Source organism: Nelumbo nucifera, chromosome 2 (assembly GCF_055504915.1).
Source record: "Nelumbo nucifera cultivar China Antique chromosome 2, China Antique-T2T, whole genome shotgun sequence".
In the NCBI taxonomy this organism is placed as follows: domain Eukaryota; kingdom Viridiplantae; phylum Streptophyta; class Magnoliopsida; order Proteales; family Nelumbonaceae; genus Nelumbo; species Nelumbo nucifera.
Genome location: NC_142650.1, coordinates 56,262,409 through 56,334,497, shown reverse-complemented (window position 1 = coordinate 56,334,497; position 72,089 = coordinate 56,262,409). Strand labels below are relative to the sequence as shown.

At 37.1% G+C, this 72,089-nt stretch overlaps 3 protein-coding genes and 1 pseudogene across 4 annotated transcripts; all 4 read right to left on the bottom strand.

Annotated features, from left to right (window-relative positions):
- Positions 1–20,010: 20,010 nt before the first annotated feature.
- Positions 20,011–25,118, bottom strand: LOC104586310 (pentatricopeptide repeat-containing protein At2g29760, chloroplastic pseudogene; annotated as a pseudogene). Its single transcript, XR_016082123.1, has 6 exons — positions 24,911–25,118; positions 23,494–23,567; positions 23,316–23,341; positions 23,203–23,240; positions 23,076–23,117; positions 20,011–22,879 (listed from the first exon to the last, which is right to left on the bottom strand). The product of XR_016082123.1 is annotated as a pentatricopeptide repeat-containing protein At2g29760, chloroplastic pseudogene (transcript).
- A 5,460-nt stretch (positions 25,119–30,578) lies between these two features.
- Positions 30,579–33,485, bottom strand: LOC104586311 (S-adenosylmethionine synthase 1-like). The gene is made up of 2 exons (XM_010243489.3): positions 33,351–33,485; positions 30,579–32,052 (listed from the first exon to the last, which is right to left on the bottom strand). The coding sequence occupies exon 2, from the start codon at positions 32,048–32,050 to the stop codon at positions 30,875–30,877; it is 1,176 nt and encodes a 391-aa protein (XP_010241791.1). The 5' UTR covers positions 32,051–32,052; positions 33,351–33,485; the 3' UTR covers positions 30,579–30,874.
- A 3,105-nt stretch (positions 33,486–36,590) lies between these two features.
- On the bottom strand, positions 36,591–42,037 carry LOC104586312 (translation initiation factor). The gene is made up of 6 exons (XM_010243490.3): positions 41,549–42,037; positions 41,325–41,422; positions 38,861–38,932; positions 38,613–38,737; positions 37,137–37,209; positions 36,591–36,918 (listed from the first exon to the last, which is right to left on the bottom strand). The coding sequence occupies exons 1-6, from the start codon at positions 41,859–41,861 to the stop codon at positions 36,814–36,816; spliced, it is 786 nt and encodes a 261-aa protein (XP_010241792.1). The 5' UTR covers positions 41,862–42,037; the 3' UTR covers positions 36,591–36,813.
- Positions 42,038–55,466: 13,429 nt separating this feature from the next.
- LOC104586313 (alpha-L-fucosidase 1-like) lies at positions 55,467–58,697 on the bottom strand. The gene is made up of 3 exons (XM_010243491.3): positions 57,786–58,697; positions 57,316–57,552; positions 55,467–56,601 (listed from the first exon to the last, which is right to left on the bottom strand). Exons 1-3 carry the CDS (start codon positions 58,553–58,555, stop codon positions 55,839–55,841), a joined length of 1,770 nt encoding a protein of 589 aa, XP_010241793.1. The 5' UTR covers positions 58,556–58,697; the 3' UTR covers positions 55,467–55,838.
- Positions 58,698–72,089: the final 13,392 nt, after the last annotated feature.

Here is a 72,089-nt window from a genome sequence, read left to right as displayed (position 1 = left end):
GACTGGTAATGATGTCTCAGGGATTAATGATCTCAAGTCTTTCCTTCATACAAAGTTTGAGATCAAAGATCTAGGGGAATTGAGATACTTTCTTGGCATAGAAGTTGCTAGATCCAAGGATGGGATCCTTATCTCTCAGAGAAAGTATGTTCTTGATTTGCTCTCTGAAACAGGGAAGATGGGTGCTAGACCAGTTGCTACTCCTATCGATATGAGCCATAAACTCTCTGCTTCAGATGGAATATTGTTAGAAGATAAGGGAACCTTCCAGAGACTACTTGGAAAACTTCTTTATCTATGCATGATTCGGCCAGACATTTCATATGCTGTCAGTTGCATCAGTCAGTTCATGCATGCTCCCAGGGATACTCACATGGCAACAGCAGAGCGGATTCTGTGTTATTTGAAGGGCTCCCCTGGAAAGGGAATTCTATTTGCTAAGCATGGCCATATGAAACTTGAAGCCTACATAGATGTTGACTGGGCTAGAAACATTGATGACCGAAGATCTACCTCTGGGTACTGTAGCTTGGTGGCAGGTAATATTGTCTCTTGGAGAAGCAAGAAACAATCAGTTATTGCTCGATCTTCAGCCGAAGCTGAATACAGAGCCATGGCTCATGGAGTTTTTGAACTATTATGGCTTAGATCCTTGATGGAGGAACTGGGTATTGAGCATGATAAGCCAATGATGTTATACTGTGATAATCAGGCCACCATCAACATTGCTCACAACCCAGTGCAACATGACAGAACTAAGCATATTGAAGTTGACAGACACTTCATTCGAGAAAGAGTGGCTTCTAGTGAAGTGTGTCTACGTTTTATCACCTCTGAAGGACAGTTAGCTGATTTCCTCACCAAGGGCATTCCTAAGGCTAAACTTCAGCATGATACTGGCAAGCTTGGCATGATTGGCATCTATGCTCAGCTTGAGGGGGAGTGTAGAGAAGATGAGCCGAATGGCCCATAGGATATTTATCATTTTTATCTTTTATGTTCTTTGTTGTAATGGGCCTTAATCTGGGCTTTATTCTTTCTTATGTTTTGTCTTTTTAATTTTCTGCCCAACTAGGGGCTTCTTTGTAAATTACTAAAGTTTAACTTAATGAAATAGAATTAAGGGAGTAAGAGAAGGGATTATGTTTGAAAATCTCTCTCTCTGAACCCAAGTTGCCACCACCTTCTTCTTCTTCTTCTCTCCTCTTGAACTCTGATTTCTGCTACTTTCTTTAGAATTTTTGCAACTTTCTAAACAGTCCTTTCTTCTCAAAAGGCTGTTTTTCTTCTAAATAAGAAATAAATAATTGGGCCCAATAACTAGAAATCAGCCCAACTCAACACTCCCCCTCAAGTTGGGAGTAAATGTCACACATTGCCAACTTGCGTAGATCATGCTCTAGCTTGTTTCTTACAACACCTTTTGTGAGAACATCAGCAAGATGCAGATCAGAAGCAATGTATGGGAGACAAACTTCCCCATAAGTCACCCTTTCTCTAATGAAGTGTCTATCCACTTCAATGTCCTTTGTCCGGTCATGCTGAACTGGGTTATGGGCAATGTTATTTGCTACCTGATTATCACAGTACAGCATCATAGGTTCTTCTGCCTTTACACCAATCTCTCCTAACAAGGAACTGACACCCTTGGGTATAGACATAGAGACAAGAGAGGAAAGGAAAGCACGGTAGGAAGGAGAAAGTCCACTGTAGGATAAATACCGTGAAATACAATGAGCAGTACACTTTCTCTTCCTTTTTCTAAGAGTAATAGGAAGGTCCAAGTTATTTGTAATGGGATCAGTAGAACCAATGGGAACTGAAACAATAGAGGGATCAAGAGGAATACTTGAATCCGTGTCAGCTGAATCTGGAGTCTCCAAGGAACCAACAGGAAGTGATGTGAGTTCCGTTGCAGTGGAATCAACCTCCCTATGAAGTCTCTGTCATGAGTAACGTTGAGAAGCAGGACGCAAGGGAGGTGGTAAGGTAGGTGACATAGGAGGATCAGACACAGGAGTGGACACAGGAACTGGAACCGGAAGAGGGATAGACTGCTCACTCACTTCCCCAAAACACTCCCCTTGAGAAGGATTCTTCGAGAAGAAGGATGTGGAGTAAAAAAAGGTGACATCCATAGTAACATACCAACTCCCAGAGACTGGATCATAGCAGCAATACCCTTTCTAATTTTCTGCATATCCAAGGAAGACACATTTCTTTGCCTTCGGATCAAGCTTCGAACGATGAGGACCAAGAATATGTGCAAAGCAAACACACTCAAACACTCTGAGAGGAATATGGAACATCTCCCCTTCAGGAAAAAAGAGACTGAATGGGGTGCTGAATCCAAGTATACAGGAGGGCACCCTGTTAATCAAAAAGACTGCTATGAGAACTGCATTCACCCCAGAAGCAAACTGGAACTGTAGATGTGATCATCATGCTTCTTGCAATCTCAACAATGTGCCTGTTCTTCCTCTCTGCAACACCATTCTGCTGTGGACTGTAGGAACAACTGCTCTGATGGACAACACCATACTCTAACAGATACGAAGCAAGATGTTTTTCAAAATATTCCCTTGCATTGTCTGATCTGAACACCTTTATACCTTTATTTGTATCCCAAATTGTGTTAGCACCATCTGATGAAATTGCCTTACCAAGGATGGTACCTCATCTTAGAATCTTATTAAGTAAATCCAAGAATATCAAGAAAAATCATCCACAAATAAGAGAAAATATCGATAACCACCCATAGAAAGAACATGATAAGGTCCCCACACATCAGAATGAATAACATCAAAAGGAGATGAACATCTTTTATTACTAGCTTTAAAGGAATGCCTACAATGCTTTCCAAGTTGACAACCTTCACACTCCAGACTTGACAAATTAACAGACTCAAAAAGCTTTGGAAACAAGAAACTCAAAGAAGGAAAAGACAAATGACCTAAACAATTATGCCAAAGCATAATCTGACTCATAGACCCTGACTCTCTATCCCTACTGACATGATGACCCTGATGAGGAGGAAGCACATCCAGGAGGTAGATTCCATTCACTGCACGACCACTCCCAATCGTCCTCTTTGAATCTAGATCCTGCAAAATACAATGACCAGGAGAAAAAATTACTGAACAGTTCAAGTTCTTAGTCAAACTACTAACAGATAACAAGTTAGTACTCAATCTGGGAACATGAAGGACAGAGGGAAGGGAAATGGAATCATCCCCTTCCCAACAATGGGAACATGAGATCCATCAACTGTGGATACTGTCTTTGCCAGAACAGAGCTGGCAAGAGGAAAAGATAGTGGAACTATGGGTCATGTGCTCTGAGGCTCCAAAATCTATAATCCAAGGAGGTCCCTCCTTACTTGTAGTAGAAACATAATTTGTAGTGGCATGTGAACTACCTGTGTGAGCAAAGGAAGTAGAGTGTGCTCCACCAGAACCACCTGTACCTAGCTATCCACCTGTTACTGAATTAGAACTAACTGTATCCCGATGATTCAGGAACTGCCCATATCTCTCAAGTTTGGCCCTCACTACAGCAGCTGCAACAGACTCTAGAGTAGCTATAGTAGGAGGGGCCGGTATGTCACCAATGACTATCATGTGAGCATTTCCCTTCTTGTTTTTGAGTCTATTCGGCACCAAATGAGGATGAAGTTTCCAACAAGTATCTCTTGTGTGTTTAGGCTTCTTACAGTAATCACAAATCAAATCCTTTTTGTCTTCCTTCTTGATTTCATTGCCACCCCGGTCTCCACTTTGTTTAGGTCTCATAGTGCTAACCATGGCTGATTGATCAAAACCAGAATTTTTCATCATCACATTTCTCCTGCTCTCTTCCCCTGACACAAAGGCATATGCTTGGGAGAGAGTAACACTGTCCCTGGAAAGAATATGTTGTCTTGCAATATCATACTCGGGATTAAGGCCAGCAAGAAATTCAAAAACCCTATACTTCTCTAGGAGCTTTTGGTTGGCAACTACATCCTTAGTGGTTTCCCAAACAACTGTCTCCAGATTATCAATCTCCTGCCACTAGGGGTGTCAACGGTATTCGAAAATCCGATTTTGAATTCGATATTCGACATAATCGAATTGAATTCGGATAATTCGAATATCTAATCGGTCGAATTCGGATATCCTATTCTTACCGAATAGTTAATCGGATTCGAATTTGGATATGACCTGATTTGATTCGATAAATATCCGAATTCGACCGACTATTTAATTCTTATATATAATATATAAAATATTTTATATAATATATATAATAATTAAGTTATATAAATAACTTATATATTTATATACTTTATATCAACAAAATATTTATTTTATATATTTATTAATTATCTAAAATAATTAATTAATCAAATTCGAATCGAATCGGATATTCGAATATTTAATCGGATTCAAATTCGGATATTAATTTTCAATATCCGTCTGATATCGAATCGAATTCGGATATCGGATTTTCTAATCGAATTCAAATTCGGATATTGCCTGATCCGATTCAAATTCGATCCGTTTACACCCCTACCTGCCATAGGGCTTTAAGGGCTGAAAAATAAACAACCATAGGTCTATCTCCCTGCCTTGTAGCAATAATTTGATTTCTCAACTGATAAGTCCTAGCAACATTCTCCCTCTATGAATAGGTTTCTGCAACCCCATCCCATATTTCCTTAGCTGTATTTGCCCACAAAAAATTTTTACTTATATGGGGCAGCATCGAATTACACAGCCAAGTCATCACCATATAATTTTCCTATACCCACCGAGAGTTGTTAGTTTCGGATTTCACTTCTTTACCAGTGATATACCCTAACTTCCCATGAGCACCAATGGCCATCTTTGCAGATTGTGACCATTCTAAGTAATTTGAACCATCTAACTTAACTATAGTAATGGTTCCAGCCCCGAAAAGGTCTCCGATACCTCTTCCCACTGGTCTCATTTCACTCCCGTGCTTGTTTTCAACTCCTTTACCCTCCATAATTATCAAAAAGGGGGTAGAAGGTTACTGTAATATGCAAGAATATCAAATAAATCACTTTTGGTACCAACGACACCCTTTTGGTGCCCTAGATGATCTTCCCACAAAAGATTCCTTTTCTGCGAGACGGGAGAAGAGGCAGCCACTCTCTCCAAAAACCTTCAAAACAGACAGGACTTGAACCACCCCCCTCAGAAAACTCCAAGGAACCCTAAAAAATTAGGGCACCACTTCCTAGGTCAAAATTGAAGAGTCCAACAGAAACAGGACTCTCCCCCTTTCTCTAGTTTTTCCTGATTTTGATGGGAAACCCTAGACCAGCTACAGGGCAAAACATATCCACCAAAAAATCCAAAAACTGGGTTTACCTGATATCTTCGATCAGCCTCTTACATCACCATGTAGTCGGCCGATCTAGGGTTGCATGATAGAACAGCTCAAGGAACCTTCGACCTGCTCTGATACCAAGTAGAAACCACTGATTGCAGTTTTAGATAAATTCCTTGTGAAGAGAAAGAAGAAGAAGATGAAGAGTTTCAGCAGTAGAGAAGAACAAAGGAGAAGAAAAGGAGTAAGGTGTCAACCAGAATTGAATTAGTTCTGGCCGCCAACCCCTCTTTGTATTATATACTCAACTTAAAAGAATAAGAGATTACAAGAATGCCCTTAGTAGGGCGGCTACTTAAGTAGTTGAACAGTTACAACTTAAAAACATAAACTAATGGGCCTAAAGCCCAACAACTTCCTAACATAACAACTTAAAAATAAGAAATAAATAACTGGGCCCAATAACTAGAAATCGGCCCAACTCAATAGATTACACTCATTATACTTTAGCCAATTTACCCATATACTTCTTGTCAGTGTTCAAGATTCCAACAAAGGTGTCCAATAGATTAGAAAAGCTGATGAGAGACTTTTTGTGGGAGCTATGAGAGGAGAAAATGGACCATAGGGTGGGTTGGGAGGTGGTGAGTAGGAGTAAGAAGTTAAGAGAGTTGGGGCTTGGGAACATTAGAAAGAGGAATGAGGCTTTATTGGGGAAATGGTTGTAGAGGTTCTCTTTAGAGATGGAGAAATTGTGGGTTAAGATAGTGGCTAGAATTCATGGACTGGAAGGTAGTGGATGGGATTCCGGAATTTTGGCAAGGACTACAAGTGACTCACCTTGGAAAGTTGTCCCATGATCTGTTATCAGTCTTCTCCCCTTTGGTCAGGTATGATTTAAATTCAGGCAACCTCATAAAATTTTGGGAACAAACTTGGGTGGGGAATGCCCCTTTGAAGGATCAATTTCCATCATTATATGCCTTCTTCGACTTGAAAAATGAGCCAATTTCATCCTTTCTTGTTCCATCATCTTCAAACTCTCAGTTTGGGTGGAATTTGGGGTTGAGAAGGGCTGTTAGAGACACAGACCTGAATAGTATTTCGACTCTCCTTGGTCTTCTTGAAAATATTTTCTTGTACCCCGCAAAGGAAGACACTAGAATCTGGACCTCCACCCCTTTGGGCTCTTTCTCTTGTGCCTCTTTCCTTAAAGTCTTAACTCAGCCTTCCAGCCCCATAGGCTCTCCTTTCCTTGTAAAAGAGATTTGGTGTAAGACAATTCCTCTCAGGGTTGGGAGTTTTTGTTGGGAAACTTTTCTAGAAAAAATCAACACTAGTGATCTGCTTCAAAAAAAAAGGAGACCCAAGACATGCTTATCCCCTCACTAGTGTGTTCTTTGTAAAGCTGATGAGGAGACTAGTTTTCACCTATTGGTTTCATGTCAGTTTGCAAGAACTATTTGGGAATAGGCATTTTCCCTTTTTGGGCGCAGCTGGACTCCTCTGAACTTGCAGAGCCTATTTTCTTCTTCCTTCTTCATGTGGCAGCTGAAAGGGGTAGGACTATGTGGAGATGTCTAGGGGCCGCTATATGCTGGTCATTGTGGGAAGAAAGGAACTCAAGGTTTTCTCTGAAAAAGAGAGAAGGGCTGAAAATCTGATAGATTTGATTAATTTGAGGGTGGTACAGTGGCTGAAATCTTTAGAGTTGTTCACAGATCCGCTGAGAAATTGGGGAGAGATTGCTAAGTGTACCCAGGTCAAAACAGGCCTGAGTTGTCCTGGACTCCTCCCCCCTGGTTTTATAAAACTGAACTTTGATGGTAGTAGTAGAGGGAACCCTGGGCACTCAGGTATTGGGTGTGTGTTTAGGGATGAGAATGGGACTGTTTCAGCTTTGTTCTCAAGCCCAATTGGAATGGGTGATTCTCTCAGAGCTGAGATTTCTGCAGTTGTGGAAGGTGTCCAAAGAGCAAAGGAAATGAACATTAGAAGACTTGTAATTGAAGGGGACTCAGAGGTGGTAGTATAGTGGCTGAAGGAAGACAAGACTGGGTTATGGGTATACAGCAATGAAAGGAAAAAGTTCAGGCGGTTGGTTAAGGACATGGAAATTAAGCTCAGTTGGGTGAAAAGATCTGCTAACTCGTTTGCTGGTGAGTTAGCCAAGTAAAGGGTGGCTAGGGAATCTATGTTCTAGGCTCAGTTGTAACTTCAATTTTTTTCTTTATGGGGACTCTAGCCTCGGCACGGGGAGTTAAGAAAGTTTACCTCCCTTTCTCTGTACCATTTTTTTTTCTGATTGATTAATGAAATTGTTGTTACTGATAAAAAAAAGGTTTAAAATTTTAGAATATCATCTGAAACTTTCTAATATTTCATAAAAACCATCACAATACTTTAAAAATCTTTTCCTAAAAGAATAAATTGGAGTTAGTGATCGGATGATTGGCATACTGCTCTAATATGATCTGCTTAGTAGGCCACTATAGTTTAAAGGAAAAAGGCACACAACTACAAATGAGGGTTCTCAATCTAATCAAAATGTATAGTGTAAAAAAGACAAAAGTCAAAACAGCAAGTAAATAACATACATAATGAAGAGAAGAAAGCTAAAAGACTAAAAGGGAGATGGAGAGAAAGCTGAAGTCTCTTAGTCTTCTCTTATTTGATATATACTGTTATTTTTGTGTAGTTTTCTGAGCCTTAAATGTGCAAATGTGCAATTATATTTATACCAATGATTCCTTGAAGGTTTATTAACTAATTCTATGTTTTTATAAAATCTCCCTACTTTTAAGGTTTTCCAAATATCTTATTGAAATATCCCTGAAATTTCCCCATTTTTGCATGGCAGAATGTCCATCGGTATTGAAATTGCGAACCATGGTTGTGCTTGATGACTCAACTAGTTCCCAAATGCTTCTTAATTCCAATGAAATAACCATCAAACTTTTTTTTTGAAGATAAATAAAAAATAAACTTTATTAGAGAAAAAGGAAAGGAAATTACAGCAGGGTGATAAGTAATCACCCAGCAATAGCAGAACCAAAAAAACAACAGACCCACCCTAACAAATCCCCTAAAAACAGAGAAAAAAAAACCTACAGATATACCAAAGCACCTGAAGAAATAAACCCATATCCAAATACAAATACCACAACAAAATCACAGAGGACCCTATCACCAACCCCTAAAACAAACACAATAGACTAAATATCCCAGAACCCAAATCCTGCCATAAGATACACGTCAAAAACATCTTGAAACCAAACAATCCAACTGATGAAAAGCTCAACTTAAACTTTATCCATTTTTTCATCATGCCCATTGTCTAATATAGAAATCTCTTGTCTCATCTGGGTAACTTTCTTTATCTTTCTCCCTTTCTTTTTTAATCCCGCTCCATATACTCCCACCATCAAGCTTAGGCATGAAGTGGTTTGACATTGGGAACTAAGAGTAAGAAGTTTTCACATGATGGGAAGGTCTGGAACCTGAAAACTTTTCTCCTACAACTGAACAAACTGATTGCCCTCAAATGTCCAAAATGGGGAACCATGTTTATCATGTCCATGTCAATGACCTCTTGAGGATGGTGTTGTCCCTGAAATATCTGATAATTCTTTATATCCCATATGCCATAATGGATAAGAGGGTCAATCGTATTATTAGGAAGAAACCGTTAAGTGTCAAAGATGACTAAGAATCAATACCAGACAACAATTGTAAAGAGGGGATTTGTAAACAAATGACTTATTGGCTCTATGTTTTCCATGACATAACACAATTCGGGAGATAACATGAACAGTTTACACCTTTTCTAATTTTATAATATAATGTTGGGTTTGGGCTGTTTCTGCTATATTTGGTAGAATTCAACTGTGTGAGGAGCTCCTGTATTTCCTTTTTGTAGTGGCAGGTGGTGTTTTGTGGCTGGCATTTCTTTAACTGTAATGTTCTTTTCTTTATTTTTCTTAAAAAAATATCTTTACTTGCCACCAAAAAACAATGAAAGAAACCATGTTACATCTTACAATGAGAATAGGTCTTGGTTAGAGGTATTATTGCATGGGACTTTGAAGAGAAAAAAAGAAAAGGACAACCAAATGAATTCAGAAGAATGGACCTTATGTCAATAGACAAAAGTCTGCCATTCAGGAAACTGATCTCCTTAACCTTATTGTCTTCAAGACCTCTAAGAAACTGAACTTCAACAAAGACTAGAAAGCCATTCAAACCTACTCTCTCTCAGCACCCTAACATTCTTTTATTAAGATATATTTGAATAATTACAAGGAGGCCCTTAGGTGGGCAAGAATTTACAAAGAACTTAATATAGACAGGATGGACCCAGAATAAGGCCCATTACAGAAAAGAAACATAAATAACAAGAAAGAATAAACAACCTATGGGCCATTCGGCCCATCTTCTCTACAGAAAATGGATTCCCACAACCAATAGGAAGTATTTCTCTCCTGACTCTTCCTGGATGCATGTGGCCCCTTGCTTAATTTTGTACACTGTATCCTAATTAATGAAATGGCTTTTTCTTGGATTCCCCAGTTATCCAAAGAAAGCTTCTGCTAATGTGATTGGTTCTCTTTAAACACTAGCAAAAAAGTAAACAAGCAGGTTACAAAAACTTAATTAATGTTAAATTGAAAAAACCAAAAGAAGAGAGTTATTACTTTTTTTATTCTTTTTCCTGTACACTCTATGTGCTTCATATTCCTTTCCATTTGATGTTTTCAAGTGGAGGAGCCTTAGAAAAATGTTTCCAAGCAGAGGTACCGAATTTTTTTTTTTTTGATAAGTAAAAGATTATTTAAATTTTCATCGGTAAAGATAAGCAACTGTTACAAGCTTCCCCAATGGAGGCACGAGAGGCAGCCTTACTCATAAAGAAAGGACAGCACAAAAATTACAATTGAGCCCAAAACAATTGATCACTATTTACCCCTTGCCTAGCTAAAGAATCAACCATAGCATTAGCCTCCCTCCCCATCCATTGTATAATCAAGCTCATCTGTTGTGTTAACCATCTGAATTTCTTCATTTTGTCTCGATAGCACTATATCACTGAGTCCGGATCTTTTATCCAGCCCACCATCACCTTGGAGTTGGAGTTCCCTTCAATCACCAGGTTTTCCAAGTTCATCACTTTTCCAATCTGAACACCTTGTAGGACTGCAAACAATTCAACCCTTATGGAGTCTCCATTCCCGACCGGTCCTGAAAACAATGCTACTAGATTCCTCTCCCTATCTCTTATGATTCCTCCAATTCCAGAAGGACCTGGATTGCCTTGGCTACTTCCATCAAGATTTAATTTCAAAAAACCTTCACTGGGAGGTGCCTATATCAACCTTGTTTTAGTCTTCTGTACTGAACTAGAAGCCACTGATAGCCAGTTCCTCCAAATATCATCAAAGGAGAACTGTCTAAACAGATCCAAAGTTAGTAGCCACAGAGGTACCAAAACTATTCAACCTTCTCAAATAATACGTTCATGTATTGTAATGACATTGATTGACATATTCTTTTGTATTCTCTTAGTTTGGATGATTTCTTCCAACCTTATCTCATAGGGATTGCTTTTTTTTTTTGAATTTCAGGCCCCTGATGAAGAGTTTGAAGAGTATCTTAGGCATCTAATAAGTGATCAATGTACAGGTGATAGGAATGAGGTAATTCAATCTCAAGATATTATGATGTGCATTATCTTTAATTAACAGTTATGAATCTTTCACATCAACATTTCTTTCTTTCTTTCTTTCCTTTTTTGGTTGAATGCCTGCATGGGCACCTCATAATGTGTGCCTTGTCCATGCCAGATATTTCGACTTTTAGTGTAAATTCCATGAGCTACACCTTATTGTCCATGCATTGTCCTTGCAGTGCCTATGCAACACAGGTTTTCATTCTGTATGTATTTTATATCTTAAATGTTTTATGTACTCTACCTATATTAAACAAGAAACATATTTTGGGGTTTTCTATTGACCAAAGAAAATTTTGGACATTGGCATTTATTTGTTCATGTTTATGCAAATGTAAGCACTATATGTTCAAATGCTTCTCTAGCATTATCTTCCTTTATGCTCTGTCTGGGAAGAGTGCAATGCTGGTTCAGTGCATATATGCACTCTGGTTCAGTTTTGCTGGTTTGGTAAGAATGCATTTATCTACTGAAAATGACGGCTTTCACAAATTCCAAGGCATGTTTGCATCCAAAATGAGAGCAAAAATTGCATCCAAAAAATGGATGCAAACTTTGCACTCAAAGTTGATCAATGTTAAAAGGGAATATTTCAATCTCGGGATTCATGTTTACACCCATTACAACTAAAAATCATTTGGCAAGAAAGTAAAATTTATCAATGCAAAACTAAACCAACTTTGCATTGCATGGACCAGAATGCAGTCTACATATTTGTAATTGTAGTCTATTTGCACTCTTCCCAAACGGAGGCTTAAGGATTAGATCAATTCTATAAATTTTAGTAGTAGATGGATGCTGCTAAAGTACATAAAGATGTTCAAGCTCGAAATGTGCTTCTGCATATTATATCTAGCTTCTCAGTATATCACTGTATATTTGAAGTGTCCTGCAGGCTGCAGTATTATATTGAATCATGATAACAGGAACATGGTTATTGATTCATTTATTTATTTATTTTTTACTTTGCCTTTATGCTTCAGTTGGCTCTATTGCCTGAGGGTATCACTGAGTTACTGCACCATGAAATGCTACCAGTGCCTTTGGTATGTGACTAGTAGCTACCATATTTAATTATGTTATTTGATGTAAATCTAGAACCTTAATTTTGATATTTTTCTTCAGAGCTTCTGTGTCAATTTGCCATATCACATTTTATGTGAATTTTCTTTTGGAAGCTATAAATATGTATATAAATGCATTAAATAACCATATTCTGTTCCCTGTGGTAGCACTGAAAATGTAAACTTGTCATATATTATTTTTGTGCACCTACATTTTGGTCACCCTTCATTTCACATTCTTAAACTGGCAAATTAGGGAAGTTGTCAATATTTTTTCAGCTATTTACTGTATTAATAAATCCTAAAATAGAAATGGAAACAGATAAGGGAATTTGATGTGGAGCAGGTAGCCTTTGTTAACCTACAATGAGATGATTGGCACAATTCTTTGTAAATCTATTCTTTAAACAGATCATTAAAATTATTTTGATTGTTGCTGATCATAAAAGGGGAAAATCCTAAAATTTGACCATCCGAACTTTAGCACTTTAAAGATATAAAATGGAAGTTTTTGTTTCCTTCAATCTTTTATTAACCTCTAATTATTTTGACTGAGATAAGCTCATTTTACTTGCTCTTCTTTTTTTTTCCTTTTTACATTTATAACTTGATGAGGCACAAAATGGAGAAACATAATTCCAAAAACATGGCCATGAAAACTCTGCTTCTAAGTTTTACCCATGCATGAGTACACATCCCTTTGAATACTTGAATATGCTGGCTTGAAGTAGATTACTGGCGGAACAGCCTGAAATATGGGTGCTACTAATTACACCCTCATTTCTTCTTGATAAAGTACCTAGTGTCATTCATCTTGGTAGAATATGGAAAGCCTCCTAACATATCATGGTAATTACTAAATCATTATTGAGGTGGTCAACTCATTTTTGAAGCCCTTTCCTTATTTTCTTTTTTCTTATTATTGTGTTTTACAAAACATGTATTCCGTGTTTCTTGTAGATCAAATGCCGAAATGTGATTATTCTTACTGCAACAAATATTACTGAGCTGAACAAGCAATGGGACTGTTTAATTGACTTAACCAGCTCTACTGGCCTGCTAGTTTTGATGGAACCATTTTTGTCGAAGCAATTGGCTACAACTCTTACAGATGTATGTGTTAATCTTATTACTTCATTCTTCTGTGAAATCATTTTCTAAAAGTTGTTGCTTAGGAAAGGTTTATCCTTTTGATTGGTATTTTTCTTTGTATGTTTCATTCGTTAACCTCAGGTAAAAGTTTTGAGCATTTCTTTTTCTTTTGGTTGGTTATGTATGATTACATTTTACTTGGTTTATCAGCTCTTCCATGAAATCTTTTATCTACAACATGGAGAAGTTCATTATTCTATTGGGACTGGTAAACCATCATATCCTATCCATATGCATGATTTCATTTTGAGGAGGTAGAAACATTGTTATCTATATACGTAGAGACATAAAAATCATGCCTTCCATTGTTGGACGTTGATTATCATGAAGGATGCAACTTGCGTGGGTATGATTGGATTTTGAGCCAACTAGGTGCAACTTGGGTGTTCTTGGGTTGAAGATTTGTTAAAAACTGAATGGGCCCACCCAGCCTGAGGACCTTGGCCTGCTGTGTAAATTCTTCAAATGAGGTACCTGATTTGCACTCCTAGGGCCAACCTGACATGCAAATTCATCAACTATAGTAGAACTCTGACTAAGCCAGTTGAGTTGGTTGGCTGGGTTAGGTCAGGTTCAGTTTTAAATGAAAACTTTCAAGTATGGAAACACCTACATTGTTCTAGATGGGCTGGAACCAGGTTATTTTACAAAACAATTCAACTCCATAATCACTAAACCGAGTATTGAAATCCATGATTTTATTATACATAAATGATATATTTGTATGTTTTTCTGTACCCCGCTTAAGTTAGGTTTGCCAATACCTCAACCAGGCCTAACCCTAGGTCGTAAAATACCAGTCTTTCCCAACCCAAAGTGCGGGCCACATTCAGGTTGACCCAACCAAACTTTCATCACTAGAGTAATTTACTTGGGAGAAAGTTTATGCAAGTGCCACCTTTATATACTTAAAATGGTAAAAGTATACATAGCATGCGGTTATCAAAATATAGTATATTTAGCATGTATAATTGTATTTGATCAGTACACATTCAGTATGCAACAATAAAGGCATATACTTGAATGAGCTAATTTCACATTAGATTGTATAGATGATATTTATGTAACTTGTCAAGACCTGAGTGGTATGGTTAGAAAAAGTTTTGTCCAAATGTTGGAAGTGTCTAGCATGGCCAAATTTTGGAAAATGGAGTATGCTTATTGCATGGAATCCTAAAAATAAGAATACTTCAAGGCAGATAAAACTAAAATGAAGCTATTCCCAGATGTATTCTTGTGGTATAAACAATTGTAAATATGTATACCTTAAATTTATATCATATGTCATGTTTTTTTTTTGTGCAACATCAGGTGGAAACTGCTCAACCTCTATCAGAACTCTGTCTTGAATTTCCAGATCTTTACATTGGTAAGAATATTCAGAAACTTAGGTCTACATTTTCCAAGATGTGTCATACTGTCATGGACCTGACATCCAAATGTCAAATTTTATGTTTTTTTTTTTTTTTTTGAGTTTTTAGTTATGATCACTTGTTTGAATTATTCAGGTGGTTTTCGCAAATCCAGAGTTGGACCCCTTATCATCAGTTTTGTGGGGAAGGTATATAAACTAAAAAATCTATTAAGCAATTTAAGTCATTTTACATCATAAAATGATCTACTCAATTCATAGTAACACTATTTGTTGTAGGACCAAGCTAGAATAGAGTTGGCTAAACAAGTATTATGCCAGAAATTTCATCCAGGAGCATTCTCTGAAGTCAACTGTGGGTGATTCTTCTCTTGTTTAATGGGACTGCTTGTCACTTTCTGGACCCCTCTCGAGGATCCCTATTTGATGGTGGCACTGCTTACCCAACCTAAAATGTGGTTCCACGTCTGGATTGAAAGAAGATTCCCTGGGCTTGTGCTTTGTTGAAGGAAAACTGAAGGCCAAGTGAAAACTATTCTTAGGAATTAGGATCCTAGACAATACCTTTATAATTTATGGAGCATATTCATATAGCTATTGGGAATAAACTGGTTAAAAGCCCCAGAATTTTCCATATAATTCTTGGAATGGTTTGGGCTCACAGCTTTCTTAAGTCAAGGTTGAAGTATACAACACGTGACTAATTATTAAGAAAAAAAAATGATTGTTTATATTTCACTTCTGCTTTATGTAACTAAGGTGTGCAATCTCTCGGATTATATATACTCAGTATTTTTAACTAGATCAATTAATGTAAACCCAATAGGGTAATGCTCAATTGCTCATGGATCTTAAAAGTCCGTTCCAAGGTTTTTTTGAATGCCTTTTATAGGATTTTCAGTATGGTGATCTTATCTGGTGTCATCAAATTTTGCAAGTAGTCTTCATATAATATTGCAAATCTGCACCTAGACTATGTTTATGGCAGAACTGCTGTGCTTCTGGTGCAGTCATAAAATTATTCTGATGAATCCCAACATTGTCGGCAGTTTCTCTTTATTTCTATTCCTAAAGTAAAAGGCTAATAAATAACAAGTAAAAAATGAAAAAGAAAGATAATTCTGTAGCCAAGCTGACGGGTCAGCCATGGCCATGGGATGAGCTTCCCAAGAAATACTAGTGGGCCCGTATCTTTCCAAAGAGAACGACTATTGCTACCAGTACCCATAACATCCAAAAATAGACTACAAAGAACACCATCACTAGCTTCCTTATTTTCAACTTAACCACACTCTAAGGCTGTGTCTGGTTTGAAAGGTAAGGAAGGGAAACCTCTTCCTTAATTGACTTAATTTCCCTTTCTTTTCTTTGAAACCAAACACAGCTCAACTTCTAAGAGACCTAAGACCTTTCAGGATGGTCATACACTCTACATGCCATTTCTGGGAATAATGTAGCTCATGTGATGGCCGGGCATAGTTTTTCAATTTCTTCTCTTTGTCATACTTGGACTTTGATTCTATACTTTTTACCTTCTGTATTGTCTAATGATTGTCACATATAATTCAATTATCTTTTTGAATTTTCAATTGAAATTATTAATTTAAATTTAAGACTATATGTTAACTAACCAATTAACAGTAATCATAAGAATGGTAACCAATCAGGTGGTATGTATCAAAATTCATAGGAGGGATTGATTGGTCAAAGCTCTTCGAGTACAATGTCTTTCCAGCAGTATAGGTTTTCCCCAACTTAAAATTCTACCTCTCAGGCTTCTCAATTGAGTATTAATGCCTGTGTGGATCTGATCTTTTTCTTTTTCTGTTTTGTTTTTCTCATGCACATGGATTCTGATCTGTTGTCACCTAAAATCCAAACACCATGGAATATAGCAGGGAGAGTTCTAAAATACAAAATTTCACTTCCAGGGAGAGTTCTAACGAACTACAGGATATGGAGCTGACATGGATTAGGAAAATGATCACATTTAAAAATTATGGTTCTCAGTATCAGTGATATTCAGGGAAATATCCCCAATATACCCCATTTTGCTAAGTGGCAAAATGAAGCTTTTCAAGAATATCTTTTTCCAAATATCCCTGATGTTTTATCGATGTGCTGGCGATATTTCAAATTTCATTGATAAACTATATATTTAAGGTTTAAAATTTCAGAATAACTTTTGATATTTTATTAAAATCATCATAATTTTTTAAAAGCATTTTCCTAAAAGAACCATTGGAGAATTGGTGATTGGATAATTGGCTTACTCTTTTTATATGATTCACTTAGTCATTACAATTCAAAAGAATAAAAATGCATATAACTACAAAAGAGTGTATTCTCAATCTAATCAAAGCATATAGTAACAAAAAAAAGATAGAAGTCAAAATGACAAGTAAAACGTACTTTATAAAAAGAAGATGACTAAAAGGCTAAAAGAAAGAAAGAGAAATATACCTATGAAAGTCGCTTAATTTACTCTTATTTGATTTATACGGTTTTTTCTATGGTTTTGAGCCTTAAATTTGCAATTATATTTCTTCTAATAATTCCATAAAGGTTTATTAACCAATTCCATGTTTTTAAAAAACTTTCCTGATTTTTTATATTTTCCAAACATCTTAGCGAAATTAGCAAAATATCTTCAAGATATCTCCATCAGTATATGGCAAAGTGTCCATCAATATCAAAATTACAAACCATGCTTAAAATAAAGATGATAAGAGAAACTTATGGGTTAATAGCAGAAAGAAAAGGAAAGAAGATCACAATTGATCCACAGAGTTCCTCACCTGATGGTCTGGCATAAATAATCCGGCCACTACTCTACATGGCTTACACCATTACTCCACAAGGACATTGTTTCATTCATAAAGCTTGAATTGTACTAGAAAGATGACTTTGTAAGAATAAGCACAAATATCATGCTGGAATTTATCATCAAGATTTTGTTTTTATATATTATTCATACAAAAACGATAATGAAGAAAACCCACGAATACAATTAAACTCATCTTTTTATATCATCCAGATGGTTCTCTCAAATCCAGGGTACATAACAAGGTTATCAAGAAAATAAATCATTTCACGCATCAAAATAAGTTGTATTGTATTCAAATTCGTTCTAGGAGTCTCAAAAAATAAATGAAGTTTAGTTGTAGAACTAAAGTCTTCTACCCAAACAAAACAATGTGCTAGAAGTTTTAACTGTAGTTTGCTCTTTTACAATAGTGCCTGCCAACCCCTGGAACTGTTGATAATGAGGAACCCACTTGACAGAGGCACTGCTTGTGCAAACTACAACCCTTTCTAGAGATAAATGTAAGATGGCCACTATGTGGATCTAGATTGGAAGGGGCACAAGGAAAATGGAAACCATTGAAAGAAGTCCTATGCATTGCGTCTGCAATTTAATGAAGATGATAATTTTATCCTGAATGAAACAAACTAGTGAAAATTTAAAAGGTCCCAAAATTTTCCCATGTAAGGCTTTGAAAAAAAAGTGGAAGCGGGTCATAAATTCTATAGATTACTTGTACCTTTGACTTTTGTTAGACTAATTACTCACTAATGTCTACACTATACTCAGCACAAACCAAGGTTCAAAGTATCAATACATATCGGCCCGTATCGTGCCGGGAACTTCCCGATATGTCCTTACAGGGGTTGTATAGGGTCAGACCATGGTTCAGAGGGTAGCCGGGACTTAAACCGACCCCTCTGAACCAGTTTTGAAAAAAAATAAAACATAAAACGTCTGAACATTGGCACAAACTATGCTTGAACAATGATAGAAATCTAGAAATAAGGTGGAATTGTAGAAATTTGTATACTGAATCCAGATGAGTTTTGACGTGGATGGTGATGATGTCAGCTCAATGAGTAATTAATGCAAGTCTTCCATGAGCTATAGTGTTTATTTGCTCTGATCTTGAACTGCAAATAATTTATTAATTTCATTCTTCCATTCTATGTCCTTGTTTGTCAAATTTCAGTATTATAATCTTCTTTCGCACTTAGTGATCAATCAAAAATAGAAGGCCTATTTAACAGTTAGAACACAGTTTATCAGGTCATGGTTTTCATTTTTTTTTCTTTAAACAAAGTTATGTAAGTTAAAGATGAAAAGGCACTTCTATTGATATAAATTTTATTTAGATACAACATAAAAAATTTTTGTGATGTGCATAGAAGACCATCAACAACACCTATAATAAAAAAATAAAAAAAAAAACAAAAAAAGATCTATAAACCAAAATGGACATCATGGGTCAAAGTAGTTAGAAATGATCTAAGCGTCCATAATTTAACAATAGACATGGCATTAAACAGAAAGGAATGGCGAAACAGGATTCATGTAGCTGACCCCATATAGTTGGGATAAGGCTTGGATGATGATGATGATGATCACCATATTTCAAATGAAAATATTTGGGCTTTTATTTCTGCCATTTTTACAAAAAAAAAGAAAAAAAAAACACTTATTTATACCCCCTCAAATTTGTTTTGATGTAAATGCCAAAGAAAATTAAGCTTTCACTGAAAGGGGGCAAAACATAATACATTTCAGCCTCAAAAACTTTCTGCCTATTTGACATTGAAAGAAAGGTGCCTAAGCTTGACCAAAGCAATTTGGTTCAAGTGGCTGAACTGAATAACTTATTGTCTTGTCCTTCAGTGGATAAAATAATTAAATGACAAAATATTAGGGAGTATAATAATCAACCCAACTTCAGCTTCTAGCCAGTAAGAGCTCATAACCTGTAACTTTTTCACTAAAAGACAAAGCAATAAGCCATTCAGTTCAGTCAAAGCAGCTGTTATCAAATGGCCCATAAGATTGAGCGTATTATTAAATTTGTTTTGTGGAGTACTTCTCTTTAGCAACTATTTTTTGGTATCTACCCTTGGGTGCTGAGTTTTCTCACTATTACATTGCATTTCTTGGCCTCCTTGAAGTGCTGACTAAACAAGTTTATTTATACAACCCTCAATTGTTTCCCAAAAAAAAAAAAAAAACTCTTAACTATGGTACTCACCTTGTCTGGTGGGTGAGGTACCCAAAGAGTTGCATAGGTTCATCATTTACAGGATTCATGTAGCCGACCCATATAGTTGGGATAAGGCATGGATGATGATGATGAGGAGGAGGAAGATATCAGAGTGGTTAAAGGTCCAATGCATATGTGATACTGTGTTTGGGATCCACCTCTACAAATAGCAAAGAAGAATGTTCGCTATGGGATGTGTGGCATGCAGTGCATTTGTAAAGCATATGTGTGTGTGTGTGTGTATTGTTGTTATTAACATAGAGCTATAAATTTGTATGTTTTTAGTGAGGACTGTAATCCACCTACATGAAATCCTTGGGATTGTTTTGATAAATAAATAAAAAATTGGATGAACCAAGTATAACCAAAATGGCAACCCCAGGCCCAAGTAAAATATTTACCTCAGTCCTTTGAGGTGGATCCATCCTTCCAACCCAAGAGAAAAAACATTCAAATTCAATGCTTCTTTGCAGACCGTGTGTGTCTTTGTTTTTATTCCAAATGGTGAGGATGATTCTCAAATACCTTGTTTGATATTCCACCTATTCCTTTCATCCCTAACCTAAACATGAACACTCACCCTTTCTGAAATGATGAAACCTATTCCTATCTCTAATGATTATTTTGCGATTAAAGACCTTTGAGATTGACTTTGCAGCAGAATGACAATCACCACAAACATGAAGATTTGTCACGACTCTTATGGCAGTCCCTGGAGCAGCCTTCAAGATCCCATAAGCAATGGCCAATTTCTCACTATGATAGAAGATGACTTGTTCCTTATCCTCATTATCGATGTCAAATAACACTTGAGCTCCATCTGGTTCATACCCCGCCCCTTTTAGTCTTCTGGTGATCTCTTCCAGTGTCAAGTATATCTCTTGGGTGTCAGGGTGTGATGTGTCTCCAGCCAAAAATTGGTGCATCTCACCTCGCAGCTCAATCAAACTCACACCAGGCGTCTTCCGCACTCCATGTGCTCTCATCAACTTTCTCACTCTTTCTACATCAGGCCATCTCTTTTGTGCAGCATAAATGTTGGAGAGGAGGACATAACGACCTGAATCATTTGGGTCCATATCGGTTAAAATCTTTGCCACATTCTCACCCATATGAACTTCATCATGCATTTTACATGCACCAAGTAGGGCCCCCCAAACACCTGCATCAGGTTTGATGGGCATGTTTTGAATAAAGCTCTCTGCCTCGTATAAGAGGCCTGCACGACCAAGAATGTCAACCATGCACCCATAATGTTCAGACCTTGGTTGGATGTCATACACCTGCTTCATTGCATTGAAGAATGTTTGACCCTCTTTGACTAGACCAGCATAACTACAGGCACATAGAACACCAAGGAATGTTATCTCATTTGGTCTTATTCCAGCAACCTGCATTCTGGAGAAGAACAAAAGAGCACTCTTAGCAAGACCATTCATGGCAAATCCAACAATCATGGCACTCCAGGCCAAAACGGACTTCCTAAACATTTCATCAAATACTTTTAGAGCTTTCCTTGGAGCCCCACACTTGCAGTACATATCCATTAGAGCTATCTCAATCTCTTCACCCTTTATATTCTGTTTCTCCATGCAAGAGTGAGTAACCTCTCCATGATCAAGAGCACCAATTAAACCACAGACAGTCAACACACTTGCAAGAGTGATCTGATCTGGCTTTACCCCTGAAATTTGCATTTCCCTAAAGAACTCCAAGGCTTTCACAATTTTCTTGTTCTGAGCATATCCAACAATCATACTGTTCCATGAAACCAAATCCCTTTGGGGAATTGCCTTGAAGTGCTGATTAGCAGAATCCATGTCCCTTGCCACTATAAACCCATTAAGCATTGCATTCCAAGATGTTGTATCCCTACATGGCATCTGATTGAAAAGTAAAGATGCACGTTCAACCTCCCCAATTCGAACAAGACCATCAACCATAGAGGTCCATGAGATAACCGTTTTCACAGACATTCTACAGAACAATTTTCCTGCAGAAACCAAGTCTCCAAGTTTTGCATACATATCAAGTAGACTATTTTCAAGATTTACACTCATCTGCATGTCCTTCTTTATTATATATAAATGAATTGATTTTCCAAGATGCAGATCCCCTAATTTGGAACAAGCAGAGAGAAGAGCAAGAAGTGTAACTGCACTGGGTTTAACTCCACTAGAACACATCTCACCAAATGCAATTAATGCATCACTAGGGCAACCATATTGAGAAAAGTTGCCAATAACAATATTCCATGAGACTAGATCTGGTTTACTGATTCCATTGAACAACTTGAAGATAGCTTCTGTGAATCCAAAGTTCTCATACATGTGCATAAGGGAATTTGAGACAAAAATATCCAAGTCATGCCCAAACTTAATGATGGAACTGTGGATGGCTTCACCATTTGTGGAGTCGGTAACCCTTGATAAGGCTTTGATCACAAAGGGGAATGTGTACTTATTGGGAAATAACCCAGAACGGAGCATGTGAATGTAAACAGAGATGGCTTCTTTAGGATTAAAGCTCCAAGCATAACCTCTGATCATGGTATTGAACATGAACACATTGGGCATATCTATCTGACTGAAAATCAATCGAGCATAACCCAGGTTCCCAGAAGTGGGGGTTGCACAAAAGGATAGAAGGGTGCTGAGAAAGATGGTTTCAGTGGAAAGGCCATTTGTAATAATTTGGCAATGAAACTTCATCAATTCTTTCATGTCTGAACAATGCTCCATCAGGAATTCATGCGGACGTCTTAGTTTGAGTAGTTTTGTGATGGAAGTCAGTCTCATTGTTGCTTTGAGGTATCAAGCAACAAGAAGAGCAAGTTATAATTGCTCAAAGTGATGCAGCCCTTTATCTGGCTTCCCAGATACATTTTGTGGTTACTTTTGGCACTGCAGAAAAGTATTGATGTTTGAACTTCATTACTGAAAAACTGCATAAGATCATGATTCTGCATCTTCTTTTTCTACAAAGGGATGTAGAGAAGATTTGTTTGGAAAAGAAAGCTGGATCAAGTTGAGGAAACTACACTGTACAAACCGCACAAAAAAATATATATATATGAAGATATATTCTTCGGGTGCAAATTGAACTGTTGAGTATGCATTGCTTCCGAAAGCGAGCTAGAAAGCATGTCTTCAGTGCAATGAATAAGAATAACCTGCTGAAAAATGAAAAGTTAGATACAAGTTTTGCTTGATAACCAAGTTCAATGAAGCAAAGACATAAAGAGGTCTTGTTGTCATACAACAATATTTGCCCAGACAAAAGAACTTATGATAATAAGAGATGAGGGAGAAAAGAAATGGAAATTATGAACGTTACAAAACATCACAGTAATACTGGTTACAAGTTACCTTGAGACACTCACTATCCAACTCCTTTAGAAGTTTCTGTATCTGAAAATATAGGGAGACATTCAATCAAAACTGATCAGATAAAGAGTATCTAAGAAGTAGATTAATAATCTAATGGTGCAATTACCTGATACCAGTTGCTCAACACCATACAGAAAAGAAGTTCTGGACCAACAAAAGTAGATGTAACTTGTCTATGGATGGGAGAAAAGCAAGTATTAATAGAACATTAGCAATTACCTGCACTGTCCCAGCAGCAACAAAGCCTGTAAAAGAAATAATAACTCTCGTGGCTCAGTTCATTTTGCAAAAAGAAAATTACGGAGATAGGGCAAGCACATAAGCATGATTGAGAAGGTAATGACAGAGAGTTTATAGATGTAAATATATAAAATAAGAGTAAAAATAATGATCTTACAGATGGGCCATATCTAGGAATATCAACATTTAGAGGAGCAAACTTTGAATCTTCAATTAATTCTTCCAGAACTCCTGCACCATGATATAACAAGGAAAATTACTATCTTTCAAAGAAAAGGCATAAAGAACTTTGCAGAAAAGAACTGTTAAGTAATTCACTCAGAGGGAACCTGTGCAATATGTTACAACACAAAGAAATACAAAAGAGTACATATGGAGAATTGAAGAACCCCAACAAGTTCCATGGTGTTGTAATGTAATAGCTCTAAGCTCTTGTCAGCTGGACTTCTGGTAAGATTCTAATGACTTTCCAATGCCATTGCCAGAGAAGAGAATACTAGCAATTGAGAAGATAAGAAAGTCTCAATAATAACTTGGAAAGAGGAGAAAGATAATTTCACTTTGTATATTCCTGCATTTTGAAGCTCAAAAGCATAGAGGAACATTTATAGGTAATTGTAATACCCCCCCCCCCTCCCCTCCCTAATAGTAGTTTATGGCGGATCCCTATTTATACAGTGTAAGTGTCTATGCAATATGATTACCAAGTTTCCCACTCTAAGATGGAAATTATAAACAAAGGTATCTATGGCTCACTTAACAGTTAACAAAAAGGATGTATATGCCAAGATAGACTTCTAGCTTATAAACCGCATGCCCCAACCACTAAGGGCTTTAACCAATGTGTATGGCTTTGTTTTAGAAAACAAAAACATCTTCTATTGGCAAACGCCCCCTAAAATGCTATCTCTCTTAAGACTCCACATAATAATAGACTGCAGATTTTTGTTGATTCATAAACTTACAAAGAACTCGTAAATAGAAGGAAAATTCCAGATATGCTTTCCTTTTGGAAGGGTATTTCAACCGCTCAATGTGTTGCCAAGTAGTTTTTATTACCAAAAGACATGTCTATTGGATTATCAGAAAGTCCGTATGGAATGCCAGTTCCTTATTTATGGGTCAAAACCTATTCAGGAATTGCAAGATAAGATTGCAAACAGTAAGGATACTGCTAATTGTAGAGCAAGTATTTCACTTAAACCACGACCACAATTCCCTTCAAGGAACAACACAAGATAAGACTGCAAAAACTGGATGCAACATGAGCAAACATTTTTTTTTGCTCTCACTCCATACAATTCCCCGAATACCCACAGTTCTTTTCTAGATATACATTAAGACAATTTCTTATATCAAAGCCATACAAAAATGAGTAACATTTTTCCTGAAAGAAGCTAACTTCCCTCCTGTTGATACAAGTTATCTTAAAACACCTTACTATCAAATTAATTCGCCATCATAAAGCAAACAAATTCAAGAGTAGAGGCATTTCCAATGCCTTGCATCAGAAATATACATCATGTCCACAAAGTAATGAGAAATGATGGATGATTGAAGAAATGAAAACACACCATCATAAGATGCTCTGGACATTACTGACAAAATAGTCGCCCTTCGCGAGACTAAAGACGGGCATGTGGGATTTGAAGGTGAAGAGAAACAACGATTAGCAAAAGGCTAAGGCAGGAGATTGACTGTGTATATTCTTCTTCTTTTTGGTAATCAACTGTGTATCTTCTTCAAGGACAAGTGAACAAGCCCGCCCTCTCAGTCTCAGTCTCAGTCTCAGTCTCAGTCTCAGTCTCTGATAAAACTGGAAATAGAAAATTACTAAACACTCCCTGTATCTTTCTGACAAAAACTTAAACACCCCAGTATTCTCTAAATGTTTTATTGAATAACCTCCCCCTATTTTAACCTCTGCATAAACCTCCCTTCATATTTCAAATGAACAGACAAACGCACCCTTCTATTTATTTATTTATTGCTCCAAAGGGCTAGAAAATGGGGTGGCCCATCCCCAAACCCATAAACCCCCAACCAATTTGGTTTATTCGGTTAAAAAACTGAATCGAATAAATAGAATTTTTAAAAACCGAACAAAAACTGAATTATTAAAGAACCAAGAACCCAAAATCAAAATTTTTTATTCAACTTTTTGTTATGTTGGCTAAAACCAAATTTCATTAATACTATACTAATACAAATAATATATAATATTATATATATTATATTATACATATATAATAAATTTTGATTAATTCTATTTCTTCAATGAACCAAAGTTTTAATCATGAATGCCGAAATTGAAATTTTCAGTTTGGTTTTTAACTGAACAATGCTCACCCTACAACCAACCACTCCTTCTGTTGATTTGTGTTAATTAATATAAAAAATTGTTGGTATTTATTTAATAAATATTTTGTACAATTTTATTTCAAAAGTCAGGACAAAATCTGTTTTAAACATTTTTTAACAGCTCAATGCCACTTGTAGCATTAGATGTTATTACTCATTTGGGCGCCATATATGCTAAACAGTAAAACAAAAAAAAAAGCTCTTGAAAATGAATGATAAATGATTCTCACATAAATTGAGAGAAACATTTATATGATAAATATCCCAACCAAACAATAAATTCAACATTTTTATTTTATTAAATGCCTACACTACATGGTGCTGAATGGCATCATTTCTCTGAAAAACACTACCCACACTAAACATAAACCATCTAAAAACCTTTCATAATTAAAGAACCTTATTAGAATAAAGTTTTATCAAAATCTATCTATCATCTATACTATATATAAAAGTGTGAATAGTGTATAACTTCTTTGGACTAAAATTATCCTATATTTCTTTGTTTGAGAAAGAGTATAAAAGTCATTTTATTATAGTTTTAATGTCCGTTTTAGTGACTAATATAATGGCCATATTTGTGTATTTAATCCATCTCTAATTATAAAGATTAAAAATGTAACTTCAATTATTACTTTTCACCTCATTTAATCCCCTTTCATTAAGTCTTATCTCAATGTTCATCATCACAGCCACTACAGCACCATTTGCCCTCTTCTTACAACACTCTCATCTCTCTAAATCTCTTTCAAATCTCAAATCATTTGCTTCATTAGTGATTTGGTGTATCTCAGATTTTAATATAAGATTGGTATTTAGTCTCTCATCTCTTGCATCGATTTTTCAATTTCTTTAATGGAGTTACAATTTTTTTGCTATTACAACTTAAAAAGAATCACAAAAATTAAAAAAACTCAAAATCAAAATAAAAAAGAAACTAAAAACCCTAACTAATTTTGGCCATCGGGAAAAATCAAACAAGATTATGAGATATGAAATTTTTTTATTTTTTATTTTTTATTTTCTAAATTCTATTTTAAAAATAAATAAATAAATAAATTAGAATTGGTTTAAAAGTAACCCGAAAACAATTAATCAGGTCGAACAAACGAGTTAGTGGTTCTCTGACCATTTCAACATTTTTTTGTTTTTGTAAAATAATGGTTCAGGGCCAAAATGGAACTAGTGACTTGACTAATTCTCGGGCCAAAATGGTTTGACCGTTCAGTCTGGTCTGATTTTTAAAACAGTGACCAAAATACTCATTTTTTAATTTAGTCCCTATTTAATAGTAAGGCTTAAATTGTAAATTGAATTACTACTTTTTGCCTCATTCCCTCTATTTAAATCTTACATTTTTTTGATAAATGAACAAAAGAGAAAAGATAAAATACTACAAAAAGAAGAGTCTAGCCAAATAGGTAGGCATGTCAATAATACTTGAAACTTCATAATTCGATCTAATTATCATATATTTGGATGAGGTGTTCATGTAATCAAATTTGAATTTTGTAATATGCATTTGATTAATAATAAAAAACAAAATAAAAATACATAAAATTTTGGATGTATTATTATTATTATTATTTTCTTTATTATTATTATTATTATTATTATTATTATTATATATAATTTCCACATGCAAAGCACATGGGCACTTATTAGAATACCCTTATTTTTTATTTTGGTCCCTCTCCAATTATGAGGATAATTTGAACTATTACATTTATCCTCATTCAATTCTCTCTCATTAGGCTGCATTTGGAAACGATGCAAATATGTAGAGTGTAAAACAGTCCATATAAATTGCAAAGTTGGGTTAAATTTGCACTAACAAATTTACCTTCTTATCAAACAAACTTTTAGCTGTAATGGATGCAAACACAAATTTCAATAAAAAATATGTTTTTTGTTATCAAAAGCCCATTTGAATGCAAATATACTTCTTTTTTATTGGTGTACTTTTATATCTTATTATCAATGTAAATACGCATTGGTCTGTCATTTGCCAATGCATAAATGTAATGTTGCCAAACACAGGCAAAAGTGAACTAGAGTGCAAATTTACCTTGAACTGGGATTTACACTCCATTTTGCATTGTTTCCAAACACAACCTTAAGTCTTATATTTAGGGTATTAACTCTCATTTTTTTCATAGAAACCTATATTAATTAACTATATTAAGATTGTGTTTGGTTGCAGTGCAACTTTATTTGCACTAATACAAATGCATGGGAGTGCAAAATGTAAAAAATGCAAATTCTTGTTCAAGTTTGCTTTGGATTTTACTTTATATTGCGTCATGTCTTAATTTACTTCATTTGTACTGCAATCAAACAAAATAAGCTAAAATTTGAAACAAAAACAGGTCAAAATTTACACTCAAATCATTTGCGCTGCCATGGTTTTGCATCAGTGCAAATTTATTTGCATTGCAACCAAATGCAGCCTAAAGAAAAATAAATATGACAAATAAAATTTGTTTTTAAAAATAACATACAAATTTAAAACTAACCTAGATATGGAGTTATTTTCCGGTTTGGTGGTGAGTCAACAATTCAACCTATTGGGGCAAATGTGTCAACCCTTTTAATGTTATAATTAAATAATAATAATAATAATTAAAAAAGATGAAAACACACAAAAGTATAAAGATACAAAAAATGTAGAAAATATTTGGGCATGTATCTAATATTGTATATTTCATCGTATTAAACAAAAATAAATGTGACAAATAAAAATAATTTTTATAGACATAAAAATATAAAAAATTATAAAACTTTTAGAAACATATTATTTACTATCACCATCATCATAAAAAATTGTCACATGTGCACACTTACTAGAGGCGATTCCTTTATTTAAGTGGATTTCAAAATACCGTATGTTGTGTGACACGTACTATTTAAATGGGTGGCCAATGGAGGAGAATTGGCAATTGCCATCCAATGGTGCGGAGTGGACTTTGGAACATGGCACCTAAAGCACTTATTAAATGAAATCAAGGTTTTTAAAATCGACCCGAACAACGAACTGGTCAGGGGTCCGATTCCTGGGTTGAATGGTCCAATCATTCGAACCGAATGATTGGCCAGTTCTGATCAAAAATAAAAAAATTAAAAAAAAATTATCAAAACTATTAAACGTTTCGAACAATTCAACTACTTGGGTCAACAGTTTGCTGACCAAATCAATATTTTTTGGCAAAAATCCGATTTTGGGCAAAAATGGAACCAGTCACCTGACCGGTTCCCAATTTTTCTGGTCCGACCGTCCCGCCCAGTCCGATTTTGAAAACTATGAATGAAATACTAAGTGTTTAGCAAGCCTGAATTTCCAGATAAAATGGATACTAGGGGGGATATGATTTCCATAGCCAAATAGCCTTGCAAATGGGGATGCAGCCCGACATGGTTGTTTTTTTGAAGGCCAGGGTTTTTTGTATAATATGGGGAGTTAGTCTTAACATATTGTAGAAAGGCTTTCAATTCATAAGCACATTACTTCGAATTCATCCGCTGGTACAGAAAATTGATCAATATTAATCTGCCATACCAGCCTGTTTTCCCATTTCGAAATTAAAGTGACTTTTTTAAATGATGTGGCACAGAAAATTTTCTGTACGTACCAAGGGAACAGACGATGTAAAATCCATTACTTCTATGAATTTAACTTCTGGAAGTTAGAGCCTCTAATTCCTCGTATCAATTTTTCTATCTATGGCGTTGCAGTATGGGAGCAGTACCAGTATGGAACTGTTCATATATATCGATCCTTCATATGGGACTCCGGAACTGATCAACACAACAACTTTGACTTATGTGAATGGCTTCGTATTGACAGGTTTTCTGGTGAGGCTTATCCCATCTTTAGTTATGCTGATTAGAGGTATAATAACAATGTGGTTTGTATGGAAGATGTGAAATATGGTTTTCTTTGAGAGCAAATCAGCAAACCTTTCACCTCACAGTCACATTCTTGCATCTAAGGGTGTCAATGGACCGGTTTTGGATTGGATCGTCCAAAACATTTTGGATGGATTGGATGGATCAATAAGACATATTGGACTGAATTATCCAAAATATTTATTAGATTGGATTGGACCTGGTCCATCATCCTTAATAAATTTATATTGGATTGGGTTGGATTAAGTCAATATCTGGTCCATTGATATAAGATAAGAATATATGTGTCAATGGACCGGGTTTGGGTTGAAACCAATCTAAATCAAAATAAATTTGAACAGATTATACGGTCCAGACATTAAATTGGACTGGTCCAAATTGGTCCAAGACATTCATTGGACTGGATTGGACCTGGTCCATTTATAACGGACTCACATTGGACTGCATCGGGTTGGACCAAATCCAGTCCAATTGACGCCCCTACTTGCATCAATCAATGAATGCTATATCAGTCTAGTGATGGTACAGTCCACTAGTTCTTCAAACAGATACTGCTCCCCCCTCCTTCAATATGGTTATCAGAGATGACATTGGTACTTTTATAATGGGGAGAGCCTTCAAGTATTCAATTGTTCTTCACCTGAAGAAGCTGATTCTTTAGCATTTTGGACTGTCAAAGCTTTCTTTTGACCTTTTCCTCTTACATTGTGCAACATACGTCTAGTTCTTGTAAAATTGTAATAGGATGGCCCGTGGAGTATCCCATTATGCTTTATCTCACAATGACTCCATGACCTGGTCTCACACTGAGCGAGATGTAATGATGTTGATGAATGGAATTCTTTGCCTTGTAGCTTCGAAAAAAAACGATAACCATATAAAAGACACCTTTCATGATTTCATTCTTCAACAGCATCCCCGTGGGGGAGACAGAGGCATGCAATTTTATGTACTGAAAATTTATCAATGGTAGAGTTTGTTTTTGAAAAACCCCAGCAACAACTAACGTGTTGTTGGCAGAAAAGCCTACATCCCAAAGTGAGGAAAACAAAGACAAGAGATGGGTGAAATGAATTCTATAACCCCTAATCTACTACTGCTTAATTGCAAGCTAGGACTTGTCTTCTATCTTGCTGCTCTTCTTTTTCAGTTTCTATGAACTGGATGGTTGAAGTTGAACATTAATCTGATAGGACATGTTAACTTGTGGATGCTTTATCTTCTTCCCTCAGAGGAGAGGAGTAGCCAAACCATAAAAAAACAGTACTGGCTCATGCTTTATCATACTTGAGAGGTTTGACAGTCTCCCATGTGAAATCTGGGTCAGCACGGCCAAAATGCCCATAGGCTGCAGTCTTCTGGTACCTGAAGTTACCTCCTCTTTTGAGGTCTAGGTTAACCGCAATCATTCCTGGTCTGAAATCAAAGTTTTCCTTGATAAGAGCCAAGATGTCCTTGTCTGGAATCTTCCCAGTCTGGTATGTGTCTACGAACACAGACAATGGCTCTGGCACACCAATTGCATAAGAAACTTGCACAATGCAGCGACGAGCAAGCCCTGATGCCACTACACTCTTGGCAGCCTGTCTAACAATGTAAGCACCACTACGGTCCACCTTGGTTGGATCCTTGCCAGAGAAAGCACCTCCACCGTGAGCACCCCATCCACCATAGGTGTCAATGATGATCTTCCTGCCAGTGAGCCCTGCATCACCATGGGGGCCACCAATGACAAAGCGACCTGAAGGGTTGAGGTGGAATATGGTCTTCTCATCAAGGTACTGGGATGGGATAACTGGCTTGATCACATGCTCCTTCAGCTCCTTTGCAATCTGATCGTTGGTTACAGTCTCATCATGTTGAGTAGAGATGAGTAGAGTGTGGACCCTGATAGGAACCATGGAACCACCATCATTTCTGTACTCCACAGTCACTTGGGTCTTGCCATCAGGCCTCAGCCATGGGCAAGTTCCGTTCTTCCTCACCTCAGTGAGCCTGGCGCCAAGTTTAGTGGCAAGGACGTGGGTGAGAGGCATCAACTCCGGGGTTTCATCTGTTGCATAGCCGAACATGTGACCTTGGTCACCAGCTCCAATTTCCTCAGGCTTCTTTGTGAGGTGACCATGAACACCCTGGGCAATGTCAGGGCTCTGCTGTTCGATGTTAACAAGAACTTTGCATTTGTCAGCATCGAGACCTACATCAGATGACACAAATCCAATGCCTCTGCAAGTGTCACGGACAATCTTCTCGTAATTGACTGTGGCCTTGGTGGTGATCTCACCAAAGACCATAACCATGTTGGTCTTGGTGCAGGTTTCACAGGCAACCTTGCTTTCAGGGTCTTGTTCTAGGCAGGCATCAAGGATGGCATCGGAGACTTGGTCGCACAGCTTGTCAGAGTGGCCCTCATTGACGGATTCGGATGTGAACAGGAAGGTGTCCATTTCTGCATTAGAACAGATGTTAGATCTTCTGCAGTACATTAGAAAGGTATGAAAAAGTATTAATAAAATAAATACTATCCATTAGAAGAGGAAAAAAGAGATATAGATGACAGAACATGTGTAGAGCACTCAATGTATTTTCTGCACTAAATAAGGACATGAAATCCCAACATAGAAAGCCTAACAAAATAAATACCATCTATTTGCAGATTACATTTTTCTAACTTTTCCAATTGGATAGAAGAATCATATTTGCCCAGTTTGGATTGAAAGAGATACCATTATTGATTTGAGATACCACTTTGATTGTGGTCAAACTAAAGATTATATTGATGCCAAAATAACATAGGATTAACCATTTATTAACATAGTATGAAGTGACATTAAATTAAATTTCCCATGAAAAATTCCATGTTTAGACCTATTGAACTACCAACACTGTTAAATGGTTCGTTGTTTGATTGATTCCAAATTATGTTCGGTTCCACTTTATTAACCTGCACTTGAAGAAACGCATTGGGAGAATCCGATTCATAAAGCTTCCGGAATGGAAAGGCTAATTTTTCTCCAAATGAGCTGAGAATTTGGACCTTACCCAGAGCAGTAAAGGATTAAAGACGATCTTACTTACTATTTATCCACGGTACACGAGTGACGATTGGTAAATGATTAATCTAATAAAATTTATGACAAATGCACATTGTTATGATATACATTCTTTTAGACCGATGACAGTAGGTTCTGTAACTGTAAGTAAATGAAAAAAAAATCTGGAATTCAAACAGGAAAGACCCTAGATCTGATCTGCGAAACTAATTACATCTGAAGAATTAAACAACTGCTGTGACTGTGAGGACTAAGGAACATCTGAAGAAGCAAAAAACACGAATGGATAAATACAATTAAAACATAGATTTATGAAACGAGCCAGAGAAAAAAGAATTCAGACGTAATTAAAATGGTAGAGAAGCGACTATATTCTTGTCAGTAGTTAAATAGTACGTAGAATACAACTAAAATCATTTGGAAACGAAAAAGAATTCTTCGAGTCATAGCATCCAATCAAACAAGCAAGCTAAGTAAACAATGAAAACAATAACAACAAACCAATGAGATCCAACCCGATCATCAACTATCAGATCAAAGCATTACAGGACTGAAACTTACAAACAAATGCAGTAAGAATTGAACAATTTTTATATTCAAATCCATCCGAAACATATAACGAAATCCACACTTGTTCGGATGATGATCAGGAGAGAAGAAAAGAGAGAAAGAGAGAGACCACTGTAGCACGTACCTCTGTTTTTGTCTATTGACAGTGAAGAAATTGGAGATTGAAGAAGAAAGAAAAGGAAAGAAGGAAGGGAGCTGCGGAGAGAACGAGAAAGTCGAGAGGGAGGAATGTATTTATAGGAGGCCGAAGAAGAAGGTGGTGGACTGGTGGGCTGGGCTCTGAACTGAGACCCAATCTCGTCAGACTCGCTCCGTAGTCAGTCCCCCCCTCCCGTCCTTTCCGAGACAAGCTGCTCACTGATCACTGCTCACCTCCACCTCAACGCCACGTCATCTAATGTGGCCCCCATCGCTTTGTTGGCTTGGCGTGATTGTATCTCAGCTATGTTACAATGAGGACGCCCTCATCGTAGCAGCACTACGCCACTTCTATTTACTCACTCATCATAGGTCGTCCTATCTATTGGAGTGTCTTGGACGTGGTGGGCCCAGGATGTGTGGTTGCGATCTAACGTCTATAACTTGCCGCCTATTGCATTTTTACCACTTGCGCATTACTTACGTGATGTTTAGTACCGTTTACGTTTATTGATGTTGCCACGTAGGCATCATCTCAGCATTTTCTCTTTCTTGTTCTTATGCATACATCGAAAATGTAAAAAGTGAACTTTGGTTTATATGCATGCCAGCCGTTTATAGCATTTATTTTTTGAAGCTTCCACAAATGGCTTCGCCACTAGGCGCCCAGTTGTCATAGACGATTGCAATTATTACATTTCTCGGTTTTACCAACAAATATAGTACAAGCGTTTATTCAATAAACATAAATGGTACCATTATGAATAAACGTTTATTGATGGTGCCACTTAGGTGCCATCTCAGTATTTTCTCTCTCTTGTTCTTCTGCATACATTGAAAATGTAAAAAGTGAACTTTGGTTTATGTGCATGCTAGCCGTTTGTAGAAGTTATTTTTTGAAGCTTCCACAAACGGCTAGGCGTTTATTCACTATTACACTGAAATGGTGTCTAATGGTGCCCAGTTGTCATAAACAGTTGTAATTATTGCATTTCTGGACCAGCATATAAAGTACAAACATTAATTCAATAAACATAAACAGTACCAAACACATACATAGTAAATCTAGTTGGGCTCCACTGGAAAATAATCCTGTAGATTTTTAAATTTTAACCGAGTCCAACTACGCTGTAGAGAATGTGCATCACGTTTAAAAAATCACGTGTTTATTCTTAAGGCTGCGTTTGTTTTCGTTGTAAATACGGACCAGTGTAAAACTCCATTTTTGGTCTATATTTTGTTGGTGTTTGTTTTGAATGTAGTTTTATGTTAAAAATCGATGTAATTAATTTCATTCATGGTAGAGTTTTGCATTGTTAATCGATATAAAGACAACATCAATAAAATCAATGTATTATTTACATTGATAATTATGTCTTTTCACTTTACAACAGTTCACTCATTTAAACCAATCGATGTTGAAGTCCATCGATGTGCTTTTACATCATCAAAAATTTACACCGAAAACAAACGCAACCTACAGATTTTAGTATTACTTGTAATATCTCACTCTATCACTGGATCCATTTGATTTATTTTGTAGATGTAGATTTTTAAATTTTAATTGAGTCCAACTACAACGTAAAACAACATCTGTAATAAAAAAAAGTAATCACATTAAAAATGTTAAAATCTATGATGCGGGAAATACATCATACCGGTTGATTGGTTGTAAGTTTTTCTGGTATCATGTCTTTCCAGCATCATAATCAAACTCTATTATTTGTAATATCTCATTTTATCACCAATTTACCTTTTTATTTTTACTTCACATGCAGTTTTTGTACCATAAATTGTCTTTCTAATTCTGTTATCGCCATGATATAACATTGATTTAATGTTTTTAATTTCCATTCTTATTTTTAGTATTTCACTAGGGCTGTCAATGGACCGGATATTGGTCCAACCCGATCCAGTCCACTATGATTCCATTACAGATGGACTAGGTCCAATCCAATCTAATGAATATTTTGGACCAATCCAATTTCATGTCTAAACCATCCAATTTGTTCAAATTGATTTCAATTTAGATTGGGTCTAGCACAAACATGGTCCATTGAAACCTGTACTCTTATATTTTGCTAATGGACCAGATATTGGTTCAATCTAACCCAGTCCAATTTAAATCCATTATGAATGGATTAGGTCCAACCCAATCCACTAAATATTTCGTACCATCACATCTCTGCCGTATATTGAGAACATCTTCCGATGATAGTTCCAGAACCAATGATATCATCATTGGGAGATGTTCCCAATACACAGCGGAGATGTACAGTAGGACATTATAGAGCGGAGATGTGAACCATCAAAGCCGTGTGATAAATATTTTAAATCTTGGCAAAATTTATAAAAATTATTGCAACATAATTACTAATCATTTTGTGGCAAGATATATAATTCTTAGCCCACAACGCTAGACATCCCCTTGACCAGTGGCCATCCTCCGTTGTAAAGGCTCCGTTTAGAAGGAATATAAATACAAATATGTAGAGTGTAAAACCCTGTATTTTATATTATTTTATATATATTTTTACTATATACAAAAGAGTTGACATTTCCTATTTCCAATAGCCATGATTTTTTTTTTAAGTGAAAGTTTTTACAAACAACCAAACTATATTTCAAGACAAAGATTTCATTTTCCGAGTGACATAAGGTTCTCCCAAGGAACAAGAAATCCCTTCATAAATTTTTGGGTGTAGTTGATGAATCTGCACCACGATGGATGAATCCAAGCATTAGCAAAAAACTATTATTTAGAGTTGAACCCTCAAACCAAGGGTCAAAATTTCACATGTACCAATCCGACCAATATTTATCATATCGATAGGTCACTGATTCTTTAAATAAGATTTTTTGGGCTTCTGACCAGTTTCAGGGGGATAGGCAGGCAGAGACGCCAGGTGTGAGGAGCAGATCCGGTCTCCCTGACCAAACAAACATAATTGATGTATTGATGCATCGAAGTTTGAACCATGCCTCAAACAAATATATAATTGGTGTTGTGTTGTGTTCTAAAAGTGGACAATTAATTCACCAAATTTCCACTCTACCGAATACCTACTTAGTGTGACTAGTGAAGAGCCACATGTATTGAACAAATGGGAAAATATTGATGGGGTTTTATACAGCTTGCAAAAGACATTGGTGGTCGCATTGACAGGAAGCTGTCTGCAAGTTTTGTCATTATATAGAAAATATAGTTGGGGGTAATATGCACTTGCAGCAAATTTTGAATTTATTTGCATCGATTCAAATTATGATACATAGAGTTACAATGTCTCACATGCTAGGGATGAATTCCATAACAAAATCATTGCAAAAACCTACATCATATGAATTGCTGATCATTCTTTTACTCCTCGTTGCTTCTATGAGGACTGTTTTATAGTAAACATAAAAGAATTTCATTAAAGAATTGCAAATACAGTAGAAAAAGAAAAAGGTCAATAACTTAGGCCAAGTTGAAGTCCAAGTGCAGCATGGATAAGAAACAGAGTCATTATCCCACTACCCAAGATCCCATGAACATTCCGTAGTCCAGGATTCCCCTACAAAAAAAAATATATAAAACCAGGCACGAGTATAGTGAGACAAAAGAAGCATATTAATTCAATTTTGTTTTATATGTGGGATCTATCAAGGAAAACCATAGTATCATTAGTTGAATTCATTGAAATCTCCTAGACCCATCCTGGGCAGTGGAGATCAGCTTAACACCAAGTAATAATCAGTATATCAAAGCAAGTAAGCTCTATATCTCATTTACCTCAAATAGTGCAGGCAAAATGGTCTGGATTGTCAAGAGAGCAAGGCCAATGAAACCTGTAACAGCATGAGGACTGCAAGTAGAGATATTAGTTAAATACACTCTAACTGTTAAGAGAGAAAATTTACCTTCCTATTCATTTTATCTTTGTTTTCCCTTGAAAACGAATCTCTTTTAGATTTTCTTCTCTTTTTCTTTTTCATTTTTCATTTTCTTTTCTCTCTCGAGTGACAAGTCACTCTCCTTTGTACTTTCTTTTTTAGTTCTAATAAATTTTATTTTTCTTACTCCCCCCCGAAAAAAAAAAAAAAAAAAAAGGCATTGCATTTGATAGAATTTGTCTTGTTTGGAAGCTTGTGGTTTATATAAGGAAAAGGTTGGGTTGGTTGGTATATTACCAAAGGAAACCAAACATTTTTCTTTTGGAAAGGTGCTCTTTTGAGTCATCATATATAGAGGTAGCCAAGAGAGATGTATTTAGTAGAATGTGCTTTTTGCCCAACGCTTCTGGCTTTGAGATGTGCTCCCTAGTGTATAAGAGAGGAAAGAAAGAGTGGATGTACAAAGCTTCAGGACTAGACATGAGTAATATCACAAAACCCTTCACATTTTCTCCATTCTCATTCATAGTAAAGAACTGATTCGTTTTGTCTTTCAATATATTTTCCTTAGTTGAGGTTTAAATTAGGGGTGCTCATGGCCAGGCCTAGTATAAGTGGGCCTCATGTAGGCCCTGGCCTGGCCTGGTCCTCACCCTAGCCTCCGCTCTACATAGGCCTGGCCAGGTACCCAAGCTTTCTGGGAAAAACTTTGGCTGTTGGGGGCCAACAGCCTATGCTGCTGAGAGTATTTCTGGGAATGCCACGTTACCATGAGAGTGGGTAAATTAGTAAGTGTCTCCTATTTTATTTTGACCAAAATGAAAGACATGGGCGTGAATAAGTGAAAGTGCCCACCCCAAAAATGCTCTCAATATGCTGTTGGCCTCCAACAGCCAAGGTTATCTCGACTTTCTTGGACTATATATTTTATAGAATTCCAAGCTGGGATAGGCCTAGATCAAAAATCTAGGCTCAGACCTGAAAATTTGTGGGATGGATGGGCCAGGCCTTTCTATTGTGCTAGGAATGATCACTTGTTTAAACCAATGGATTTCCAAGAGTACTGATGTGGGAGGAGATTCACTCCAATAATGGTGAAAAACATAGGTATTAAATAAGAGTGCGGATCTGCTCCTCACTGAGTGCACCTCACAGCCCCATCCCACCGTGTATTGGAAGCATCTCCTGTACTTGTGTGTTATTATAGGGAGATGTTCCCAATACAGGATGGGACGGGACTGTGAGATCCATGTGAGATGCTCTCTGTGAGGAGCAGATCCTGATTCATTAAATAAAGTCCAATCCCAGGATGTTGTGATTCAAGATGACCTAAACTATTTATTGGCATCACAGAAATCCAATTTTGGGGGACTACCTCTCAAAGATGGGTCTATCAGAGGTTAGGAGAGATGTGATTCCACCAGTTGCACCCAGAGCAAAGAAGAAGAACATTCCAGCCAGTAGCTTTGGATGCAAGTCTTTTGCCATGGCCTTCTCCTCCTGAAATGATAAAAGAGAAACAGATATTATGGACAGTAACTGAAAATAAGTGAAGTGCATAATCCTTTCTTAACCAGTCAAATGCTTTACTTGAGATCACAAGTTTCAGTAAAAAAAGCTTACCACATCATCTGAGAATCGAATTCGGAAACCCAAATATGTTCCATAACCACCCATTGCGAAGAGCACAACTGCCTGCAATATTAGAAGAGAAAGAAGGTATTAGAGGAGTTGTCAATGAGTACCCGATCCTGATCTACCTAGCTCCAGGATAATCTAGGTTCAAGGTTTTGGATTAGATCAACATTATGCCCAGCTTCAGGTTCATGCATAGAGCAGACTAGGAACCTGTTTAGTCTTATTTTTTAGGGCTGTCAGTGGAGTCCTGAAGTCCAAGATCTAAATCTGATAATCTTATTAGGATTTAATGCATTTGAGATTTGAGCCCAGTTAAATTCTATAAATATGTATATATATCATAAATGTAAATATGCATAATTATGCATTAGATAATAATAGGATAAATTTCTTAAACTATACTTATGATTTAGTTACTATTTGACTCTTAAAACTATACTTGTGATTTAGTTACTATTTGACTAGTCTAATGTTACCCTTAACTGTGTTTTACAATTGACTAGCTCTATCCTTACCGAACCGTTGACACCACATGAAGTTTAAAATTTTTTAAAACCCAATATCACCCTCGTCCCCTTCCTCTCGACCGGCACGGCACCCCTTCCTCCTCCGACCTCTTTCTCTCTTCCCTCCATCTTTCCCTTTCTTCCTGTTCTCCTTCTTCTTCAAACTTGCCCTCGTTATTTCAGGTTAGGCTTCTTGAGACTGAGATCAGAAGCCGATCCTGCTCGGAGACCCAATTTATGGGTGACTTTTCCCCATAGAGAAAGAGAGAGAACTCCCGGAAGTCCGAGAAAAGCAGTGAAAGAACTCCCCGGAACCATTGCTTCGTGAAGAAGATTTCCCGTCATTAATATTCCATTTCTGAATTCAAAAGTATCTTTTATGATTCCCGGCTTATTCTCATTGCAATTCCCAGATCTGCTACTGGAACACAAAACCCACTCCTTCTATAGAAGCCAATCGATGTAAAGGCTACAGTTCGATCCCAAACCAGCTGCCTGATGCGAAACTCATAGGATGGGTATGCTTCAGAAGAAGCGCCTGAAGGGGTCTCCAATTGAAGAGATGGCTCAACGGGATGTGGTGTCATGGACTACCATGATTGGAGCTTATGTACTGAACGATTATGCAAGAAGCCAAGAAGTGCGATGGCACTTTGTCATCAGATGCAGGTGGAAGGAGTAAGTCCCAATACTAGCTTCGTCTGTCAATTCGACTTCTTTTTCTTAAAAGGCATATGAAAGAAGGTCTGATACTGATAGGGATGCCTTTGCCTAAAGCTTAACTTTTCTCAAAAATTAAAGAAAAAAGGAAATTGTACTCATTTCTGTGGCTTCAGTATTCCTTCTTTAAGGTTTTAGTTTTTTTCTCTTCCGTTGAGCTTGTGTGGTTCACACCTCCGAGAAACTACCGCAAGAGATCCTTCATACATCTATGTGCCTTAGATTGATGACAATCTGATTTGATTGGATTCAATTTTTTAATAAAATTCTCAACTCCATTGTATCATCTGAAATCTTCGAAATTGTATACAACCAGACCTCTCCATGCACTCATCCCAGCTTGCGAGAAGCAATTCTCCACGTGGGATTTAGTTGGTTAGGTGGTTACTCTGTTTGTTGAATCACTTGCAGCTGCCATGAGCAACTTGTTATTTATCTATAAATTCTGATCGAATGAAAAACATTATCATTCTTTTTTTTTTTTTCTCTAACAAAATTTAGAGATTCCTCACATTCCGTTTCGTCTAGTTATAGTCTGTGGGAAGAGAATAAAAGTTGCATAACTTGGCTTGATTCAAAACCGTTGACATCGGTGGTGTGTATAAGCTTTGGTAGTTTAAAAAATTTATCCTATATAATTTGTAATTATATGAAGTTTATAATTGATGAAATCGTTATTTTGTATTTATATAAATTTATTCTATATCTATCAGTCAAAAATTGATTAGTTTTTTTTTTTTAATTTTTTGATTTTTTTCTTTATTCCAAAAATGATTAAGCAGATCTGGATTAAATCCAAAAATCTAGAAGTCTGATAAGATCAAAATCTTATCAGAGAAGTGCAATTAAATTTTGGGTCGAATTTGGATGTGGCTGGAACTGATCCGAATCCAACCAATTAATGCCCCAAAGAGTGGCAGCAGTGGATCGAGTTGGGCCGGCCGCTTTGGCCCGGACCATGCACATGGATATTTGGCCCTGATAATTAACATCATCGGGTTATAGAGATAAGATGCAATGCTAGAACAAAGAGTGGCAGCAATGGATGGAGTTGGGGCAGCCGGCCGGACCAGACGAGACCAGACGCCAAAATGGGTTGGGTCAGGTTGAACTAATTCGGGTTGGAAGGAAGAACAACCCGTGTTTGATTCCCCGGGTCAAAAGCCCCAGAGCAACAGAAAAATGAAAGAGAAGAAAGGAGAATTGGAGAATTACTGAATTACCATGTTGCCCGGATGACCCCAGTGGACCAGCCAATCGGGAAGATTCCAGCTCTTAACGAGTTCAATGAAGGGCCCGATCAAAGACCTCACAGTTGCAGCTGCGATTGTCAAAGGGTTCACAAAACCAGAGTTTGAGCTACAATCTCTTAATCCATGGCTATTCATTCTCTCTTAATTCAAACTAGAATTGTTCGTGATTTGGAAAAGAAGCAGAGAGTTATTACCTCCAGGTAGAGTGCCCAACAATAGAAGGCAAAGCAAGGGAGAGAAGGAGTACAAGAGCGTCTCGCTGCTGTGCTCCTTCGTTATTTCTTCTTCTTGGGCCTGCGACTCCACTGCTTCGCAAATTTCCTTCTTCGTCGTTGAGTATGACGGACTCAGAAGCACTCTTCTTGTTGCAGTGAACGGGCAAGGCCAGGATGTGGAAGGAATTCTTGAAGGAAATGTGGAATGAGGAAAGTAGGGCAAGCGCGTTGGAGGATGAAGAGTGGCCTGTGCACGCAGACTGAAGGACGCAGCCGCATTCAGCATTGCCATTTTGCTTTCTATCTTCCCTTTCTGTTGTTTGTGATTTAGGGTTTGGAGAGAATTGGTTGCAGAGAGAGAGAGAGGGTGGGAGTTGATGGTTGTGAGTGAGAGAGTATGGTTCGGGAGATAAATTGATAAAGGTTTGAAACAGAGAGCAAACAGGGAAGGCGAGAAAGAGGACACGACAGTCCGATGTTAACCTACTTCCCCGTGTTCTCAACACGCTCGCTCTTAGGGCTACAAATGGGTCGGACCGGTCAAAAATCCGGTTCCCAAATCCACCCGATTCAGATAACCAATTCGTTTCCCCTAAAAAAGAACTAATTCATTCATAAAATAAACATAAAAGATACAAAATTCTCTTAAACTTAACAATTCGTTCATAAACCAATCATTAATACAAATACACACATAAATATGTAATTGGATCATATCAAATTATAAAAGATCCGAATTGGGTCCATTTGGATCAAATTATATACCATTGAAGGTTTTTTTTTTTCTTTCTTTTCTTTTCTTTTTTGTTTTGACTAATGGAAAATCATTGAAACGAGAGAGCATTCAAATTTAGGGGTGTCAATTGGACTGAATTTGGTCAATCCGATCCAGTCGGATCAGGTCCAATCCAATCCAATGAATATTTTGGACCAATTTGAATTGGTCCAATTCAATGTTTGGACCATTCAATCTTTTCAAATTCATTTTGATTTAAATTGGTTTCAACCTAAACCCGGTCCATTGACATATATATTTTTATCTTATATCAATGGATCAGATATTGGCTTAATCCAACCCAATCCAATATAAATTTGTAACGGATGGACCAGGTCCAATCCAATCTAATAAATATTTTAGACCGGATTGGTCCAATCTAATATGTTTTGTTGGTCTGCCCAATCCATCCAAATTGATTTTGGACCGGACGGGGTCCAATCCAAAACTGGTCCATTGACACCCTTACATTCAACTATATACCATACATGATCTATAATATCCACTGGATGTGTTTTCTTTTTTTATTCTTATTCTCTCAATCAAAAAATAAAGGTTAGTTTCTCCCGGATTTGTTTGTCCACATTGTTATTTAGGCCAAGTTTGGAAGGAGTAAAAATACAAATAGTAGAGTGCAAAACTTTGTATTTTGTATGTATTTTGACTGTATATATTTGTATTTGTATTCCTTTCAAACTGAGCTTAGGTGCTCATTTGGGTGGTCTTTCATGCAGCAACTTCTGGCCTTATGTGGATTGAGGAAACCTGGAATACTGTGAGTTATGTTTGGTAAAAAATTTAGAATGCTGAAATAAGGCTTAGGCCATATTTGGGAGTGCTTATATTAAAAATAAGTGCTTAAAAACAAGTGCTTATTTGAATAATCACTTATTTATATTTGGCATCTAATTTTTTCAAGTGCTTATTTTAAAAAATAAGCACTTATTTCATATTGGACGTTTGGTTCTCTAATAAGCATTTAAATAAGCATTTGTGAATATTTTGTCATTCTTTTTCTTTTTTCAAAATATACCCTTATGAAAGTATTTTATAAAAGTACTTTTACAAAAGTGCTTTTATGAAAGTACTTGATGAAAACACTTTAATAAAAGAACTTTTATAAAATTCAACTAGGGATAATTAGTGGTATTTTAAAATTCAACTAGGGATAATTCTGAAAGAAAAAAAAAGAAAAACTGAAGTAAAAAAAGCTGAAAGTTTGGGCTTAAAAGGCTTATTTCCCAAACACCAATAAGTGTTTAATGGTGTGGTCCAAACCCAAATAAGCACTTATTTTTAAGCAGTCCCAAACATGGCCTTAGATGAACCACAAAATTAACTTACCTATTGGGATGGCTAATATTTGACCTTGAATATGTTCAAGGGACTAGGGTGATGTTTGGCATTGGTGATGATTCCTCATACCTGATTTTGTGAAAATCAATAAGTACTAAAATCAATGGTTTTTCAAAAAATCACTCTTTTTTTTGTAATTTGGTATCATTTCCTCCATGTCAGCCGATTTTTTATAAATCACTTTTGAGATTGTTTGGTAGATTTTTGTTGGATTGAAGTCTTTGTATGTATGAGTATTCGGCTGATAAGAGTTCTTATTAGCCTATACTTAAGTTTAAGTTGTCTTGTACTGGGCCTTTGTTAATGGGCCTAATCCTGTTTAATGTTTTAAGTTGTCTGGGTGCCCCATCACTAATCAGGGGCATTCTAGTAACTTCCTGTATCATTGTACTACACCATAATATAAATAATAGTACTGTCGACTGAGGAGAGAGTTCGACATTCCTGCATCTCTTCTTCTTCTTCTTCTCTTTTCTACTACTTCGGCTACAGTAATTTAGCTTTCATGGTATCAGAGCATTAGCTTCTTCCTGGTTTCAGCCGGCACACACTCTCTTCTCTTGTTGTCTTTTCATCTTCTCTCTCCCTTTTCTGGGTTGCTGTAGAGAAGACCTAGGGGTGTAAGAGTAAAGCAAGTTCGAACCTAGGGTTTCTCTTGGTTGTGGGACTCAAGGGAAGTAAGACCCAGAAGTAGATGTCCAACTAGGTTATTTCCAGCAAATAGTAGCTATTTGGCTACTAAGAGAGGTCTGTGTAGGACAGACCTAGTTGAGGACTGATTTCAACAGTCCTAGCACTAGCTGAAAGGGGCTTAGCTACTTCTACAGTTACAGCTTCGGTGCTCCAGCAAGACTCGCACAGACTTAGCTTCTTCTACAGAGCCCACTGTTCACTTGCTACTGTTGCGGCCTCGAACTGTTCACTCACTACTGTACCCGAACTGTTGCAGTTTTTGGTTTAGCCCAAGTGAAGTCTATCTAGTGTTCTACCAGCACTGTGAACACTTCTACCATCATAGCAATGTGGCAAACAGCTCCAAGTTCAAGGTGGTTATCAGTCCAAAACCCCTCACCACTGCTGTGAGATTACCTAGGGAGCTGCTAGCTCCAGATTGTTCAGCACTATGAGCCCTAGTTGAGGACTGATGTCAGCAGTCCTAGTATTGGCCGCAAGGAAGGGCACTCTCTTTACAGTTGCAGTACTCAAAGTTCAAGTGGAGTCTACATAGCACAATAGTTGAGAACCCTTAGCTTCAGGTCGGTTACCAGCCCATAACTCCTTGCTTGCTGTTGTAACTGAACTGTGACAGTCTCGACAAGTCTGAAACTGTGTCGAGTGCTGTCAGAACCTGCTGTGGTCATTTCAGCTAATCAGATCTGCTCTAGAACTGGTTCAGAACCTTCAGAACTGCTTCGGCTAGTCTCAATCAGTGTCACCTACACAGTGGCTGCAGTCAAGATGTCTTCAATACCTAGAGATGTTTCTTCTAGAGATAACAGGCCTACGGCAAGTGGGAATTTTGTCACCAGCAACAATGATGACAACTCACAAAATACACCAACAGTGTCTTCTTCTCCTATGGGACAGGTTGTTGATTCCTCTGGAACTGGTACATTGGGCTTCTCTGCTAGTGAGGTTGAGATCCTTAGTAGGGCATTAGCCCGTCTAAGAAATAATTCTTTTGCTTCTACATCTCTTGCTAGATCAGGTACAGCCTCTGCCTTCAGTACCACTGGCTCTATTGACTCTACTTCTTAGGTTATTGATTCCGGTGCTAGTGACCATATGACACATATGTCTTCCCTATTCTCTTCATATCATTTGTTGTCTGGTCAGGATAAGATGAGAGTTGCTGACGGGTCTTTCTCCACTATCTCTGGAAAGGGAATTGTTGACCTAAGCAAGGACCTCTCTCTTAAATCAGTTTTACATGTTCCCAGTCTTACCTCAAATCTCTTGTCTGTTTCAAAACTTACCAAAAATTTGAACTGTAGTATAACATTTTTTCCTACTCATTGTGTCTTCTAGGACAGATTGACAAGGAGAACGATTGGGTGCGGTCATGAGTATGGAGGCCTCTACTACCTTGATGCAGACATCGGCTCAGCCTTACAAGCATCTGCTGCTAGTAATCCGGAAAGTGTGGAGTCAATAGCTAAGCTGCATCTTTGGCATGCTAGGCTAGGTCATGTGTCTTTCTCCTCATTAGAAATGTTGTTTCCCGAATTGTTTAAGGGCATTCCAAGTCAGAGTCTAACCTGTGAAGTACGTCAAATGTCAAAACAATGTAGAACTGTGTATCCAATTTTCAGCAATGAAATTTGTGCTCCTTTTGATTTGGTTCATTCTAATGTCTGGGGCCCTTCACCCATTGTTTCCTTTGATGGCTTCCGGTACTTTATCAGTTTTATAGACCACTACTCTCGTTGTACATGGATCTACCTGTTAAAAGGATGGGATGAAGTACCACGGATAACCATGGCATTTTGCAAGATGATTGAAACACAGTTTAATAAGAAGATTAAGCAATTCAGGTCAGACAATGCTGCTGAATACTTTGAAAAATCCTTGAACTTATTCCTGGAAGATGCTGGCATACTACATCAGTCATCCTGTGCTTATACTCCTCAGCAGAATGGAGTTGCTGAGCGCAAGAATAGACATCTATTGGAGACAGCTCGAGCCTTACTATTCCAACACAAAGTCCCCAAACAATACTGGTCTCAAGCTATACTTTCTGCATCATATCTGATAAACCGGATGCCATCTAAGGTGTTGGGTATGAAAACCCCTTTCTCTGTTTTGTGCCCCACTCTTCCAGACTTTCCCCTTCCTCCTCGGGTCTTTGGCTGTATATGTTTCATACATGTGAAGGATCCAAAGAAGACTAAGCTAGATCCTAAGGCTACAAAGGGAATATTCTTGGGGTACTCTCCTACACAAAAGGGTTACAAGTGTTATGACCCTATCTCCAAGAGAAAGTATGTCACCAGAGATGTGGTGTTCTTTGAGTCTCAACCCTATTTTCAGTCTTCTCAGAATCCTCTTCAGGGGGAGACTAGTGGGATGGAAGAGGATTCTCATTCTCCCTCCTTTTTTGTTCCCCTATCTACCTCGGGTCTTCCATCCTCTCCTCCTACTCCTTGTTGTGACATTCCGGGTCAACCTAGTGAGGCTCCCACTGTGCCGGTTACCTCTCCTGATGCTGCAGATGTTCTTGAAGGCTCCAGTAGGCAATAAAAAGAGATACTTACATACAACAGAAGGAAAAGGGGTCCTCAACCTCATGACAGCAACCAGTTGGACTCGGATCAATCTGTCTCTACAATCCAAGGTAATTTCAACTCTCATACTTCTGATTTGGATCTTCCTATTGCTCTCCGTAAGCCTATCCGCTCTTGCACCACCCGGCACCCTATTGCTGATTTTGTTTCTTATTCACATTTATCTCCTGCCTATCACTCCTTTGTGTCTGCTCTTTCCTCTGTGCGTGTTCCTTCTAGGTACTCAGAGGCTGTGTCTGATCCAAGGTGAAAAGAAGCTATGAATGAAGAGATGAAAGCCCTAATGAAAGCAAGAACTTGGGAATTAGTGGATCTGCCAGAGGGGAAGACCACTGTTGGGTGCAAGTGGGTGTTTACTGTAAAGCACAGGGAGGACGGGTCCATTGAAAGGTACAAGGCCAGACTTATGGCAAAGGGGTTTACTCAGAAAGAAGGGATTGACTACAAAGAAACCTTTGCCCCGGTAGCAAAGCTCAACACAATTCGGGTTCTATTGTCACTAGCAGCAAATTTTTCATGGGAACTTAATCAGCTGGATGTGAAGAATGCCTTCTTAAATGGTGACCTTCATGAAGAGGTATTTATGGAACCTCCACCTGGCTATGACTTTAGTAGAAAGGTGTGCAAATTGAGGAAAGCATTATATGGGTTGAAGCAATCTCCCCGTGCATGGTTTGAGAGACTCTGTGGGGCCATGAAGAAAGTGGGGTACACTCAGAGTGGTGCAGACCATACCTTGTTCATAAGGAGACAGGATAGCAAACTTACTGCACTCATTGTTTATGTGGATGATATGGTAATTACCGGGAATGACTTGGAAGAGATAAAAAGACTGAAGGAGTTTCTAGCTTCTGAATTTGAGATCAAAGACTTGGGTCATTTGAGATATTTTCTTGGGATTAAAGTTGCCAGGTCAAGAGAGGGAATCTACATATGTCAGCGGAAGTATGTTCTTGACCTCCTAGAGGAAACAGGCATGATGGGGTGTAGGCCAGCAGATACTCCAATGGAACAGAACCATGGCCTGCAGGAATCAGTAGGGGAGGACTACTATGATAAAGAGAGATACCAAAAATTGGTAGGGAAGCTAATATACTTATCCCTCACTCGGCCAGATATTACTTATGCTGTGCATGTTGTCAGTCAATTTATGCACTCTCCAAAGATTCCTCATATGAAAGCAGTTGAAAGGATTCTCAGGTACTTGAAGACTTGCCCAGGGAAGGGAATTCTCTTCAGGAAAAACAATAGAATTGAAATTGAAGCCTACGCTGATGCAGATTGGGCTGGGTTTGTTGGAGACAGGAAGTCAACCTCGGGTTACTGTACATTTGTGGGAGGAAACCTGGTCACATGGCGCAGTAAGAAGCAGAATGTAGTGGCTAGATCAAGTGCAGAAGCAGAGTATCGAGCTATGGCCCACGGGGTTGCTGAACTCTTATGGCTCAGAACTCTTCTTAATGAACTTGGCATTAAGGCTGAAAGTCTTCTCAGGCTGTATTGTGACAATAAAGCTGCCATCAACACTGCCAACAATCCCGTGCAGCATGACAGGAAAAAACATATTGAGATTGATCGGCACTTTGTTAGAGAAAGAATTGTCTCGGGTGAACTCTGTGTGCCGTATACTCCATCTGAGATGCAAATTGCGGATGTACTGACTAAAGGGCTGGCAGTAGCAAAGTTTAGGGACATGCTTGGCAAGCTAAACATGATTGATATCCATGCTTAGCTTGAGGGGGAGTGTTGGATTGAAGTCTTTGTATGTATGAGTATTCGGCTGATAAGAGTTCTTATTAGCCTATACTTAAGTTTAAGTTGTCCTGTACTGGGCCTTTGTTAATGGGCCTAATCCTGTTTAATGTTTTAAGTTGTATGGGTGTCCCATCACTAATCAGGGGCATTCTAGTAACTTCCTGTATCATTGTACTACACCATAATATAAATAATAGTACTGTCGACTGAGGAGAGAGTTCGACATTCCTGCATCTCTTCTTCTTCTTCTTCTCTTTTCTGCTACTTCGGCTACAGTAATTTAGCTTTCAATTTTCAAGAGTGATTATTTTTCATTGAAGCATTAGAACACCTTCTCGCCTCTGCCACATAGGATGCCATCCCTCATCCAACAAAAATCGGAATCGCCTAAAAATTGGGGAATCATTGAATGTGGTGGTTCCTTGCCCAAGCGGATTTCAGGGATCGATTTTTTGCTGATTTCCTACAAAATGGCATAATCAATCAATCAAACAAGAAAAAAAATCACTGATTCTTCAATTTATGATGTGGATCCTGATGGAGGGTGATTTGGCCCGACCTCATAGCACGGGTACACGTGGGTATGACCTTGCTCAAGCGATGACTCAGCATGACAGCACAGCAAGCGCAACTGCAACTCGGTGGGAAGAGCTCACCGAGTTTAGTCTAGCAACTCGGTGGGTTAGACTACTCGCCGAGAGCCGCCAGGCTTGCACCTCCTTCCCAAGGCTGAGGCGCCCCGAGCTACCTCCGAGCTCGGGGCCCCTTGACCTTTCCTAATGCCCGAGCTCCTCCTAGTGGATTTTAGGCCACTCCTAAACAGGAACACCCCAATCCACCTCTAGATACCCCGATGTAGAGACACCTCGGGCCAGATAGCTCGATGTAGCTTGCCACAGGCAGCTCGCCAATTGTAGGGTAGCTCGGAGAAGAGCAGTTCGACACATCACAGGAAGGTCTCCTGCTCGACCACCGTACCTAACAAACCTGGAGACTGCAACCATGTCTCTCATCAGACAGTGTTGTGCCCGCCACCTTTAGAAGGTGTCTTACACCTGACAGGTATGTACCCTGCAACGACGGCTCCGCGCATGCCACCTTAGCCCTGGCTGTAACGGCTGCGACAAGACGACAGTGGCGGTTATACCTGCCCTATCAGAGGCAGGTGGGCTTGATTCGATAGAGTTCTGTTATAAGTAGCCCAATCCCAAAGGACAGAGGTAACTTTCTGATACTCGCGCTATCTGCACTCTTAGCCTTCTTCCTCTCTTTGCATTTTTCACAGAACTCTAACTTAAGCGTCGGAGTGTTCCCGCCGGGCAAGCCCCCGGGAATCCCTCATCTTCTCCATCTCAGGTACCTTTCAGGAGCCACACAAGTGCCAACTAGGAGTGACCGGATTGCGCACCATCAGATCCGTTGTGGTACTGATTTATGGGAAATCAACATCGATGCTAAACATCACCTAGATCTCTTAGCTCCATATTTTCATTCCATTTTTTTATTATTTTTGTCTATTAACTCTTTGATGTTAAGATCCATGTTTACATCACTTCTTTGCTATCTATCTCTAGAATGAGCAGCTTATGAGTTTATTTCTTCTCCCTATCCTATGGACCATTCAACCCCTTTTAGATGTTACTTCTTCTTTTAGGCTAAGTTTGGTTCTCCACCTTTTCCTTCCTTTCCTTACTTTTTTCTTCAAACCAAACACAACCTTAAAGATTCTCTCACAGCCATGATGCATTTCCTTTTTAGTTGAGCTTAAAAAAATATATATTTTTGGCGAGGTATTTATTTTTAGGGATATTTATCAAAAGGAAAATCTATGATACGGAAAAGATATGGTATGGGAAGAGTTTTGACCAATCATGAATTTTGATAAATAACACCTGATTGACTACCACTTTTATAATTCCAATTGAACCCTTTATCAAAACACAATCATAACTTCATTAATTTACCAAAACCTACCCTATACTTTACTTTGTGTTTTTCTAAAACACCCACTATAGTTTGTAACTGATTTACTTAATTGACCTTATGTTAAAAACCGTTTGTATTCCCCCTCTGAAATGGTCATACTGACCATCTAAACCAAATGGAAAAATGTTTAAGGACATGGGATATGGGCCCATGGTTGTTTATTCCAAAAGCACCCTTATCACTTCCATTAAATGGAGAACAAAACTGAACAAATGGAGTGGATGCCCACATTTTGCCATGGCAAAAATGATATTTCTATTTTATTTTCTTTTAATTAAATTTGTTCAAACAGATGTTAGGGTCAAAACTGTTAATTTGGGAAGAGCACAAACACAAATATGTAAAATACAAAACCTTGTATACCATATTTTCAAACCTTATATTTGCACTGTATATATTTGGTTTTTCCCTTTTTTTGAAAGGTGGTAATTTCCTTAAGATTCATAATAAAATAGGGGTACAAAGGAAAACATGTACGAAAATTACACATTGCTCTGATTTTTTTAGAGGGTTTTTTCAATCTTATTGTTGTAAGATGATGGGCTTGCAATATCAGCGCATAGTAATGCAGAAGAGTATCGTCAACACATAAGCTCAGTTTGGAAGGAGTACAATTACAAAGGCTCAACCATTCCTTTCTTGCCACAAGCCCTAACTAATTACAAATTACTGAAAGCTTATAACTTCCAACAAGTTATTAGGGCCTCAATGTCAGGGGGAGACACCTAGGTCACAAGACGCGAAAAAACAGTTCAACAGGGGTTGGATATTCTCCTCATCCATGTAACATCAACAACACTAATTAACAATACACATGCTTTTCCTTCTCAGAACATCTATAGTAGCGACTTTTTCCTTTGATAGCTATTCAAATGAAGATAGTCACATTTTAAGGGATTTTCTACTTTCAAATCTAAATCCAGAACCGCTGTTGATCTGGACGACGGATCCTATGGTTTTAGAACAGCTGTTGATTCGGACGGTCGGATCGTTCGGCCCAGGAATCATTCAGGCAACTGGTTCCGTTTTACCCCAAACTTGATTTCTGGTCAAAACCGTTGAATCAGTCAATGATTCATTGATTCGGGCGATCGAACTGTCTACCTGTTCAACAGTTTTGACCATTTTTTATTTTGAATTATTTTTAAATTTTTTTGTCAAGACGGACCCATCTGTTCAAACCGGACAGTCAAACCGCCGACCCAAAAACTGATGGCCAGAACGATTCCATTTTGGGTCATTTTTTAAAACCATGCTACATCCACTCTCAATAGGCTATGGGCCATAGATTTGACTGCAAAAGTTCCAGTCTTAGTATAGGGCCACCAAATCCTGTTTTCCAGCCTTGGTTGGGGCTTAATCTGCTCCAAAGATTGCAACAAGGTTGTTAAGGAATCAATATCACAATCATTTACACTTCTTCTAAGACTCAAGATCTAGATTATCTAGTTTTCCCCCTCCTCAAAATAACCACAAACTTGGGCATTCTTGTTCTCAGCCAAAGCAAAACTAGTAGGGAAAGAGATTTACAAGGGATTGTCTCCACTCTCCACAAATGGTCTTTCTAGAACAGGAGTTCTTTCATCAGAGCAATGTTTGAAAAACAATTCCCTGTTATGCATGATTTCTTTCCACAAACCTATGCCCATAGGGTTCTATGGGTTGGCCTGATTCCCCATATTTATTTTTAATCAAAATCCTCTAAAGCTCCTCGCTTTCAATAGAAAACCTCCAAAGTCATTTGGAGAAATACAAGAGCCACATTAACCTGCTTTAGGGGTGTCAATGGACCGGTTTTGGATTGGACCCCATCCAAGCCAAAATCAAATTGGATGGGTCAAACGGGCCAACAAAACATATTGAATCGGACCAATCCAGGCTTAATGGACCAAAGTATTTATTGGATTGGATTGGACCTAATCCATTTATTATAAATTTATATTGGATTGGGTTGGATTGAGCCAATATCTGGCCCATTAATAGAAGATAAGTATAAAGGTTTCAATGGACCAAGTTTGGGGTAGAACCAATCTACATTAAAACAAACTTGAACAGATTGGACAGTCCATACATTGAATTGAACCAGTCCAATACATTGAATTGGATTGGACCAGATCCATTTGTAATGGACTCGCATTGGATTGCATCGGATTGGATGAAATCCTGTTCAATTGACAGCCCTACTTATACCAATCCCCTTGATGTTTAGGCTTACAAATTCATCCCAAGCAACCAGATGAAACTTCCTCTCTACCTTCTTACCTCCCCAAAGAAAATCCCTTCCAAGATTTTCTATGTTGCTTAAACAGAAGCTAGGGCTTTAAATAGAGACATAAAATACGTCAGAAGGTTTGATATCATAAAACAGTCTTGACAAAGGTGATCTTTTTTCCTTTTGACAAGTAACCTTCTTCTAGCTTGCAAGTTTACACTTTATCTTTTTTACAACCGGATCCCAAACTGAGTCTAAGGCTATGTTTAATTTGAAGAAAAAGATAGGGAAAGGAAGGGAAATATAGGGAAACTTATATAAGATTTGTAAAGGTTTCCTTACTTTTTCCTTAGTTTTTATTGGGGAGTTGCATCTCATTAAATATTGAGGCATTGCACTTGTAACCAATTTTATTAATATTATCAGCTATGGACAGAGATTTAGCTTTCCAACCCACTAGTCTTTCTCTTACCTTTATCAACACATCTTCAAAGGTGGCCCCAAATATGTGTCCTTGGTGTTCCTAAAAGAATTTTAATTCACCTCGATAACATCTTTGAACATTTATGTGGGGCATTTGTACAGTATTTCTTAGGGTTGATTTATTGTAATTTAGGAGAGCTGCCTTAGCAAAGGATAGTCATCTATTGCAAAATTGGAATTCTAATCCCCTTTTTTATATTTTCACTCATATGAGTTTCCCCTTCTCATTAGGGTCTCCGCACAAATTACAAAAAGTAGGTAAGGAGTCTTCTTGCCTAATTCCCTAAATTGAGTTAAAGGGTTCATCCATTTACTAGAACTTGATATATAACTTTTGTAAACATTTTATTATCCAATTTATCATTTTATTTTAAACCCCAATTCCAACCTACTGTGGGCTTTCTCTTTATCTACATTTCAACAAAATACATTTTTTTTTCCTTTCCATTGCACTATTTATTTCATGAGCAGTTAGAATGTTATCTTAAATTTGATGGCCCACGACAAAGACACTTTAGAATGGAGATACCCATTTGTTTCTCTCAATTCGATCCTCACCACTAAAATTCTTACAGTAAATATGTATAGCACGTCACAAAGACCTATTGGTCTAAATTGATCCAGGCTTTAGGGATTTATTTTCTTTTACTATTAGAAAGAGGGTAAAAAAGTATTATTTATATTTATTAGCATTTATCTGAAAGCTTTCACTACCAAGATCACCCTGTACTTTGGCTCGAGTGACAATTTGGTCCCTGAACTTTAAAATGTGACAATTCAGTACTTGAACTTCCAAAATGTGACAATCCGTTAATCAGTCGTTAAGTGACATTTGAAAAATCAAAAATGCCCTAAGATGCCATCTAATTCTCTTTATCAACCATCCAAACATTGACAATAAAATGAACAGTCCCAAATTCTAACTTCTATTAAAAAAAGTTGACTGTTTAGAAGAATCTAAAATTTGGGACTATTCCTTTTATTGTCAATGTTTGGATAATTGACAAAGAGAATAGATGATATTCTTAAGGCATTTTTGACTTTTCAAATGTCACTTAACTACTCATTAACGACAAGTACTAAATTATCATATTTTAAAAATTTAGATACTGGATTGTCACATTTTAAAGTTCAATACTGAATTATCGCATTTTAAAGTTTACAAACCAAATTATCACTGAACAGAGTATTAATAAGAAATTTTCCCAAAAATTTTGATAGAATAGTGCATGACTGGTTTCAATCCATTGGGACCTGGAACTTTCAGAGGTCAGCATTTCTATGATTGCCTTTTGTCCTGTCGGACACTTTCATTAATGACATCTATAAAATTCTCCATTCCATTAGTGCCCTTAAGAAGAAAAAAAAAACTGTTCTCTCAAATGTTTTACCTGACTGGCACCTTTTTCTGGCAATAAATCTGGAGGACCATAGGGCTGATCTGGAATTGACGGATACCTTGTATGGAAAATTTGCTATGAAAGCAGTGCTGATGCATATATAAACATCTTATCTAAGTGTATATTCACATTGTTGAATGCCGACAAGATTGAGTAATCTGGGGGAAACACAAGTCTACATTTATAACCAGTCAGAAGGGATAGAAAGAAACATAGTTTTGGCCATAGAAGGGCCAAAAGTGTTAGCTGGCACTTTAAACATTGAAAAAATTTCTGTTACAACCCCTTGAAGAGAAACAAATAGAGCCCAATATGCAAACATTTGGCCGAAGTTGGTTAGACCATGAACTTAGAACCATGGTTCAAAGTTTGCTAAAAGCTCAATTTTTTTAATAATAAAAAACATGCTAAAAGTTTCCCAAAAAACCAAAATGTGAAAAAAATAAAATAAAATTTTGACCATTTTTAAGTACTGATACGAAATCGATACTTTGAACCTTGCTTAGAACTCACAATCAAGAATTCAAAGTTACCCAAACCAAAGATGAAAAAAAAAATTTCAGAAATCCTCAAAGATGACTGGCCACGTGCTGAAAGAAAGCTAAACGATAACCATAGATAAACTTAGCAGAACAAGTGTCTATAAGCTAGGAAAATTACTGGAAAAAGGTAATAAGCAAGAGGAATAGAAGTTTGGTTCTATTTACAGTGTGCTGAGGATTTTTTTTTTTAATTAGAAAAGAACAAATACTACTACAAGGGTACTGCCTTCCCAGGAATGATCAACAAATGTCTGTACAAATCCACGACCTCTGAGCAATGAACAGATAGCAACGCAATCTTGCTGCAACTAATGGTTTGGAATCAAGTAATATTACTCCATATTCACCCCCGAGGCAAAGAAAACTATCATTTTCTGACATCATGAGGAAACAGCCATCCAGTCTATATGATGATTGGCAAAAACAAGCATTCTATTTGGGATTTCCCATGTTCAAGGGAACTTCCAACTCAGAAGCTAAGTTGTGGAAATGAGAGAATGATTGTAAGCTGTCAATTGAACAACATGGCTACCATTGAATGGTGGTGAGCTTGTATTAGATGCATCATTCACAACCGAAAACGGGTCTAGGTAAATCCCCAGAAACGAAATCAGTGGCTCTGCCCGGGACTTATCAATGACAAACCTCAGCCACTGTGATTGAACTCTTGGAAACAGAAGCAGCCTCCGATATCCCACGGTAGTGCCATTTATTACTGTCTGCCACTCCCCGTCTCCAGTCTGAACATCAAGATGGAATGCCATTATCCGCTGGCCCATGTGAATTGGCTCCTGAACTTGGATCATGTTGAATGGTACTATTTCCCCCAAGTCAAGGTATATTATCCAATCAGAACGGTCTTCCTCAGGAGCCCAGTAAGTGTAAATACTTTCTTCAAGAACATGGAGTGGACCAAACTGAGAATCACCAAAACCTCCCCGGGTGCTACTGGCATTAACAATAGCATTCTTAGCTAAGTTATGGGAGAATATGGTTTGTCGTAGTCTGTTAAATTCTTGAAGCACTTGAACATCTTCATCTGATATCAAGCCTGATGAATTTGGTGGGATATTTAATAACCAGAGACAATTCCGTCCTACAGACTTGTAGTAAATGTCAAGCAAAGTAATTGCAGATTTTGGGACCTCTGAAGCATGCCAAAACCAACCAGGCCTGATAGACACATCACACTCTGCAGGAACCCAATCATGCCCAAATGGATCTCCTCCACGTAAATACCTGTTGAACATATAATGTAATGGTAACAAACTCAAGCTCCTATTGTTTCAAAATGACTTGTTAATTAATCAAAGATTTTAACTTCCTGAATGAACACAACTAACAGAGAATAATTTCTGAATTATTGAGATCTCAAGGACAATCCTTGCTTAATTGCAACCCTATAAAACTAGTGTTAATTTATCAGATACCACTGAGATCTGAAAGGAGGTGGAGTTCCAAAACTAAAAAAAGTAAAGCCACATATGCTTTCTCAAATGAAATTAAGATATCAAAGACACTATGTTCTCAAACTTTGTTTTATGAAACTAGTGAATTAAAGCACCAGATTAATCATATGGATAAACTGTCCTGTTGCTCAAGACTATTAGTTCAGTAGGCAAAATCTGGAACAGTAATTGGAGACCTTGGCAAGCCAAGCTATCGTTCTGGGGTAGAATAAACTTTTGAGACTAGTGTTGTGATCATAATGTACATATCAAAAGAACTTCTGCAGTCAGATATGGAAGTAAAGTCTGGCTACCAGCATATGAGACTTATATTGAAGGATCCAAAGAAAACTAATATAGTTATAAATTATAAGGTTATCATGGTCTTCCAGCCTATATTGTCAGAAATAAATTATCTTATGTTCAAGTGCAAAGAAAACCAAACAATTTCTACCTTGAGAACATGAGAATGTCAAGTATGAAAAAAGAAGAAAACAGAACTCACTGGGGATCAGTGTCACCAATCTTGGCAGAACTTCGATTGAATAGGGACCAGCAAGTAGAACCAGCAACACCAGCCTCATCCCCAACCCACCTGGTGTCAGGACCAGCATCAGAGAATATGACAGCCCCAGGCTGGAGTTGATGAATGAAGCTAAACCAACAATCAAAGAAGTATTCCATGTCCTTCTCTCCTTCCCCTTTAGCACCATCCAACCACACTTCCTTAATCTCCCCATATCTGAATCAATCTCGACATTAATTATGCTTATGCTTTTCCAAAACAAGTAGTTTCAAAATGTCTACGAATTAAATGAAATAATCCGGAATCTAGAGGACTAAAGTGATCAAGATGAATAGTTCTCCAAAAGTAAAGTCAACCAAATGACATCAGTTGAAAACAGATTGAACCAAATAACTCCTTTAAAGGAAACCATTTTACATAATTCACAATTAAACAATAATCCTCCTTACCTGGTGAGTAATTCAGACATCTGCCCCATATAAAATTCGTTGTACTCCAAAGTCTTCCTGTAAGATGTCTCGTGACGATCCCAGGGTGAGAGATAGACGCCCAATCCAATACCTGCTTCCCTCGCGGCGTCAGCTAATTCAGCCAGAACGTCACCGGTGCCGTTCTTCCAGGGGCTGGACCGAACAGAGTAATCGGTGTAGGAGGAGGGCCAGAGACAGAAGCCATCATGGTGCTTGGCAGTGAGAATTACGCGGGAGAAGCCAGCATCCTTGGCGACGCGGACCCATTGGCGGGCGTCGAGGCGGGTTGGGTTGAAGATGGAGGGATTGGCGTGACCGGTACCCCATTCAGAATCAGTGAAAGTGTTGGTGCCAAAATGGAGGAAGAGAGCCATGTCCCCCAGTTGCCATGAAAGCTGGGGAGCCGAGGGGATGGGCAAAATAGGAAGAGGAGGAAGGTATCTTTTGTCAGAAGAAGAAAAAGGAGCACTTGTCGTCGTCGTCGTCGTCGTCGTTGTTGTTTTGGCGGTGGTCATCGTGGTCGTGGTTGTGGCCGCTGTGACTGTGAGGAAGGTCAATAGCAGGAAGAAGAGCATGAGATGAACATATTCGGAGATGGGTTCCCTAATTTTGCAGATTTGGACGATGGGTTCTCCAATACTGCCTTTCTTCATGGTAATTGGGGCTGAATTAGACAGGGATATGCTCATGCACAAAGGAGAAAGAGGAAGGGAGAAAGGATGTTTGCAGCGTTGTTCGAGCATCAGCATCAACAAGTCACTGAGAGTGATCGGCTTTTAACGAAAGAAAAAAAAATAAAAATAAAAGACTTTGGCTGTCTGGACTGGGTGCTCTCTGTTCAAGACTTCAAGAGCAGGAGGGCTGGAGGGGTAGCTTAGCTTTAGCCGATACAAGTACACAGTAAATATGGAATAGCCCTCTGCCGGTCTGCCCTTTCTATAGTCACAGGGAGGGAGGGTGGAGATCACATCTGCGAATTGGGGATTTTCTGCCAACCAACCGAGACCAGATCAGATATGCTCCTTACATCTGGCGCTTCATTGGCGCCTCACAGGCACATCCTACCCTGCAATGGGAACATTTTCATGAATATGTCTGTGAGGCGCTCATTTGTAAGAAGCAGATCCCATCACGTTCCAACCCTCTATCAAGTACCAACTTCATCTCAAACCGAAGTGAGACCCGCGCCATATATGATATGTGGGGTGGTAAATGTTATTGGTAGAGGGTTGGAATGTGTTTTATTGGTAAGTAATCCGATATCCACATTTGCCCATCACAAGCACCCCACATGCACATTTCAGCGTGCATTGGGAATATCTCCCACTCTCCCCTACATGGTTGGGACTTGAGATATGCTGAGGCGCATATATGAATTTGGGAGGGTGAAGGCCAAAGGGGGTTATTGTCAAGTTTCAACATTCATGACACACTGGCAGCATATCCTAAGGAGACCAGATCTGTGCCTCGCACAAACCTCACAGGCACATCCTACTGTCCATTGGGAATATCTCCCGTACTTAGCTGCACTTGAGGTTACATTATGGAAAAATGTGAACTAGTTTAGTAATGATAGAAATTGGGGCCGATTGATTTTGAAAATTTACATCGATCAGTCATGTTTGGTTTTCTAAGGTGTAAATTTACACTGATCATACACTGATATGTCGCTCACTGCCACCGGAACTCTGATACGTCGGAATTGTGTCTGGACAAAACTCTAATATGTTGTCACTACTCACCACTCATTGATACTCTCTTCTTCGATCAAACTCTTATACGCTCACCGCTCACTGATATGTTGGAGCTGGTTCACTCTCTGGACGAAACTTTGATACCTCGTTGCCGCTCACCGCTCACCGCTCACTGATACTCTCTTCTTCGATCGAACTCTAATACGCTCACCGCTCACTGATACGCCAAAGCTGGTTCACTCTCTTCTTCAATCAAACAAAGAGATGCAGCCATTGGACAAAGGAGACACGAGGTAACCATTGGACAGAGGAAGAGGAAGGTAAAGTTTTACATCGATTTTATCAATGTAAACTTTCCACTAATCTTCGATGAATATACTGATAAGAATGGACTCTTATACCCATTGATGAGGTATATTAACACCTCTACCAAATGCCTACAAAATCAAACCAGGGTGTAAAGTTTATCTCGATTCTCATTTACACCTCTACCGAACACAGCCTTATGTGTTATTATTTATGGGGATGCTTTCAATGCACAGTGGGATGTGCCTGTAAAGTCATTATGAGCGCCCTATGTGAGGAGCATATCCCAATTCCCTAAGAAGTCTGGGGAACGGGATCTGCTCCTCACACATGGGCACCTCACAGGCACATCCACTATGCATTGGGAACATCTCCCGTGAACATGTGTATGTGAGGTCGGTGTGAGGAGCAGATCCAGTCTCGAAGTCTGGAGTTCACAGCTGCCCCCCATAGAATTGTAACAGGATCTGCTCCTCACAAATAGGCGCCTCACAGGCACATCCACCATGCATTGGGAACATCTCCCGGGAATAATAACCAATAAGTACGGTAGATGTTCCCAATGCATGATAGGATGTGCGTGTGAGGCGCCTATGAGGCGCCAGGTGTGAGCAGCAGATCCGGTCTCCATAGAATTAATGTTCCCAATTCTCAGTGTGCATTGAGAACATCTCCCGTACTTGTCATTGGGAGATGTTCCCAATACACAGTTAGGATGTGTTGTGGGACTTTTTTGGGGCGCATTCTATGGGGGGTAGATGTGACTTCAAAAGTCTTCTTTGCCAAGTCTGCATCTGGATGTGATAATTCGTATATTAAACAATAACCTTCACCTATGGAAATACTTGATTATATCAAGGAAATACATATAAATTCTATAAATATATTAATACTACTAAATTTAAGGTCTAATATTTAAAAATAATATATAAAGATATAAAATATATTTCAATGGTGTATATGAAAAAATATATTACAATTAATACCACAAGATGCATAGATATCATACAATTTTATTAATAATACATCAATCAAAAGTCCAAGATATAAAACATATGCATCTATTATATTTTAATTATTATATCAATTATTTTCTATTTTAATATCTTTACTTTTTTACAAACACAAAAAGTCAATCAAATATTAAATTCTCAAATACAAATTAAAATATTAATTAATAATTTATAAAAATATATAATCTCAACTTAAAATATATCAAATCTCATAAAATTTCTAAGATACACATCATATGCAAATTCTAAGTTTTAATTACTAAAATAATCATTCCATTATTAACATTTTTATTTTTATAAATTTTCTGAAATTAAAAATAATTTATGATATAAATGTACATTAGTAGATTTGATAGATTAAATTTAATATTATATTCTTGAATGTTTTGTAAATAATAAATTTGTTGTTATATATATATATATATATATATATATATTAATTTTAAGATACATATCATGTGAAAATTTATAAATTTTAAGTAGTAAAATAATTATTCTATTATTAATATTTTATTTGTATATATTTCTTGATATTAAAATTATCTTTTGATTTTAACGTGGATTGATATATCACTTATTCATTAATTTATAAAATACTAATTTTAAATATTATTCTTTTTAATTTTAATTTGAAATTATTAAACATAACTATGCATTATTTATTTGGATTGCATATAGACACTGAGTTAATAAAAGTTATTTTATTTCACTCCTTAACGAAAGAACTAAGATAGCTTAGTGGTTAACGAGTATATTTAGACCTTGGGTATTCTTAGGTGACTTGGGTTTAAACTTTAAACCACTCTATGGGCATACAGAAAACATAAGTAGAACTATATAGACTAAGCAAGAAAGCCATGCATTTGAAAGGGTGCATGCACAGGTGTGAGAAACAAAAAGTCAAAAAAAAAAAAAATCCAACGACATAAGTTGGCAGGGTTTAGAGGTGAGGAAAAGGAATAGAGATCGGAGAGAGAATTTTAGACTCTGGATCTCCTGCCCATGTATATCGCAGTCACATATGGAGAACATCTCATCCTCTGCATAGTATTATGCAGGGGGAGATGTTCCCAATTCACGGGGGGTGGTGTATTGTGCGTAGGTGTGGGCAGGGTTCTTGTGGGCATAGAATCCGGTCTCAGAATTTTAAGCAGTATTTGATAAGGTTTCCTATTGGTTGTAACAGAGACTTAGGGTCGAATCCGGCCTGCACCTGGGTTGGGGGTTTATGAGTTGGGGGATGGGTTATCCCATTGCGTAGCCCTTCAAAAAAAAATCAAAAAAATAAAAAAAATAAAGTAAAGAAAGGAAGGGAAAGGTAGGGGTTTCCCCACCTTTTTCTTCAAACCAATCACATCCTTGAGGAAAAACAGTTATGAACCATGAAGTGAAAGAAACTAGATATATGTTTGGCATCAACGCTGCATATACAGCACCGTTTTCTCAGAAAAACAGTGTTTTATTTTTTTGTTTGGAAACGTTGCTGCCAGGTAAGACGTTTCCTGGGGCAACAACAACACCTTCTGTTTGGTACCAATGCTCCATATCTGTTTTCAGCACTAGTACCCATTATAGGAAGTCCACATCCCTGCCACATCATGTCCAGACCATGCCTTATTGATTTCCAAGATGTGGTTTAGAACACCGATTTTTCCAATGTGGTGCTGATATATCACCATTTTCTGAAACGGCATCAATGCCAAACACGGCCTAACTACAAAGAATTCAAACAATTAAAAAAGTTAAGAGAGAGGTGAATTGGAGTGATTGGTTATATGGTAGCAAAAAAATAGAGAGAAAAAGCAAAAATATCAGCTGGCAGCAAACCCAACTCTTTATCCATGTGAAGTTTATTTTTTCACAACTTTTCTCAGAGTATATCTTTCAAAAAGTCCAGTCTTGTCCCACAAATTGGTTTGCATCAAAATTGGTATTGCTGGAGGGACCTCTTTAGTCATTAGTCATTACATCTTTGGAGTGGATGTCATTGTTAATCATTTCGTATTTGGGCTCAGAAACTAATATCTAATTTAGGACCAACCATGCCTACAAGGCGATGTATCCAATAAGGGTGATCAAATTGATCAATTCCACCCAAAACCAATTGTAACCAATTTTGAACCGGTTTTGGTCCATTCGGTTCTTGGAAAGGATCTGGTTCCAATTCTTGGAACCAACCCTCACTCAGACTAGTTCCAAGGTTTTAGGGGGATTTGCTCTACCTGAACCAATCTGAAGAACCGGCCTTGATCGGCCTTGGTAGAACCGGCCTATGTACAATTTGACCTTAGCGTATGGGTTTGAATGGTGAATTATGTGTATGGAGTTGAATCAAGGATTAGTGATGATTATGTGATATTATTTAGGTTATTTGTGGACCATGTTTTATTTTCTCTAAGATTGAAGGACTGCATGGATATGGATTTGAACTGTGGAATGGAATTGATTTATTGGGTAGACCCTAAAACCGACATTGGAACCGGAAACCTGGAATTAACCCCTACATAGGCTCCACCTTTTGCCTTGAAACTGAACCAAACCATCCATCCTCGCCCCTAGTATGCAATGGTTTTATAATGTTATTGCTTCCTACCACTTCTCTTAAGAGAGACGAAGGGACTTCACCATCCATTCTCTTAAACCCAAGGCCCATGCCAATGGGCAATGGCCACGTGGCTAAAGGTGGATTGGCAACCAAAGCAACCGGCTGCAAGTCTGGGTTGCCCAATTGGGCTTAGCTTAGGATTCAGATTCATCAAAATTTTGACAAAATCTCAACCCAACCCAATCCAAAGTTGTAGCCCTTGTGTGTGTACAACACGAATTCGCTTCAAAGAAGCATTGCCTTACAAAAGTGAAGCGAAAGGGAGCAATCAACAAGTATTGTCCTGACTTGATTTGTTTTGTTTGCAGTTTAAACCCAAACCGTAATTGACTTCTGGGTATTTTTTCTGGATACTTCGTTTCACTGAAAACTCCATATGTAGTTAATTTCTTTTACTCAGCTTCAAGTTCTTCCTACTTTCTCCATCTCCCACTAGTCCACTACTTCAGCAGCTTCATTTATATGGGCCTCGATGGCCCAAAATGCACATAAGCCCAGATCACCGGGGGCAGTTTTGAACTTTGAAGCTTATTTATCAGATGGGCCAGGATGAACTGAGATGATTGGGACCAATGATGTAATTCATTTTTAATGCTTATAATTCAAATTCCACAAGGGCTTTGTCATCTTGATGCGGCTTTGTCAAGGATCATAGATCTGGGCTTGGGCCCCCTCTTAGAATTCCCGAGCCAAATTTGGTCTATTTTGTATCCCTACCCGCTTACTCAGGATAATTTAATTAATACAAGGCCTTCTGCATGGAATGGTCAAATTTCAATAACCCAAGTTGGGTTGATTGAAGAAGAACTTGTCAACATATTTTAATCTTGAAAGCCTGAAACTTATCAACATTTTCATAAAATATTTGAATTAAATTTCTGTATTCATCTTCTGATAAAATTTTGTCTTCTACTCCGGTTTTAGATGATGAAATGGGTATGTGCTATGCTTGGGCACGGGCCTTCGGGCTAGGTTCATTCAAATTTTGATAAAATTCCAATCTATACCCATCCAATTTGCACCCCTATTTTTTTTATAAGGACTAATAAAACAGCATATGTGCACGTACAAATAAAAAGATGAAGAACATTCTGATTTGATGTAAAGCCAAGTGTTAGTCAAATTAGCCAATACGCTTGGCATCACAACCAGACTCCAACGAGACCTGATCCGGTTTTCACATAGAGTGCCTCACAACGATCTCATAGGTACATCTCACCATGCATTGGGAACATCTTCTATACTTATGTGTTATTATTTAATGCATGGTGGGATGTGCCTGTGAGGCATCCTATGTGAGGAGCAGATCCCAATTCGGCTCCAACTGGTACAGATGGCCGATGATCCAGTTGTTGAGGCGATTACTTAACACCCTCCCAACAAGAAGTATGGGATCAAACACGTGGAACTGCAGGCCCTCCGTGGTATGGCCAGTGGACCTCATGTACACCCTACTTACCCATAATAATAAAAAGTAAAAAAAAAAAAGAAACTGTTGAGATGAAAATTGGATACTCACTTATTCCTTGGGGCCTGCGGCATTTGGTGGTATGCAGACAATTTTAGGACGAATATGAACCTAGAGACCAGAGAGGATAGCTTTCTTGTATACAAGAAAAAAGAAAAATAGATAGCATTCTCGTACCGACTTGCCAACCATGCATCCGAAGGACGCCAGTGGGTTGCAGAATATATCAAAGAATTATCAGATGCATGGTTTACACATTAGACCATCAACACAGGGTTTGGTGCCTTTTTCTGTGTTCTTATGTAACTCTGTGTCTGTGGAGAGAATGTCTTTTGCATTTTTTAAAATTGTATTTCTTAGTAATAAGCAAAGTACCAATATACCCCAATACGACGAAGGGATGTATCGGTAGATTCGGTACTTTGTACCACATATATCGCTTTCTTTTAGTTTTTTTTTTTTTTCAAAAATAGGATATGTCTTAGACCTGCCTACCCTGTGAATAGATAAAAATTCCAAAAGGTTCATATTTCACATGTTGCGATAGCCTATCGATATAATATATATCGGTCAATGGAAGTCAATACGTTGCAAAATTTTGAATCTTCATAATAGGACTACTATTATTATTGATAAAAAGAATTTTAATTCAACAATGGATTTGTTATCATCACTAATTATAGATTATATGGTATGAACATTAATCAGGTTTATGTTTAAGTGTTGAAGATGCATTTAATGTGTTAAAAGTAAAGGTTTTGAAATTTATTATCTTAGACTGAGGATTGAATCCTGGTTCCTGTTAAGTTGTGCCCAATTATCAAGATCCATTTATTGGGACTCTTCTAACCATAGTGTGTTGGGGTCTTGTTGTTGGTCGATTCATGAAGAAATAAAGGGAGAATGACGGTTCAGCCCAGGGTCAGAATTTTTAGGCTCAAAGTACAGATGGGATAGGTGCCAGTTCGGAATTGATGCCAATTCATGGGCGGGCATTGATATATGGAGTAGGGATTTTCAATATTTTGAATGTTTATAGCTCTTCAGTAAAATTCAGAAATCTACATTGGACCTATCCGTACTTCTCCGAGAATTTAATTTAAATGGGGCTATCCCCATAGAGAGGTATAATTCAAAAGAAAAATCATTTCGACCTAGCAATAGGTACATTAAAAACAAGTCCCACAAAATTAGTTTCTTCATAAAAAGACATTCAATAAACACCGGAAAAGTCCATTGGGCACGGTGAAATTTAGAAACATATAAAAAATATTAGAGAGAGAGAGAAAGAATACAGTCTTATTTTTGTCTATTTCTCTGAATTTTTCTTGGGAATCAAATTAATGTACTTGATAAAATGAAATATTAATCATGTTTCTTTTACTTTATTTCATAATCTTGCATTTTCCTTTGAAGTTCAATATGGTTAAATCTAGAGGAGATCCATGCGATCTATGGATTGGTGTTAAAAAGATGCCGATGTTACATTTAGTTTCATAGCTGATTTGGTTGTGGGGTGAGCTTAAATAGAGTTATATTTGATTTTTTGTTAAATTACAAAGACCCCCTGCATTATGGGGTCAGTGATAAATATTCCCCTGAATTTTTATTTGTGACAAAGACCACCTGAATTTTCACTTTGCAACAAATACCTACCCCCTTCGTTAGAGTTCTATTACCTAATTTTGAAAATGATTTTAAATTAGCCATTTATTTTTTTTTTAAATCCCCAACCTATCATTTCCTTATTTCTTTGAATGATTTATGATTCGATTAGTTCTTTAAATATAGCATTGAAGTCCTCTTAGTTGCTCCAATAGATCCTTGTAGATATTTGGTTGGACTCAAAATTCAATTGAAAAGGTAGAGGTTTCTTTCTAATAGATATAGATTTATGGTTTTTCTTGATTTATTGGAGAAAGGAGTGGATAATTTTTACATTTTAAGATGAAGACAAACATTCATGTCAATGAAATTAATCAAGAACTAAAAAAAAAATCTTTTACTATGTAGTGATGATTCTTGTTATTTTAGCTGGTTTCATTTGGAGAAATGGAGGTATTTTTGGTCAATTAGGGTTTAAGAGAAAAGGGTGAAGAAAAAAATAAGTAAAGTTTAGTTGGGAATTTAGTTAATTTAATGCATTTCGTCATTTGGCTTAATGGCTAGGGGTTTCTGTCACAAATGAAAGTTGAGGGGGTATTTGTTACTGACCCCATAGTACAAGGGGATCTTTGTAATTTACTTTTTTTATTATTATTTTTAAGCACTCGAACAACAACAAAATTTTAAGGATTGGGAAGCAATATGAGTAATCTGATGTCGATAATGACTATATATAAAGCAAAGTACTCCACATCAGCATGCCTCTCCTCTCTCCAAACCCTATTTCCTATTTCCTATTTCCTCTTTAACTCTCTCTCCTTTCCCCTTCTGATCATCCCTCCCATTAATTCAAGTCAGCACCCTCTCTCTCCATTCCACTCCCTTCTGGTTGAATGTAGAGATACAAGGAAAGTTTCTAAAGATTATTGTGATGTTTGGCATCAATGATGATTTCCCATAAATCAGCGCCATGTAGGATCCACATCAGAATTTTAAAATTCAGTAATTTTTTCTTGCTTGGTTGGTGGATTATGCCAATTTTTTGAGAAATCAGCAAAAAATCGATTATTAAAATCAGCCCTTTTAGGGATCACCTTTTCTAGTAATTTTCTGATTTTTAACTAATTCCCTTCTTTGAGGATGACATGGCATCCAACATGACATTGAACAATAAATCTAATACAAAATAATTGGCCCTTGAAAATCAGTACCAAATAGACTCAAAGCCAATTTCTCAAAAATCATCTTATATGGCATAAATGATACCAAATAACAATTTTTGATGATTTTTCAAAAATCACTGATTGCAGAAATCACTAATTTCAATGGCAAATATCACCTATGTCTCTCCTTACTAAAAACTCTCCTAAAATCTCTCTCTCTCTCTCTCTCTCACCCCACTAAAATATCTCATTCCATCTTACCCCACCTCCCATATTCCTAAGTTCTTTCTCCTAACATGGATGAATTAGAGACTTTCGCTCGCATAAAACAGAAATGAAGAGTTCAAAACATAAGTGCATCTTTAGTGCTTGGAGGGGATGCAGAGATGGTGGAGATGGAAGGGATGTTATTATAGCTGTGAAGGTGTTTAATCGGATTCGACTAGGAAATATGCTTATTCCAGGCAATTGTCTATCCGTCATCAATCTTATGAAGTCAAAAGATCCAATTGCTCCAAGGCGATGGAAGCATCTTCTTTTGGATGCCCAGCAAATGGTATCGGGTTTACATTATGTTTCTTTCTCTCATGTTAAGAGACAATTTAATGGATTAGCTCATGCCTTGGCTGCATGGTGCTATGGGTCGAACATTGAAGATGAATGGGTTTCGAACTCACCACTTTGTATTCAAAATTTTCAAAGTAATTAAGCAATTTTCTGAAGCAAAAAAAATAAAAAATAAAAACATAAGTGCATCTTAGGAAGGAAAGTTCAATAAAAATTTAGTAACTTTCTAAAAGAAAGAGAAATCCAAGAGCTCTTGAAAGTGAAAGCCTTTGAGTTTTCCCCACTGTTTCCTTTTCCTCTTTCTCATTCAATTCAAAACTTTCAAAAATTTCAATTTCAAATCAAGCGAAATTTTGTTAGGCTCAGTTTGGAAAGAGTACAAATACAAATATGTGAAGTGCAAAACTTTATATTTTGTATGTAATTATACTAAAAATACAAATATGTAGAGTGTAAAACTTTGTACTTTGTATTAATACAAATACAAATATGAAGAGTATAAATACATACAAAATATGTAAGCTTTTGCACTCTACATGTTTGTATTTGTACTCCTTCCAAACTGAGCGTTAAGGAGTTTTGTGGCAAGTGTATCTTCTTTACCTTAAAGAGGATATGCCAGTCTGTTGGCAACATTTTCTCAATGAACAAGTAGTAATTGAAACTGTAAGGATTGTCTTAGAATCTCAAAGAATTAAATGTGTCTCATACCTTGAATTACTAAAATGGTATCAAATAATTTTATTTTTCATAAAAAAAAATTATTTTTTTTCAAATGATTAAATTATTTTATTTTATTTTATTAAATTTCATTTCCATAGGATGGAAAACAAGGGTGGTGGAGTGACAAATTTAGCTTAGATATGGATTATGGATTGGAATCTTAATTACCTCTGGCTTTTCTGTTGTTCGTGTGCATCGACCTTGTGGAAGAATGGAACTATATCAGGAATCCGCCTATTGCAATCAGTTTTGATTCTAAGAGAACCATGGACCCATTAAATGTAGGTATTTGAAAAGGTTTAAAATATTGAAAGATATTGAATTGTATCGACCGATCTATATATATTGTATCAGTGGCCTCTCGATGCTGTCCCTACAATAGGTGTTTTGGGGTCTGACCTGACCTGGTTTATTAGGAGGTAGATAGGCTGTAAATCGATCTCTCTGAACTAGTTCAAAAAATTAAAAAAAAATAAAAAATAAAAACAAACCTCGATACAGACCGATAACTGTATCGATATTTTGAACCTTGATATTTGGAAGATTAAGGATAATTCAACAATGAAGAAGGTTAATTAAAAGTACAACTACAGGTTTAGTCACAGGTACCATTTGAGGAGCCATAGTTGCTACTTGGTACAATGTGCCATATGTTGAGAGAGCGCTTCCTGGGAGGTTGGGATGATAAGGAGTTAATGACCTTGTAAATATGGAAAACTATGGAATGAACTTTGATGCAGTTGGAGATTATACTTTGTACAAGTGAGAATTAGATGGTATAATGGAGGCATAGAGCAAGTGGTGGTTTTGTCATCGGATCTTCTATTTTAGGTTACAAAGGTAAGCATTTATTCTCTTTGAGGGTTGTTTGTTTACACTAAAAAGTTTTTTAGGTTGTGTTTGGTTGCAGTGCACATTCATTTGTGCTGATGCAAAATTATGGTAGTGCAAGTTTTGATTTAATTTTGTTTCAAATTTTACCTTAATTTGTTTGATTGCATTAAAAATGAAGTAAAATAAGACCCAAGCAGAATAAATTAAAATCTAAATAAAATTAAACCAAGATTTGCATTTTTTTTTCTTTTGCACTCTCATACATTTGTACCAATGCAAATAAAATTGCACTGCAACCAAATACATCCTTAGGCTCAGTTTGGAAATAGTTCAAATACAAATATGTGCAGTATAAATAATACAAAATACAAGGTTTTACACTCTACATATTTGTATTTGTACTCTTTCCAAACTAAGCCTTAGGATGCATTTGAAAGTTCATTTGTATTGGGATTACAAATATTCTGAAGGTGAAATTCGATTTTCTTTCACTTGCCATTTGACTTTGTCTTATTTGTTTGTGAGAAGTAAAATGAAGTGATTTCCCACTTTATTTGTTTGTGAAAATGGAGGTAGGCGTGTTATTTGTTTGGGAATGAAGTAGAAAATAAGGTGACGTGATAATTATTATAATAGTAATATTATAATAATTGTAATTAATTAGATAATCTTATAATAGTTATTATACTTGTATTAACAAATTTATTATAAGATTATATAACAAAAATTATATTTCTTGCATTGGACTTGGACCAGTTCAGTTTAGTTGGGAACGTCATAGGCTCTTTCTGTTCCAAATTTGCTTGACAAAATTAATAAAAATTAAAATCCACAGAAATTTCATTTAAAAAATAATAAAAATTTATAACAAGAATAGGAAATTAGTAATAATTTATAAAAATATTGCTTTGAGTTGCACTTGGACGAATTTTGCTTAAATTGTGAATGTAAAATAGGTTTTTGTACTTCAATTCTATTTAACAAAGCCCGTGCATCGCATAAGACTCTAATTCCAGAACATAATATATAAACTAGCGGAGACCCTTGTGATGCAAAGGATCTAATATGGAAAGAAGCCCAAGATATATTTGATTTCTTAACTGAATTAGTTATGGGTGAGCTTAAGTAACCCTATATTTAATTTTATAATTTTAGAATTTAAAGAATTCCTACAAAAACCTAAAAGGGTTAAGAAGGAATACGACAAATCTGATGTGGACAACTGCATTTTAGAATATGGTATAGATGTAACTACTTAATCCAATCAACAAAAAGGCCGTGACCATGGCAATGTGCTAATGTTTTTTCTCTTACAAGATAACAAATTGACAAAGAGATTGAACTAAAAGAATAATAAGCTTGATTTGCTCACATAAACACCAAGTTAGACTTTGAATATTTCATACGTTATCATCACTGAAAAGTATATTAAAAACATTGTCCATTCATTGCTGAAGTAAAGTAGTTGTATCGTCTGTGTTGATTAGACATCTTCCTTGACTCAACTGGGATGAGCATTCTTATGAATTAATTGTTAAACTTATTATCAAAGAAATATGACCCTGAAATTATTGTGATTAATTATTTATTTTTTTGGGAAAATAACTGTTCAGTCAAATGTCATAATTATTAGTCCCACTGTACAGGTGGAATTTTTGCGATGGAGTGTAGTGTAATTCACCATATTTTTTTTTCTAAGAAATGTCACATCTGTGGTCACTTCATACCAATGAAGAGCTAGTACCCAACGTAGTTTTACCTATTTTAAATCTAAAAAAGTTGTATTATATTCAGATTTTGCATTGGGATTTAATGAAATTCTCAGTCTCCCTATTGCACCCATGGCTATACTTGCATTTGCTATTGCATGTTAAGCTGCTCTACTTGGATATTTCACCTCTAGTACAAAGAAATGAAAACAAAAAATTAAGGATTAATAATTTTCTGAAAAATACTTTATTTTTTTACTTTTTTGAAATCATCTCCATTTAATTTTTTAAAAGAAGAAAATTCAAGCGCTATCTCACCAATTCAAGAAGGAATTGGTAACATTGATAGAGTGACTAATAATGACTTCAATGAAAAGGGGTTTATTTGATTGTACTTGATCTTTTTTTTTAGGAAAATTAAAGAGAAATACTTGTAGTTAAGGGGTACTGGCATTTAAAGGCCTGAACAATCAAGTCCAAAATACGTTAACCGACGTTATGATGAGGGTAAATTTACCAAATTGGCCCATTCATGTTTTGATCGATGGAATCATGGAAAGAATAAAATTGCAAAAATGACAAAAATGAGCTAAGTG

Excerpts from the sequence above, each read along its gene's own strand:
- LOC104586311 (XM_010243489.3), bottom strand. The coding sequence starts at position 32,050 with ATGGACACCTTCCTGTTCACATCCGAATCCGTCAATGAGGGCCACTCT.
- LOC104586312 (XM_010243490.3), bottom strand. The coding sequence starts at position 41,861 with ATGGCAATGCTGAATGCGGCTGCGTCCTTCAGTCTGCGTGCACAGGCC. Across the intron at positions 38,738-38,860 it reads TTCGATTCTCAGATGATGTG|GAGGAGAAGGCCATGGCAAA; the intron begins GTAAGCTTTTTT and ends TTATCATTTCAG. Across the intron at positions 36,919-37,136 it reads TTTTGCCTGCACTATTTGAG|GGGAATCCTGGACTACGGAA; the intron begins GTAAATGAGATA and ends TTTTTTTTGTAG.
- LOC104586313 (XM_010243491.3), bottom strand. The coding sequence starts at position 58,555 with ATGCTGATGCTCGAACAACGCTGCAAACATCCTTTCTCCCTTCCTCTT. Across the intron at positions 57,553-57,785 it reads ATGTCTGAATTACTCACCAG|ATATGGGGAGATTAAGGAAG; the intron begins GTAAGGAGGATT and ends AGATTGATTCAG. Across the intron at positions 56,602-57,315 it reads ATTGGTGACACTGATCCCCA|GTATTTACGTGGAGGAGATC; the intron begins GTGAGTTCTGTT and ends TATGTTCAACAG.